The sequence below is a fragment of the Coffea eugenioides genome, chromosome 2 (assembly GCF_003713205.1).
Source record: "Coffea eugenioides isolate CCC68of chromosome 2, Ceug_1.0, whole genome shotgun sequence".
In the NCBI taxonomy this organism is placed as follows: Eukaryota; Viridiplantae; Streptophyta; class Magnoliopsida; order Gentianales; family Rubiaceae; genus Coffea; species Coffea eugenioides.
In genome coordinates, this window is record NC_040036.1 from 7841527 (window position 1) to 7910263 (window position 68737).

General features: G+C 37.1%; 11 protein-coding genes and 1 non-coding gene across 13 annotated transcripts in view; 6 read left to right on the forward strand and 6 right to left on the reverse strand.

Annotated features, from left to right (window-relative positions):
* LOC113763112 (receptor-like cytoplasmic kinase 176) overlaps nucleotides 1–810 on the reverse strand; it is a 4075-nt gene extending 3265 nt beyond the window's left edge. Inside the window, exons 1-2 of one of the 2 annotated variants that reach the window (XM_027306835.1) lie at nucleotides 613–810; nucleotides 329–513 (exon numbers count right to left, since the gene is read on the reverse strand). In XM_027306835.1, the coding sequence (XP_027162636.1) occupies nucleotides 329–380 (52 nt within the window). In that variant the 5' untranslated portion in view covers nucleotides 381–513; nucleotides 613–810. Of the gene's footprint in view, nucleotides 1–328 lie in introns of both variants that reach the window. The other variant, XM_027306834.1, reaches the window with a different exon arrangement.
* A 6804-nt stretch (nucleotides 811–7614) lies between these two features.
* On the reverse strand, nucleotides 7615–12664 carry LOC113761531 (triosephosphate isomerase, cytosolic). Its single transcript, XM_027304556.1, has 9 exons — nucleotides 12516–12664; nucleotides 11826–11901; nucleotides 11599–11722; nucleotides 11191–11275; nucleotides 10935–11067; nucleotides 10116–10210; nucleotides 9025–9103; nucleotides 8052–8134; nucleotides 7615–7875 (listed from the first exon to the last, which is right to left on the reverse strand). Exons 1-9 carry the CDS (start codon nucleotides 12552–12554, stop codon nucleotides 7825–7827), a joined length of 765 nt encoding a protein of 254 aa, XP_027160357.1. The 5' UTR covers nucleotides 12555–12664; the 3' UTR covers nucleotides 7615–7824.
* A 1438-nt stretch (nucleotides 12665–14102) lies between these two features.
* Nucleotides 14103–17276, forward strand: LOC113763012 (DNA replication complex GINS protein PSF2-like). Its single transcript, XM_027306689.1, has 8 exons — nucleotides 14103–14358; nucleotides 14465–14539; nucleotides 14650–14764; nucleotides 15102–15198; nucleotides 15305–15335; nucleotides 15417–15512; nucleotides 16442–16594; nucleotides 16790–17276. Exons 1-8 carry the CDS (start codon nucleotides 14311–14313, stop codon nucleotides 16808–16810), a joined length of 636 nt encoding a protein of 211 aa, XP_027162490.1. The 5' UTR covers nucleotides 14103–14310; the 3' UTR covers nucleotides 16811–17276.
* Nucleotides 17277–30196: 12920 nt separating this feature from the next.
* LOC113762974 lies at nucleotides 30197–33704 on the forward strand. Its single transcript, XM_027306640.1, has 3 exons — nucleotides 30197–30897; nucleotides 32104–32320; nucleotides 32619–33704. The coding sequence occupies exons 1-3, from the start codon at nucleotides 30628–30630 to the stop codon at nucleotides 33101–33103; spliced, it is 972 nt and encodes a 323-aa protein (XP_027162441.1). The 5' UTR covers nucleotides 30197–30627; the 3' UTR covers nucleotides 33104–33704.
* A 1239-nt stretch (nucleotides 33705–34943) lies between these two features.
* Nucleotides 34944–38121, forward strand: LOC113761657 (glucan endo-1,3-beta-glucosidase-like). The gene is made up of 3 exons (XM_027304733.1): nucleotides 34944–36199; nucleotides 37408–37690; nucleotides 37813–38121. Exons 1-3 carry the CDS (start codon nucleotides 35129–35131, stop codon nucleotides 37839–37841), a joined length of 1383 nt encoding a protein of 460 aa, XP_027160534.1. The 5' UTR covers nucleotides 34944–35128; the 3' UTR covers nucleotides 37842–38121.
* A 492-nt stretch (nucleotides 38122–38613) lies between these two features.
* On the reverse strand, nucleotides 38614–39678 carry LOC113760372 (putative MO25-like protein At5g47540). The gene has a single exon (XM_027302922.1). The coding sequence runs from the start codon at nucleotides 39676–39678 to the stop codon at nucleotides 38614–38616; it is 1065 nt and encodes a 354-aa protein (XP_027158723.1).
* A 5442-nt stretch (nucleotides 39679–45120) lies between these two features.
* On the forward strand, nucleotides 45121–46355 carry LOC113761400. Its single transcript, XM_027304368.1, has one exon. It carries the CDS (start codon nucleotides 45303–45305, stop codon nucleotides 45996–45998), a length of 696 nt encoding a protein of 231 aa, XP_027160169.1. The 5' UTR covers nucleotides 45121–45302; the 3' UTR covers nucleotides 45999–46355.
* A 4289-nt stretch (nucleotides 46356–50644) lies between these two features.
* TRNAK-CUU lies at nucleotides 50645–50717 on the reverse strand. Its single transcript has one exon. It is a non-coding gene; the product is annotated as a tRNA-Lys (tRNA).
* Nucleotides 50718–50836: 119 nt separating this feature from the next.
* LOC113761610 (dolichyl-phosphate beta-glucosyltransferase) lies at nucleotides 50837–55780 on the forward strand. The gene is made up of 10 exons (XM_027304679.1): nucleotides 50837–50996; nucleotides 51177–51225; nucleotides 51713–51819; nucleotides 52016–52061; nucleotides 53030–53164; nucleotides 53298–53387; nucleotides 53510–53641; nucleotides 53744–53827; nucleotides 53945–54009; nucleotides 55215–55780. The coding sequence occupies exons 1-10, from the start codon at nucleotides 50878–50880 to the stop codon at nucleotides 55399–55401; spliced, it is 1014 nt and encodes a 337-aa protein (XP_027160480.1). The 5' UTR covers nucleotides 50837–50877; the 3' UTR covers nucleotides 55402–55780.
* A 902-nt stretch (nucleotides 55781–56682) lies between these two features.
* LOC113755611 (ENTH domain-containing protein C794.11c-like) lies at nucleotides 56683–57798 on the forward strand. The gene is made up of 4 exons (XM_027299582.1): nucleotides 56683–56789; nucleotides 56902–57024; nucleotides 57137–57298; nucleotides 57381–57798. The coding sequence occupies exons 1-4, from the start codon at nucleotides 56683–56685 to the stop codon at nucleotides 57796–57798; spliced, it is 810 nt and encodes a 269-aa protein (XP_027155383.1).
* Nucleotides 57799–58098: 300 nt separating this feature from the next.
* Nucleotides 58099–61580, reverse strand: LOC113761324 (actin-like). Its single transcript, XM_027304270.1, has 5 exons — nucleotides 61404–61580; nucleotides 60182–60254; nucleotides 59626–60019; nucleotides 58469–59082; nucleotides 58099–58383 (listed from the first exon to the last, which is right to left on the reverse strand). The coding sequence occupies exons 2-5, from the start codon at nucleotides 60239–60241 to the stop codon at nucleotides 58318–58320; spliced, it is 1134 nt and encodes a 377-aa protein (XP_027160071.1). The 5' UTR covers nucleotides 60242–60254; nucleotides 61404–61580; the 3' UTR covers nucleotides 58099–58317.
* A 2645-nt stretch (nucleotides 61581–64225) lies between these two features.
* LOC113761823 (very-long-chain enoyl-CoA reductase) lies at nucleotides 64226–67942 on the reverse strand. The gene is made up of 4 exons (XM_027304970.1): nucleotides 67553–67942; nucleotides 67385–67424; nucleotides 65211–65965; nucleotides 64226–64634 (listed from the first exon to the last, which is right to left on the reverse strand). Exons 1-4 carry the CDS (start codon nucleotides 67619–67621, stop codon nucleotides 64566–64568), a joined length of 933 nt encoding a protein of 310 aa, XP_027160771.1. The 5' UTR covers nucleotides 67622–67942; the 3' UTR covers nucleotides 64226–64565.
* Nucleotides 67943–68737: the final 795 nt, after the last annotated feature.

Consider the following 68737-nt stretch of genomic DNA (forward strand, 5'->3'; position numbering starts at 1 on the left):
CATATGGTGGTTTCCATGTAAAGTTTTCCAGACAAAGAGAACATGACATTCTAGAACGTTTATCTCTTTTTCTTTGCAAAGGAACGGAACCAAAGGGGTCTATCCAAAAAGAGAACTATTGATCAAAGACAGTATAGCAATCCTACTTGGAGGACCTATGAAACTAGTATGCATAGATTATATTCCAACCTGTGCCAAAGCAAGCAGCATATGTTTGCTAAAGAAGGCCAAGCAACAAGGTGGAACAACTAATTAAAATTTCCCGAAAACATTTCCAAAAATTGAGCCTTGAAATAACAAATGAGAACAGTTGCATGTATTGAATTACCAGCATGCAGAGGACTCTCGGCCTTAATCCGAGCACTGAAGCAAGAGCCCATAAATTATTAACAACAACCTTTCCAAAACTCTGATCCTTCTTGCGAACCTTTTCTTCTTCTCCCAGAAAAATTTGCAGAAAGTTCTGCGCTGATGAATCTTCAAAAATCCCTTTATGGGTGTGACCGCAGAAAACTGAAAATGAAATTCATCAGACAAAAAGGTGTGAACATGCTCAAAAGATTTTTCCTACTATCAATGAAAGCAGATGAAGAATACTGTTGAATATTTTACATCTTTGTTCGGTTGGCTTCACGAGAAGCTATTTCCAGACCTTCCCGAAGGCCAAAATAGTTGACTTTTCGTATTACAAGTCCTTGGGTTATCGTCAGCTACTACTCTGCAACTTGTACACGTACACACATTAAAGAGAAGTGGACTCGACTACTCAACTCTGATGAAGCGCGGTGGAAGACAGGACCAGCAGCAAAGTTTCACCTTTGGTCCTCCCTCTATAAATGTTCTCAATTTAATTCCACTCAAGTTTCACTGGTAACGGTTTTTATTTTTCTTTTTAATAATAATAAGGAAGCCTTCTCATTGCACGGCTACAAAGTTACCACCGATGCAGACTAATAGCATGGGTGCCTAAGCATGTCAATTACAAATGTAAAAATTTAAACAACGAAAAAAAAATGCTAAAATTTCAATGAGATTTAACTTTGAATCAATTGATTACGAGCTAAGTAAATCATCAATTCATCTAAGGTAACAAATTCGTTCACATATTTCACCCGTAATATTTTGTACCCTATCCCATTTTATTTTAATTATTTTTAGTAGAAGAGGGATAAGAATTAAGAGAATTTAAATCCAAAACATTTAATTCTTGAAATCTCAACCCTAATCACAGTTCAATCATCCTCTTAAATTTGTTCTAGTCCCTTAGCTCTTAACTAAACGCTGGTTAAATACAATTAAGATTGTTTCCAATAACGAGTAATAGCACCAAAAGGGTTCAAAGGGGCGAAGTTGTTGGCCAATTTTGGACGGGGTGATCAAAGATTAAAGCTTAAACATATGAGACTAAGACGAAACTGCCTCAAAATTCAGGGGACTAAAACTGCAAAGCTTTCGAGAACACCAGCTTTTTGCGCCTTTCGGTGTCTATCTCTTAATTGCCGTTGATGGTCAGCCGGTTGGATTCTTTTAGTCTCTCGTACAATTAATAGGACAAATGTGCATTAATTCAAAGAGCACCAGCCGTTGGATCAGCATAACAGCCAGTGGTGGATGACACTGCGGTCGTGCTGTTCTGATTCATTTTTGCGTATTAAGGGTTGATTGGTAAAAGATTAGCTTAATTACAAGTACGTAATTTATTATGGGAGTGGATTTTATGCGGTATCCTTTCCTACCGCCGGCCTCGAAATTGGCTGCGCCAAGTTGATTAAACACTAATCTGATGGTAATGAAGGTGGCATGTCTTTTAATCCAAATATTTGAAAAGTCTTTAAAACTGCTGGAATAATCAACATTTATTATTAACGCATAAAGCGGGGGTGGCTTTTGTCCGTTTGCGCCTTGGGTTTTATTTAGTGGAAAGGGCAGCTGATGATGTGCAGATAACGTAAGAGCTTGCTAAGAATGCCGAATTGCTCATGCGAACGGATCAAGAGTCAAAGACAAACACCACCATGTTGCTCTGTGTTAGTGTGCCTACACTTCTAGTTACCGTGGCTTAGATTCTTTGGAGCCATCATGGCCTTTTAAAAAAAAAAACCATTATATTCATTAAATTAGCATTAAATTTGTGCAAATTAATTTAGTCAATTTATGCTTGAAATGACACTTATGAATCATGAATTAAGACGGCGAGATTCAAAATTCGTATCCTAAATCCAATGATGGCGTGGTAAAAAAATTCTAAAAAGGTAGAAAATTTTTATGACTATCGAATCAGACGAGCATAACAATGTTATTTTACAGTTATTTTTATTATTATCACCATTATCATCGTCATCTTCTTAATTAGTTCACTCTACCTCTTGGTACTTGTTTCCTTTCTCCTCTACTCTCGACGAGTTAATTGGACCAATGTTTCCTTAATTAGTTCACTCTACCTCTTGCACGTGTTTTCTTTTCTAGAGCACGCCACGGGATATTTGGGCAGCCTGTTCTAGAGCATGATGACACTGGGCATCGTAGGGGACCAATTTTGTACTCCAAAGGGAGAAAAAAATGTCCATTGCGGTGCTCCAATTTGGAATTCACACCATTGAAAGCAAAAAGTTTCCAGATTTGAGCCACTTGGAGTCCCTTTATGGACCATCATGTAATGTTTGGCATTCCTGCACTTGCAGTTTATTTCAGTCGACCAATCTTTTAGAGAAAATGACCCAAAAATTTTAGCTGCAATCCAATTAACTCAAAAAAAGCAGATGAAGAACAGATCTTTTAAATGATGGCACAAGTCAAAGCAATCAGCATCCATTGCGGTAATTATTTTAGTTTATTGGATATGCCCACATGGGTTGGGAAGAAAGGAAACAGAAAACACAAAGTACCAACCCATCCGAGAGGGGGAAAAAAAAAAAGGATATACAAAATAAATAAATGGACAGGAAGATCCAAATTCGAAGTACCTGACTTTTCTAATCCAAAATTGAACTTGACTGGAAGGACAGTTGAAAAATAAGAAGATTATATGGTTCATACATATCTTTAATTAGTAACTGGTCGTCACCGGATTCTTGTACAAATCAATAGAAAACAAAATGACACACCTCTACCTTCGGTTTTCCTTGACTCTCTCGATACTGAAATTCAACGGTTGACTTTGTCTTTGCACAGTTTCCACACCATATATTAAGGCCACTGACGCTGACCACCTCTCACTACTCAAAACAAAAGACAAAACGCATTCACATCCTGCTTGGTCTGATTTAGCTGCAGCAACTGCGTGCGAACTCCAGAGTAGCTCCTAACCTTGTAAATCTGTTGATCCTTCCATATCTCTAAACCTCGTAGAAAATTTTTACTTTTTTTTATACATATTTTTCAATCATTTTTTACCTTATATATATATATATACTAGGGGAAAAAGCCTGCGCCACGCGCGGGAGTTTAGTACCTGTAATTAAAGATAGTTAATAATTATTATTTGGTATTTTGTAGTATAAGAATTGAAGTATGACATTTTTATTACGTGATATTAAACAGAAAAATCATAAATTACATATTGAGTCAAAAAATATAATATGCAATGAAATATAATTATAAGATATGATCAACCATTTTACGTTTAATTTGATAAAATAAAAGATCTACTTATATCTGCTCATGCACTTTAGGGATATTAAAATTTGTTATTTAGTTTGAATTTGATCTTGATATGAGGGCAATCCACCACATTATCTTGTCATATAAGTGAGATTTGAACAGTTAGCATACTTGAAGAAATTATTGCCAGTGGAATTTCAGTTCTTGCAAGCCAAATTCTTGAATTTATATTGATTCCAATGACATATCATCATGAAACCTCCACATTGACGAATCAATCATTTATGATTTAGGACATATAGCAAAGCATCTCCTTCTCGATAGGGGTTACAATTACAAAACATCAATTTTTGACCTAGTTGCGAAAATATACAATAACTAACACACTAATCTAGACAAATAATTATCTCAAAAAACATCTTAATCCACTTAATTCAAGAATTAAAAGTAACGAAGTACATACTTTTAAGTAGATAGTTAAACATATTAGGAAATCAAATGAAGTGAAAAATGCCGAAATGGAATCATCAATAAAGTAGCAAAATATTTGAAAATTACAGTAACTAATAGTTAAAACAACAAAAGAAGTAGATGCAATCTATAAATGAAAAAATTTATGATGATAAAATTATTTTAAACCAAAAATAACAATTAATAAATGTGATCTCCTCCCTATCAAGTCTATCTAACATAGACAATTGAATTAAAACACTAAAAGAAGTATTGCACATACAACTTGCAAGATCACATATTTCTTACAACCAAAAAAGTAGATTAGCTAAAGAAAACATACCTATTGAGAAAGATGCTGCAAAATGGGAAAGAGGGGTAGCTAATATAGCAACATCCGAATTCAATAGACTATATGATTGTAATGGAACAAAGTTATAAGTAAATGAAATGAATTTGAATAGATGGGGATTACTATGACAACGGCCAAGAAACCAAACTTCTCTACTAATCAGCATTAATTGTGTCTTAACATCTATATATCATAAGTTTGCAAATAACTGATGAGAAAGGCTTTAAGAAATTAAGAGACTTGGATATCAATACAATTAAATGATTAGAAGGGTTTTTATGTAATTTTACTAAAACACAAGTTGATTTCAATTGTACCCAATGTTCAATCAAATATCAGTCACATGTTAAACTTACCCCTAGCTTTAAATATCTAAGAGGACATTTAAATAATTATTAAATAACCAAATTAGCTATAATGATTCATATTCAATACTCCAATTGCACTTTAAATATTCTCATATTCCCAAAATAGCCCCATCTTTGCGGTTGAAATTTTTGCCCTAAACTCATTCTTATATAGTATAAGGATATATATCAAATTACTGTAATATATTTTTTTAACAAAAATTCCTGAATATAACAATCCAGTCGACTCTTGAAAATCTTTTGTTCAGTTTTTTGAATCACTTTAAATATAATGTAAACCTCAAATAATTTGTTGTGAACATCATGTAATCATGATGCTTAACCTTCAGGAACAATTGTTACTTGCAACAAATCATGATGCTACCCTAATTCGAAATAAAGATGACCCGAAGAAGAAAGTCAACATCGGCATCTCTGGTGAGCTAAGCAGGTATGCATCATAAGCATAATGTTAACCTAAAATAAAGATGACAAGGTACGTCAGAATTGTTATTAAAATGGATATGCAGATTGAAAGTCGACCTTGAGAGAGCTGTCGACTTAGTTCAAGACTATGGAATAATTCCCGTTCCTACGCATCTTACGTGTTTGTCTCACCCAACTTAATATTTCTAAATGTACTTAAATCCGTTGTAGCTTGCATTTTCTTTTTCTTTTTTATTTTTTTGCTTTTTCCTGGGTTGGACTAACCACTTTTATGGAATTTTGCAAGCAGGCAACCAGAAAACAGATGAAACCTTTCCCCGAAAGCAGCGTCGTTTTTGCTACTAAGGACGTTATCGGGGGCCCTTTGCGGTGGGATGGCAATGGGGCGGGGTTTGACCGGGAGAGGGAAAGGTGTTTGAATACAATCTAACATCATCAAATAAATATAACTAAAGTGGTCAATTTTTCACTTTTGACACAAATATAAATATTAAATCATTATTGTATTTTTTTCTGAGGGAAAAAGTGTTATTGTGTTATGTGTAATTAGGAATTTAGTATAAATGTATTAGTTAATTTAATATAACTAATTAATAATTTATATTAGTAGACATATATAATTATTAGTATAATTGATAATATCAATTAAATTACATATACTAATATCCATTATATAATACATATAACTAATAATATCATTATTATAAATTTGTAACTAATTAAATTAAATATTATATATAATTATGTACATATATTTATTTATTTATTATTTTTTTAACGGATGGTGAGACAGGTATACCCTCGCCCCCCGCCCCATGTCTAAAGGGAGGGGGGGAAATTCCTCTCCGTCCCAACTCCCGTCCCATTAGCCCTCCGCGGAGTGGATCCCGCCCAATTGCCACTCCTATTTGCGGTTGCGGGTGTGGGCACGTAAGATTTGTTTATTCGTATGGTTCTTAAAAGGTTGAATGGCACTTTGCCCTCTGAACCAAAACAGTACACATTTTGCCTTCGTTCACACTGATGATCAAAGAGGCAGCCGTAATCAGCGGGCCAAAAATGAAAAAACTAACGAAATGTGACTAAATTGTCCACTTTTGCGTGTGCAAGTCCACAAATAAATATCCTAAAAAACCTATGCTCTTAGTCCTCCACATATTTTCTTCATGTTTTTTGATCCTTCATTTTTTGTTTCTAGCGCTAGCAGCCTCACTTGCATTCCGTCTATTTTTTTTTTTTTTTTTTGAATATCGCTCAGCAATCTCCTTTTTTTTTTGCACGCTTCAGGCTCCATCCGGGAAGATACTCAAATGCACATTTACTTTTGTAGCATCCAATAAGATGCACAATGGTGTCATTTCCCACACTCGTAGTTGCATCTTCATATTGATGAGTTGTTTGAGTTAAGGTTGTGTTTGGATTGCATTTTCCGTCATTTTTCATGGAAAAATTATTGTAGCGATTTGATATATGTGAGGAAAAAAGGTGATAGGGAAATGTGATCACGGAAAACGATAATATTTTCCGACGGAAACAAGCAATCCAAACAAGGCCCCCCGGAGGCATTTTGCTAGACGTTTATATTTTGAAATTTTTGTATTTCTTTTTGTGCGCTTCCATTATTTATCAACACTAACACCTTTATAGTTGTTTGGCTTTACAGCAACTCCAATTTTAGCCGTTAGTTAGCTGCTTAGGGGGGAAATCTGGAAGAAAATTACTCGCATGTTTCAAGACTCTTAATTCGTCTGACACACACGGGTGTGCTCCTGGCCCCCCGCCGCGGGGGTGTAGTAAAGTGTGTATTATTTTGGTTGGAGGGGGGTATAGTGGAATTAACACCATGGTTCAGGGAAGCAAGTGCCATTCATCCTTCTTGAAAATTGAAATAGTGGTGTCTGTCGAGTGAACAACTCGCCAGAATTTCTCCCAAAAGAAACAGAGCCACATGTTACGTTTCTAGGTTTCTGTTTCATGGATTCTACTGTTAGACTACATAGACAGGGGCATTAGAAAAATGAGTTTAAATTTGTTAGAAATTGTGGGGATTTTAAGATTCGTATGTTTGTTTTGTTTTTTGCTTATGAATGATTTGATGTTCTTATCCCTGTTTTCCTAGCCTTTGATTCGTATCCCTTTCCACTGCCTGCTTCGTTTCCCATGTACAATTTATTTTTCATGCGTCGAATGTGCAGCCAAAACACCAAGATGCAAATACCATTTTCTATTAGCAGTTAGCCGGTTAGCCAAACTATCAACCAAACTTATTTCTTAAAAAGCCAACACGGCCGCAAGCAACTAGAAGTAAATGCATGCTCCAATCCCACGTTCCTACTTCTTAAATCCCACGTACCTTCCTGCTTCTTAAATCCCACATTCTCTTGCTGAAAAGGAATTAAAAAAAAAGAAGCAAATATATGCGCACACTAACAATGTCAAGCTAATTTTATTCGTAAATAGTCGGGGTGGTTATGTTTGCTGAAATAGGATGAAGAGCTCAGCTTGGTTATCAAATTAAACGCTGTAAAAGTACATGTAGCAAAAGTGAAAAAGCATGATTTACTCCAGGTACGAAATCTCAAGTAGAATAAACAAAACTTTCACCACCACTGATGTCTGATACAGAGCTTAAGCACTCTTCTTCACCTCTGCAGACTTGATAATGTCAATGAACTCCGGCTAGCGACACAAAAAAGAGAATCAGAAGACAGAAAATACATCTTCTGCTTTATTTTTACATATTTATCATTTTATTATTCTACTTTCAAATCTTGCTTCTTTGAGTAATTGAGAACATCAAGGTCATAAACCGTCCAAGAGAAGAAGTGGAGCAAAAACTCTAATGAGATCATTACCTTGAGAGAAGCTCCACCTACAAGAAATCCATCAACATCAGCTTGTGCAGCTAATTCCTTGCAGTTGGCACCATTCACCGAACCTGCAGAGTCCAAAGCATAATTATAGACAATTTAGAACACAGTGCCTCACCATTTATTAATCTCACATAGTTGTAGTATGGCCATATGACACCAGCAAAGAGGGCTAAAATATGTGGGACCCAAGTTTAATGCCACCAAAACTAAAACCCCAAAAGAAAACGAACGACCAAAGTCTATATGTTTCCCGGCAACAATAGCAGAAAGTGCAGCAGACTTCCCCCTGATGGAAGGTATGCATACGCAAGGTTCTTATCACCATAAAGGTGTTATAAAACATCTGATTATGACATTGAAATGGAGCTTCCTTTCCTTGTACAACTACGCTCACCCTTCGGTTATAATCCCACCCTCCCAAACTTCCTCCCAAGACATACTTTTCACTTCTAGTATATTCAATAATCAACAAAATCCAGTAATCTATGTTCATTAAATTTCATAATGTAATTGAGATGTTAGGAAATAAATTCTACAACATCACTTCTCAAGGATACCTTCATACATCAATAGTAACTAATATGGCAGATAATGTATTTCTAAAATCAGAGCTGACAAGTGCATGGTTCAGAATTTTCTATTATAAACCCATTCTTCTTTTGTTAATATTTATTTAGAATTCAAACTTGAACCCAAGTCTGGTAGATGCTGAAAACTTGAGATGTCTTTTATTTCAGAGTAAGACTGCCAGTTGACAATACGCCAAACAGAACAATAAGTTTAACATTATTTTTTTCGTTGCCAGGTCAAAGCATCAGTACATGACACTTTAATCAATTGCTCATCTTACAGTTCCAAATCTGAACCTTGAAATTAACACAAGGATTGGGAAGAAATGTTAAAAACAAACACTGGGAAATTTTTTGAACATGGAGTTGGTAAATGACAGGATTACCTCCATAGATAATTCTAGTTGAGGCAGCCACTTCAGGGCTTATATTAGCGTGAAGCCATTTCCTCAGTTCAGCATGTACCTATTATTCACCATGATGACAAAAACACACATTGTAAAAAACTGAAAAAGTTAAGCCAACTTTCACATTCCTATAAGAACTGGACATACCAAAATAAGATAAATTTTAACATGCAAAATTAACCCCTTAGCAGATTTATTTCTTGGTAATCAGTGAATAATGCAAAGAAGGAAAAAAGTATAAAAAGACGCCAGTAATGGGTTTATTGAAGAAGCAGTTTGGTTCATAGACCTGGATTCTAGGCAACTATTTTGCCACGAAAATTAGTGTAGTACACGACTAACAATAGATCCACACAACCAACCCCCCCCCCCCCCCCAAAAAAAGGACCTTAACCAATTGTTCAAATATTATCCAAAAATTTGGATATCTGATCCCTAAATTCTAAATCCATGATCTCTTTAGTTTCCCACGATGAAATAAGCACACAGGAAACCCAAAGTTCTACTTTTGAAAAATGTTCTCCAAACCCATCTAAGCTGCCCAAAATAGATAGAGACAGCCTATCTGTAGTCACTTGTGTTATACAGTTTGTCTGTGGGAGGCAAACAAAGCTATCCCGATAAAAGCACAGGCCCTCCCAGGAAAATAAAAACCAACAAATTCATCGAATGAAATTCCAATTCTGACCAAGAATAAGAGCTAGGCTAAAGTAATGTTTTCCTCTCAAGTAAGCAATTTATAGTGCAGAAAGCAAGCAACTAGGTCATTTTAGTTCATCTTTCAAGACATTATCAACCTTGCATACTCACCAACATTTTCACATTAGCAAAAACTTCATCAAGAACATTATATTCGTTAAGCAAAATTTTTGGTGTTGTCTTCTACCACCAAGTGACCAAGTAATTCTAGACAATTCCAAGCGCCACAAGAAATCAATTACCAAAGTTCTGTATATACAGTTCTTACACCTTGAACATTCACATGTTATCAGCCATATTTTTGGTTGATAATCAGCAATACAGAACTTAGACAATGAGTAGAGTATGTATAAAATTAGCTAAGGACTTACTTCTTGGGCCTGAGCAGGAGTTGCAACCTTCCCAGTTCCAATAGCCCAAACAGGCTCGTAAGCTACAACCACATTAGTCCAATCTGATACGCGGTCTGCAATGTGGATGGAATTCCAAAGCAGTCAGCTAAAAAACTAATGACTGTTGAGGCCAATCTAAAACCTGATAATGACATACGCATAACATATACAAGTTAAAAGTGACCAATGAAAAAGCAACTGGACATACTACCAATTAGGTTCTGGACAAATATTATTCTGATACTTGAGTACATTAAGAAACAAAAGAGCTCTTTAGAAAACTAGTGCTTTTTATCTCTCGCCTCTCACCTTTGTATGATAGTGTTGTGGGGCATGTCCGAGTGTCTGCTATACTCTAGTAGAGTATGGAAAGTCATTTCCCAGTAAAACATAGAGATGAAACCAAAACAACCAGAAACGTACGATCAAGTAACTGCCATAGTCCTTAACTAGAAATTCATCAGAGATTTATTCATTGAACTCAGATCTCACATAAGTCAAAACACTCAGGTGACAGAAAACTGAGCCCATTAAGGAGGGAATTTTCAAATTAAGTTAAACATAACATCACAAGGACTAGTAATCATATGGTCAAGACATCCGGACTAGTTGTTGGCCAAGAGGTGCTTTAACTTCCCAAAGTATTTGGGGCCAAGCTTATCATGTTCCAGAGCAACAAGTTTCATTAAGACACAAACACTCTGCAGAAGCGAAGGTAAGTGTGGGACATGAAGCAGACTGCAATAGCAGCCGCACATTTCATACCCGTGTCTCCAAAGAGACTACTGATATCAGTACCTGCAATTGCCTTAGTTTGTGCAGCAACAACTTCCAGAGTTGAACCTGATTCTCTCTGCTCAAGAGTCTCTCCAACACAGGCAATTACCTTCAAACCTTGAGAAAGGGCATATGCAACTTTATCTCCAACAAACTTGAAAGAAAACAGACAGCGGTCAAGATAGGTTAATCAGCAAAAGCATAAAGAGTTTGCTTGAAATGAATAGTGAACAAAATTGAAGTCCATAAACTTGCTACAGAAGTAGAGAAAGGTTACCTCATTTGATTCACCCAATATCAATCTCCTCTCTGAGTGACCAAGAACGACCCATGGAATGTCCAAATTGACAAGCATCTCAGCACTAAATTACAATTATGTGAGAAAAAAAAGTTTTCATCATCTGTTATGACCTAAGGTTGAAACTGGATATAACTTTTTAACAATATGTTAGCGATATCACAGAATGGCAGATAATTTATATTTCAAGAAATAAAACCGAATTGGTATTCATGCAAAACTAGTTGTCACTAAACACATGCCAAAAGGAGCACTGGAAACTTATAGAGCCAATATTTCCACGTCGGAGTCTCCCATGGCAGAAAGTAACAAGTTTTAAAAAGACCAATAGATTATACCCTGCAGCCAACATCCTAAGACAATAGAAAGATTATCTGCCAGACGTACCTAATCTCACCAGTGTAGGCACCCCCTTTCTTAACCCAACAATTTTGGGCAGCAACATGGAAATCCGATCGTAATGAGCCCTTGGTCAATGGAAGAAACACAAATGGAGGGCTCACAACAACCTCTGCAGCAATAACAAGCTCTCAGGAACATCAGGAAACTTGAAGACAAAAAGTAAATGCAAACTAAAATGCTACCCAAACGAAGGTAGTACCATGATTACTCACCCACCACATCCTGAGACGGAACATCACCAGCATTAAGTGTTGAGATTATTTTCTTCACCTCCTCATTGGTCCCATTCTGCACGAATAATAGAATTTCCTCTCATTATCAACTTTTATAGCCACACTCGCTAATTAGTACCAACAAAAATCGTTAACTCTGATTTGGTAAACCATACAAAATTTCTTCTAACTGCTTAAATTTGAACTGAAGTCCATAGCATTGGCTCCGTGAATCAACAATGATTCTAGCCACACTAGCTATTTAGTGAAATAAAGTCACTCAACTCTAATTAATGAAACCACATCAATTTTCTGCCAGATCAAATGTACGAGAGCTTAAATCTGAGGTAAAATATTTTCTCCTTTTGCTTTATTTCAAGCAATTAATAATGTCCGAAACAACAACGAGCAACAAGCTTTGAAGTCCAGTCGCTGTTATAAAATCGATGCTCAAGTCACTAGATTACCAAAATTGTCCAGTTACTAATAAAGCAGAATTTTCCAATCACAGTTGTCAAAAATTCAGAATCAGGATCTGGACCGTATCCACTTCGCTAGATCAGCTGAAAATACCACCATGTAAATGTAGAACGATCTCCAAACAAAACAAAAAAAAAAATCGATTCGCAAAGCACACAAAAAGAAACAGTCGATATGTAGAAATAGCCAATTACGAACAAAAAGACTTACGCATTTCCAGTTGCCTCCGACGAAGAACTTTCTACCCATGATGGACGACGATTGCAAGGATTTCAACTGGATTGTGGTGTAAGGAAGAAAACTGCGGGCGCTCTAATGCTTTTTGGGGTTTTTCAGGGGTGATCGAGGATTATATTGTGGGGCTTTGATTTTTTATTTTAGGAAATTGTGAAAATGTGCGGATCTAAGTGGATTGTATATCACTGCCGTCTGAAATGACTAGCTTGACCTTTCACGGAATATCCACAGATGTTGTATTGCTGGTCCTTGTTAATTGTTCCTCGTTAAGCTTCGGAGCTTCGCAAGGGTAATCTGGTCAACTTGCTTGCTATCTAAATGCATGGTCTGAGAGGTCACACTAACTTCGTAACTGCTCCTCCCTCCCCGTGATTATCGACGTCAGCCTAAGTAAAAGTTTTGGGTTTCGTTTTCCATGGATTGGACCGCTCTAATACGCAGGAAGCTTAGGCCCTAGGGACCAACTTTATTTCAGGACAAATGTACTCCAACCTTAGTTTGGGTATACAGGTTATGGGCTTAGACCCAACTCAATCCATCCCAATTCCAATGTCAGGGAAGAGGCAGGTTCACTAGGGGATGTGGAAGGGTTTTTTTTTCTTCTTTTTGTTTTTCCCCCCTCCTCCTTTCTTTTTTGAGCAACATCTACATCTATCTTATTCTGGCTTATAGTAAACGAGAACCCAATTGCATTAAGAGGAGTCAGAAGAAAAAATCCCCATCAAAAACCAGAAGGGATCTTTTGGTTGCGACCAGAGGCCTCGATCAAATCAAGGGATGGTTGGAAAGGGAGAGGAGGAGAAAGAGGGAAGGAGAGGGAGGAGGAGGAGGAGAAAGGAGAGGGAATGGGTGGTGGGTGGGGATAGTGGCAATGGTGGTTGTAGATGGTAGTATTAATTTTTAAAAAGTATCATAAAAAATTTTTAATTTTAAAAGTTATATAAAAAACCCCTCAAAAAACATCACAAAAAATATATCTACAGTAAAATTTTTTCATATACGCTATTACAATAAAATATTTCAAAAACATTCATAAAAACAGCTAATCCAAACGAAACCATTTGTGCTGGTAAAAACACATCTAACTAGTATAATGGCAAACCCATCATAAATTACCCTCATTCAAAAAAAAAGAGAAAAAAAATCAATTCTTTTGTTATTGGCATATCTTGTTTATTGCTTATCAATTATCATCATTATTTTGTCATAAATCGTTGGCACTTAAGCACATGAAGCATCAATAATTCCCCATGAAGGAGTCTTGCCAACTCTTTTTTTTTTTTGTCAATACGATAACTTCCTATACTATAAAAAAGGGGAGGACCTCTTTAGGTCCTGGGATAATTCGGAGAGGATTGAACCACCATCGAATCAAACGGGTACACTACACACCCGCCTGAATTTTTTAAATAAAGCCACATTTAAATATGACAAATTGGTAGGAGGCAAGTGGTGGCCAGTGGCCACCAATCCAAAGGCTGATGGTTAGGAATCTCGCCTGCTCGCCTGTGCCCAATGAAGTCAATCGCTCAACATCACGCTTTTGCCCTTAAAGTGGATTGCAAAAACCGACTTCACTAAAGGAAAATTCCCTTTTAGTCCCTAAATCAGTTTCCCGCCATCTCCAAATTAGGGCTCACTTTCACTACGCTGATTTTATTATCGTCCTCAACCCTCACCTGCCATTCTCTTAGAAATCGTCAAATTTTCCTTCCCTACTCTATACTGGAAAACAATTCACCCCAAAATCTTCTTTTATCTTATTGAAATGGCCAGCCAAGCCGATGCTCATGCAGCCACATTCTCTGCTGCCGAGGTTCTAATAAGTTAAATTGTTAATTCATTTTTATAGGATTAATTAAGTAGGATTTTGCTTCCTTTTGTCTGTTTAAAAAAATATTGTATCTGTTTGAGTTTTGCAGTTGGAGTTTCTAGCGGAAGATGAGCTGATTGAGATTGTACCAAATATGAGGATGGATCCTCTCAACCTCATCTGCGTACTATTCTAGTCTTTCAACTTAGCTTTATATATGCCCAGAAGAAAATTTTTGCAATCTGCTTATGTGAAAAGTACCGTTTTCTTTTTCTTGCTTTTTGAACTTGCCAGGGAGATTTTGGCCCATTTAGACCACAAATAGCTACTCAGGTGCCTGTTTGGTTAGCTGTGGCTTTGAAGAGGAGAGGGAAATGCACAATTAGACCTCCTGACTGGATGTCTGTTGGTGAGTTTTGCTTTTTAAAGAATTTTCTCTAATCACTTTTCGTATTTTGATGCCCAGTTCGTGTTCTGCACAACTGGATATGAATTCAACTTGGGGCGGGCCCGTTTGGTGAAAAAATTGAAGTGCTTTACATTAAATTCGTTCTACGGTTAGCAAGAAATTTTGAAAATGAAAACTTGAAGGAAAATGCGAATGGTGCAACATAAATTGCTTGAAATTATTTGGGTTTGTGAGTAGATTTTCAGAGAGGATACTAAATGTTACTTGAAAGAGAAATGAGTAACAGAAGAGATCGTACCGGATTGTTAATTGTCTTCAATTCATCTTTGCCAACTAGAAAAGTTGACACAAGTTTTGGAAGCAGAGAGAGATGCTGAAAAGTTTCAGCCATTACCATTCCATTATGTAGAAATCTCAAGGCTTCTTTTTGATCAGTAAGTTGCTCTGTATGTTATTTTGTATTCGAAAGTTATGGTTTTTTCTCATGATGAGTGCTTGTTTTGTTGTTTTCCTGTGTTGATGGTGGCATTTGTTGTGTAGTGCACGTGATGACATTCCTGACATATACATGGTTAGTTAAATGGTCCCTTGATGTTCTCTAGTTACACTTAAGTAATATTTGCTTACAGAATGCCAATTTTAATGCTTTTAGGTAAGGTCATTGATTGAGGACATCAAAGATGTGCGGTTTCACAAAATTGGAACTGGCTTAGAGATAATATCAAGGGAGCGAACATATGCATTGAGGGTACACTTATTCTTATTTTTGTGAATTCATTGTTGAAATGATAGGTTTTACCTTTCAATTTATATCTTGAGGTTATGACATTTGAGCTTGGAGATGTCCTTTCTTGATTCTTCTCAAAAAGTGAAACGTTAAAGAAAGCTGAGAAGATGACAAGAGATTATGTGCCTGCATATCTTTTGTCTTATTTCCTGTCTATGTTAGACATGAGATTATCATTGTTGTCACGTTGAAAATGTAGGTGTAGAACCACTGTTTATTTTGCTCCAGTGTCTGACTACTGCAAAATTGGCTTAGGACCGTATGCCATCAGTAACTTACTAGTATTTGCTTCTAACATGAGTGCGACTGTTTGTGATTTGATTGCTGTTTGACTGGTGCTTCCTGCAATGATTTTCTTCTCAGTGCTTTTCTGAACATACTTGGCTTAATGGAAGAGTAACCCCTGGTCTCTTACTAAAGTTATCCTTTTACATCCTTAACCAAATGCACTTCTTTGTCTCAGAATTGGTTTATCCCTCCTCCAAGGATATAATGTCCTTTTCTGGTACCTGAACTGCTTTAGAATTAGAATGTCTATGTTCGTTCTATGTGTCAATCTTTCTATTTGATTTCTAGATCTAATAGAAAGCAAATGTAGACAATGGAGTTATGATATTTCCTGTTACAGTCTAAAGGTAGGGTGGTAGTGGGCTTATAATCGTTATGTTCTTCAATCTCAGAATTGATATTTTATTGGATTAAAAGGGAAGGTAAGGAGCAAAAATTCAAGTGGGCAAGTGTGTTGCTACTTGAATTTGATTCAGTTTTATGGAAATTATTTGTTAGCTTGTTAATGTTGATCCACAACCATTTCATGCATATAGATGCTCTGTAACAGCAAGAGAACTTCATTTGTAGTAAGTCCTGATTATCACCCTTCAATTTTTTAGCTGAAAAATCTGTCAGCAATGGAAGCAAATATAGTGCGGCCATTTGTGACAAGGGCTCTTCAGACATTTTATAAGCTCAGTAGTCCTGATATGATTCAGGATTCAGACAGCGTGTCAAACAGACAGCCTCAAACGGCCAACCGTGGGCCAAGGGTGAGCTTCCCATTCCCGTATATCTGTATCTTTTGGCCCTTAGAATATTTTCGTTAAGGCATGCAGCATGGCATGGAACTTGCCAACACATAGCTATAGCACTTGAAAGTACTTGACAAATTGTGAGTGAGCGAATAATATAGTTAATCTTCATGATGAGGTTGTGATGCTAACTTTTTGTGTTTTTTGACTCAGCGTCAATTGAAAGATAGATGATCGTACCCCCAGTGGTATTTTCAATTGGCTTAGCAACCACCTCAACATTTGTTGCTGAAGTAACTACATTCAGAATGCTAGCTGGAGGTACTGCTGTGGTTGAGTAAACTACCCAATGTTGCTGTTGTCGATCCCTTTTCATGTTGAAAAAGCATTGAGAAGTTCACTGAAAGGAATGTGGCATTTGTTTGGGTTTCTTATCTATAAAAACTGAACACATAGATAAACTCAGCGTTGAAGCTTCTGCTCTCTCTTTTTCAATTAACTAGCGGTCATCATTGCTTTTTATGGCTGTTAGTTTATTGCGACATGAGGAATGGCATGGATCAGATGTTTTGTTGGTCATATTGTAAGCAGCTGAAGGCCATTAGCCTGAATAAAAATAACTTAGTTTACGTGTTATGTTTTAAATGATAAGGAGATGGAGTGTACTTGTTTCTTATGATGCTGCAGCACACTCTATGAATGGGAATTTTTTTTCTTTTCTTTAGTAAGCCTGTGTTTCAAAGGCTAGTCTTCGCCGAGACTGTCTATGAAATGTGGAGATCGAAGAAGCTGGTATATTTCGATCATAGCCCTTAAATACTGTCGTAGTTATGAACTAATGTGAATGATGTACAACATGTGGTGGTGCAGTCATGGAGTAAGATTCCCAGGCGTAGAGCAAACTATGAGCACGCACTAGAGCAAACTGTAACGATAATATTTATATAATCTAATCTATCATATTCTACAGAAAGGGAGAGTCTAAAGGGTGAGAGCCTAAAGAAATTGTGTAAGGAATTAATAAATATATAAATCTGATTAGATCAAAAGGGTACTCTAACATCATTTTTAAATTTTTTTTTTATTATAGGTGAAGTTTAAACCTTCACCTATAATTCAAAGACGGACTTGTGCTTTTGAACGAGGGTGTGGAAGGTTGGGGAGTGGCCTGGGGTTGAATAAAACAGTACTGAATAGTTGTTTGATTTTGACATATCATTAGGTTGTCAGATAAATCAGGCAAGACTGTTTCAACCGGAGAATTCTTCTGCTAATAGAAGCAGTGGCTATCAGGCAGTTGAATGTTGCATTAAGCTCGTTGCTTACTTTGCCATTGTCGTCACTTCGCATAGACACGAATAACTTGACAATTCCCCCGGCTGAGATTTCTATGATCATACAACTCTGACCCAGATAAAGCCACGAAATGGCGCGTGCGCAGTTGTACGTACCATTTCTAGCCATATATTGACATCAGAATGAGAATACGACGCAACCAACAGTCAACAATCTTTGGGTTGGTGGCCACCACCACCTTACCACCTTGATGCCTTCTATCAATTGCCATTATATACGTCTTTGTCATTTAAATGGTTTAAATTTATACGGATATATATATGTAGTGCACTCATCTAGGAGAAAGACAAATTCTTTTGATGTCCTCAGCAAAGACAAACGCTAGTTCTTGAGGACAGTCATCAATATAGCCAAGTTACTGTCCAGTTTGGCTCCTATCCTTGCCAATTTATCAACGCATCTGCTGGCTTCGCGTTACACATGGGGTTATCCTTATCCTTTGTGTTGGACGTGTGCAAATTCTTGTGCTTCTCGAACATCTTGACCAATGAAGAATGTTGTGTACTCTTGGAAACTAATAATTTAAGGAGAAAAAAAAAATTGCTATGCACGAATACCAAATTTTGAAGAAGTTGTTAGCAGTTCCCTCCATCCCCAACCACCCCCCCCCCCCCAAAAAAAAAAAAAATCGATACACCATGGTCGATGCTTTAGCCAAGTTTCGGCATCTCTTGCTCTGATATACTTGAGCACAGATTATTATTATAATCCTACTTCTATTTCCATGAGATTTGATCAAATTGTGGTTTAATTAGTTGCTTGTATTTGATAATTGAGCTGTAAGCATGTGCATTTTTGTGGACCAAACTAAAGCCCCCTTGCATTGGTGGTTTATCAGGCAGCAGTTAGGTACACCAGTTCTGCTTGCCACGTGTCTATGTAGTTTTAAATGCCAGAAATGAACAGAAGAATACAGATTAAGTGGCTGGCTGAGACTGAACCGAAGAGCGCAAGGTAATCCTTAGCTTAAATGTTAGGTTTGCCGCTTTCGACAGAAAAAAAAAAAAAAAAAATCCTTAAAATAGCCAGGTTGATAGGTATTGTGACATGTCCACTGTTCCCTGCATGTGGCCCCCACACCTTAGATTATTAACATATGAATTGTGGCTGGACATGTGGAACTAGTAATTTGCCCTCGGGTCAGCTCAGCTTGTGATCCCACGTGGTGGCACCGGTTCGAGTTTGGCTTCATATACTGTCTGGGTGCTTTTGGGAGGCGGAGTATTCCAGGCGCAGGGGATTAGTCGGATCCCGTAAGAATTGACCCGGACACCCCTGTGTTGACAAAAATAAAAAATAAAATTTGGAACTAGTAATTTGACGATGAAGGATTGAACATGTAAAACTTTGCGTTAAAAGAAGTGACGTCTTCCACCGGGCATTCGACTTTTTGTAAAGAGGAAAATAAGCATCTAAAAAGTGGGTAGGCGAAGCATATGGATCTGCGTGGCTATTTGCAGAGGGTTTAGTTTAATGTTTGCTCATTTTTCTTGTAAATATGCACGGTTCTGAACCTTTATTCATGAAGCATGGACTCTGAAAAACTCGACTCTTTCAGAAGATAACGAAACATGTCACACTAGTTATTTCAAAAACTCTGCCCGCGCCAGCTTCATGCTCCATCCTCTAGCACGTATGAATGACTTGGAGGATGATTGCTTCAATTCTTATCGTTTTGGATATTGATATGGCTGTCACTTGTCAAAATCAAAAGGTCCGCATTCTTGTTTTTTCTTTGGTGTTATTGAAGTTTTTCCGTCCCTTCTGGTAGATAAACGAATTGGCAGGATGAGGAAGCTGGACCCTATTTAAAACGTGGTTGGCGGGTGGTGGTTTTCCTTCCATAATTTGCCAAGATTGACTTTGATCAAAGCATTTATGATAAGAAAGAAAAAAGACTGAGGTACGTAGGAAGGATGTGGAGAGGGATTTTTTTTTCTTCTGATTTCTGGCTTATTAGAAAGACCAGAGATGGAATTTGTGGGATAACGTTTGGAATTTGGGATATTTATCATCCGTATAGAAAAACCTTACCCTATATATTGCCTACGTTATACACTAGTGTTTTCCTTTTCTTTTTCTTTTGGGACTTGCCTAACTTGAATTGAAAATCCTAAAACCAGGATTATTAATTACACCGTTAAACTATAAACTAGTAGGGTAAGGTTTTTCTATTTATATGCGAGCTCCATTTCCATGAATCCTCTTCTAGTCTTCTTCCTCTTCTCCTTTTTTTTTTTTTTAATTAGGGCTTAGATCTCAATGTTCAGAATATCCGCAACATAACATGTGGATTTTTTTTAACTTCTCTAGAATAATATGTGAAGGCAGTTATAAACATATATTTGTTCCTAACCGTCAGCATTGATTATTTTTTCTTCATTTTTGATGCAATCTCTTTGACAGTATTCTAACGTCCAAAATCTTATAAGCTGTAACCAATGACCATAGATTGGCAAAGCAAAGACCATCCGCCTTTTCTGAATGAACAATCATTTTAGGGATAATTTCAGAAACCTCCCCTGAGGTTTCTGACACTTTCACTGACATCCCCTGAGGTTCTCAAAATTTCACTTACCTCCCTTGATAAAAAATTGGGCCCCTTTTCTGACGTCATCAGGGCCAAAATTACAGATATATCCCAAGTAGTTGGGGTTAATTACTACCGTTTATGTTTAAGTTACATAATGAATTTTCTTATTCTTTACGTACCTATTCTTGTCATGCAAGATTACACGCCTGACTTCAAATTACGTACTTTGCAAGAAAATGTCTGTGGAGTCATTTGTTACAAGACAAGAAGTTCAATCAAATAAGAACAATTTATGTACACAGGTGGGATTGGGAATTCAAGCTTGTCCTTTTTGGTATTTAGGATAATGTTTTTATATGAACTCAAGGAAGATGGATAGCCTATTTTGCAAGGTTATTAGGTAATTTACCTTTGTGGAATTCTTGATATCAAGCCATTTGATTGCTAATGTGGACAGGTGGCTTAAGCGCGTAATAAGTGCCATGGATTCGAAGTTCGGCTGAAATATCACATATCGAACGAAGTCTTTATTAGAAACCTAATTAGAAACCTATTAGAGTTCAGTGAGCTCTCGTACTAAGCTCCACCGCCAACCCTCCATTTCGAAAAAAAAAGACAAAAGCAAAACAAAAGCAAACACACGAAGCGCAGAATAACGTTGAAACCCGCAAGCGGGATTATGTGTTTTTTCTATTTCAAGGTTAGCTCGCATGCGGGTTAATGTTATATTTGAGCGCGAGAAGAAAAAATTGGTAATTAGGCTCTTTGGGCATTATAAGTAAATATTTAAATTAATGGCAGTTTTATTACACCAATATTATTGTATTATCATTATTATGATTATTGTATTATTTCTTATGCAAATATAACATTTAATTATTTAAATTTGATTTTATTTTTACAATTTATAAAATTTTTATCACTTATATAATATTTTTAAAACCCTAATACATCTAAATTTGATTTTATTTTTCAAATTTATAAGATTTTTATTTAAAAAAATGGGATACGGATAAGATATCCGGTTGGTTCGATTTGCATAGGTGCATATGAGAATATCCGAATACTCCTGAAACCCGCAAGCGGGATTCTGTGTTTTTTCTATTTCAAGGTTAGCTCGCATGCGGGTTAATGTTATATTTGAGCGCGAGAAGAAAAAATTGGTAATTAGGCTCTTTGGGCATTATAAGTAAATATTTAAATTAATGGCAGTTTTATTACACCAATATTATTGTATTATCATTATTATGATTATTGTATTATTTCTTATGCAAATATAACATTTAATTATCCAAGCAGTTTGATTTTATTTTTACAATTTATAAAATTTTTATCACTTATATAATATTTTTAAAACCCTAATACATCTAAATTTGAATCTAATTTTCTACAAGTCATACTTATAAATGCGAAATCTAACAAAAAAGTTAAATACAATTTTTGCAGGTCAAATTTAACAAATGCGAGCTATTTGCAAAATTTTAAATATTTGCAACATTTTTTAAAACAAAAATTAGAAGCTTTCTGCAAATAATTCCCTACCTCTCAAAAAATACCAAAATAAAAAAGATAAGAGCTCGCATTTGCTTCCTAGAAATAATTCCCTAGCTCTTAAAAAAGGAAAAAAAAAATTGAGAAGAGCTCGCATTCGTGGAATGCGAGCTCAATAACCAGAGCTCGCATTCCACGAATGCGAGCTCTTGTAAGCTCGCATTTGTGAAATTCACAAATGCGAAGACCCCCCTGACGGAAATTAAACCCAAAATCACCCCTTTTGTAGAATTTTTTTAAAATTCATCACAAAGTTGGAAATTTCTCAATAGAAATACAATGCGAGCTCTTGTAAGCTCGCATTTGTGAAATTCACAAATGCGAAGACCCCCCTGACGGAAATTAAACCCAAAATCACCCCTTTTGTAGAATTTTTTTAAAATTCATCACAAAGTTGGAAATTTCTCAATAGAAATACAACTTGTCTGGATTCCTTTCACTCTCTGATATCATTACGGTTGCTTTGCGATTACAGCGGCAAAACCTGTTTTTAATGGAGAAAGATGTAGGTGAATTCCATGATTCTCCCCTATGGCTTGAAGAGGCCATGGTTGCAGCTAAAACTTTTTACTCAGAGCTCTAATTGTAGCACAGCAAATGCACTTGTTATCACTCCAAATTAGTAGCAAAGAATGTTAATAGCTTGAAACCTCAGAGGTAGTTAAGTTGCTTTGCTTTATATGCTATTGCTACTGAAACAGCAAACCTTCTGGCCGTTGCAATTTGCAGCTAGCCGTTGCAAAATCTGCCAAATAACTGTTGCATGGCACATCTGGTGCATGCAATTTTTTGTATTGCACTTACCCCCCCTCAACTTTACTAATTAGTCCAAATCATTTATTCTTCTTTGAATCTTCTACTAATACAACTTCTGCAAAGGGTAGCTATGGAATAAAAATACCTTCTCACACATGAAAATAATATTTTAATCTGATTTGGACTGGATTGTTACCACAAAATCAAAAGCAAGGGAGGTAAGTGAAATTTTGAGAACCTCAGGGGATGTCAGTGAAAGTGTCAGAAACCTCAGGGGAGGTTTCTGAAATTATCCCATCATTTTATTGAATAATTTTCTGCATAAATTGATCCATTCTGGTTGTCTAATGGGAATAAATGATCTTCCGCGCTTCCGCCCAACGTGGTGGCCCACCTAAAATCCTATAACTTCTAAATTATTGAGGCGGTGAAACCGAAACCTCAAGCAATACGCGCCAATCCATCAATCAATCAGAGTTAACAAATCGTGAACTGTCTGGTTTGTTTTCGGTTATACGACATTTTGATGGTGGGATCTATTTCATGAAACTTGAGCAAGGTCTGTGGGTCTATACTTAGCTGAACATTAGATTGTGGATTGCGTATTCTATAGAATACTCTAGAGCTCCGTTTTGGATCCGTCATTTTTTTAAAAAATTTCAATTTCATATACATTATTACAGTAATACATAAATAAAAATAATTTTAAAAATTTCAAAACCAATCTCGAAAACACAAAAAATAACCTCAAAATTAATTTCATCTACAGTAAAAGTTTTTCACCTATATTATTATAGTAAAATATTTCAAAAATATCTCAAAAAACAGCTAATCCAAACGGTATACTACTTTTTAATTAAAAAATTTACTGTTAATCTCTTTTTTTTTTTGGAATGTAATGAACGCAATATGTAAATACTATTTTAAAAAAATAACAAGTACGGTTGGGAGATGTGTCCTTCAAATATTTTATAATTTGTTTCCAAAGACAAAAACGTATAGGAGTAGTAGGTAATTAACTCAGAGAATGGTAGTTGAGTTTAAGAATTGAGCCTTCTTGAGGTCAAATTTAAGATCAACTTCTGAATGGACCCGTTGGTTGGACTATCAATGATAAGTCTTATTTGTCATGAGCGACGACTTGGATTTTTTTGAATTTGATGTTGACGACTTAAATTGCCTAACGTATTAAACTTTTAAAAAATCTAACTAAAGTTAAATCAAGAGTCAAAATCAACTGATTTAACAAAACATTTCATGCGAATTTCACACAATCAATTGAACGTGAAAATATCGCCCCCGCGTGAATGGTTCAGCGGTAGCGCCTCTCACCAGTGACCTTTGAGATCCCAAGTTCGAGTCTCCGCTCCGCTGGATTCCTCCGCACACTTAACGTGTTCGGGCCGGGTTGGGGCGCCGGGTCCGGACCGCAGGGGATTAGTCGAGCCCCGTAAGGATTGACCCGGACAGTCGGACACCCCTGTGTCGAAAAAAAAAAAATAAAAATTGAACGTGAAAATATCACTTGCATAATATATCATACGCGTCGATTGATTCTCATATAAAAAAAAATACACATTTAGTAATACTTGAAATACAGCAAACGAAACTCAATTCTGAACATGGACAATTTACTAAATTAGCAGAATTCTTTCAAGGTGCGTTTGGTTGTATAGAATTGGAATTGAAACTCTATAGAATTAAAATTCTAGGAATTGGAATTCCAAAATATTGGAATTCTTTTGTTTGGAAAATGCATAGAATTGATACAGAATTCATTTAGAATTTCAAATTCTTTGTTTGGATGAAAGAAGAATTCATTAAAAATTAGAATTGCTTCCATCTAACATTTGCTTACATAAAAATTTTCTTTTTTTCTTTTTCCTATGTAATAATTTTTTTGATATTTAACTAACTGTCACTAAAGCTTCAAGGAAAAAACCAATTAGTGCCTTTAATAATTTATTTTTTCTTGCATTTAACTAATTGTTACTAAAGCTTTAAAGAAAAAGAAAACCAATTAGTTCCTTTTTTGCAATATATATATTATTCTTGTTTCCTTTATTCTTAATTAAATTATATTAAATAAAAAACTAATTATATATTCTAACTTAAAAAGTAGTTAATATTCATCAAGTTAAAACCTTGATATTTTTCTTACAGTTAAAACCTTGTACATCACTTTTGCCTCTTTAATGCACAAGCAACCATTCGGTGCTACAATGCTACAAAAGTAATGCTCACTATATCCATTCATTAACATTACATTTTATGCTAAAGCCATTAATAGGACAAGGCACCTCTGCTACTTGATAATCGTTACTATATGAGCAATTATCATTTGTTGCTCTTTACTTTCGTCCCTTCCTCCCTTTAGAGGTTTGAAGGTTCAAAGTGGGGATGCTCTGTTCATTCCTGAAGAAATCTTGAGGATCCACGGTAGCCTTCACTTTCACCAATCTGGCAGGTTGAAGATGATCCCCGCCCTATGAGGAAATGGTGTTTCATTCTCAGGAATTTCACTCATTCTTCCACCATAAGGATTGAAAACAAGTCTTGTTTTTCCAAGTTGAACCATTTTCTTGAATAGCGATACTAATCATCTTTAGGAATGGGTTCTGTACATAATCTGATTTTCTCTTCAAGAAGATCAATTGATCAAAAGCCCTTCCTAATAATACTTCCTTTGCTGTCCCAATCTTGTAGCTATACCACCAGAGCATCGTGTCAATCCAACTTGTTTCCAAACAATCACTTCTCTTCAATCCCAGTTAAGGAAATCCAGTGTTCATAACAGAAATCAACCTGTTTGCATCTCCAAGAAAATGTCCCAAAAATGTCAATCTAATGATTTTGGACTCTTTACTTTTCCAGTATTTGGCTGCACAAGAACTCTAATGAACAGATCGTTGTCAATTTTGTCAGCAACATTTTGCCATTTGTAAAGAACATCTGTTGCATTCTCTGCCTCAGTCTTCTGCACATTAACAGTGTGAATTTCAGGCACTCTGACTAACCTGATTCTATATGCAAAAACAACACAAAAACTAGCACTACCACCATCTCTAATAGCCCCAAACAGATCTTCTCCCATTTCTTTTTTATCCAAAACCTGGCTGTTAACATCGATAATCTGAGCATCAAGAACATTATCCACCATCAGGCAATATCTTTGCAACAGTGAACCGTAGCCACCACCACTTATATGTCCACCAACTCCAACGATTGGGCAAAGTCCAGCCGGAAATCCAAGTATATTGCTCTTTACATTCAGGCAAAAACCACAACCAACAATGACAATATAAATAGAAAATATTGCAACACAAATTTGTGGTACTTTATAAGAATGCATTCTCACTAAAAGTCTAACAAATGTATTCTCACTAAAAGAAATAGAAAAATGTATTCTCAAATATCTGGTCCCATGATAAATTCTAGCATTAATCAATGCTAAAAATTGAAGTTTTCTATACTAGCTTAAGTCGTAAATTCTTTTTTAGTTTCTAAGTTTTAACATCTTGTCTACTTTATTTCTGTACCCTTTCTAGTTTCTACTATGCCTGGAGTCCTTTTAGCCACATTGAAAATCCACATCTATAGATCATAAACATCGTTTTTTCAGAAAGTGAAGAAAGATATAATGGCAATTTGTCTTCTCTTTCTTTTTTTTCGTATTTCCTTTTATGAAGAAACGTGATGATTCTTACAATTTCTTTTCCTTCTCTGTTACTTTTTATGTATGATTTTGACATCTACGACATGGTCATCAGCAATCATATGGGCTGTATCTATAGCAAAATAACCCTAGTTTTGCAAATCTAGAGAAGAAGCGAATCACATAGAAAGAGAGAGGATACAGCGGAACGAAAGCTTACCACGATATAGCAGAATAGATATAGCGATTTCACCCACACGATGTTGGGGAGGAGAGAAGAGGGAGGAAAGGCCTGGAGGGGTTACGGGTGAAGTGTTGGGAAGAGGAGGCGGCACCGGCGGTGGTGGTGGCAGAAAACGCTAGAGCGATTGCACACGAGAAGAGAGAAAGAAGCCAGCTTTGTATTTTTTTTTTAATCCAGCTTTATAGTTGACCCGTTTTGGAAGCTTTACCCATTTAAAGTCCGCGTGTTGACCCGAATGGAAGTTTGTCCGTGGAATTGGAATTGGAATTCTTTGGTCCAGCCAAAGAATTGGAACCATGGAATTGGATCGATTTGGAATTGCAATTCGATTCTAATTCTACAGGAAAGATAGTACCCAAACACAAGAATTGAAATTGGGGCTCCAATTCCAATTCTACGCTCCAATTCTATGGGGAACCAAACGTACCCTCTCAAGGTAATTGCGTTTAGAATTCGTCAACAAAGCAAACCACCATGTACAATTTTTTAATGACCCTGAAAAGACACAGAATTCAAAGTATCATCTGGTCTAGTCTAACGCTTTTTTCATCTGGTCTAGTCTAACGCCTTTTTAAGATTCAATTCTCTTTCCATCTTGTAGCGATACATCTTTTTAAAAGCTAGCCAAATTTGCTTTGAATCGTTCTTGTAGATATTCTAATATACCGAGGCATTTTCTCATCAGAGTATTAAAGCCACTCCGATCCGTTGCTTAAATGTGGTTTATCTCTTTTTCACTATTCAATGATTGAGCTACATCCGGAGCTTTAAGTGCTGCTGTCTTTGGCTAACCCTTGTTAATTAAGGGAGAGACCTATGATGTTGATTTTTTGGAAAAGTAAAATTTGTTCCAAAAAGTACCTAGATATATGAGATATTAAATGTGAATATGTATGCTTTTCATATTAAAAAGTGGTCGAAAATTAGGGTAATCATGCAGACCATCAAATATGCTGTTGGATGGTTGGATGTATACTTATCGATCGCCTCCTTATGGAGCAAGTAATAATCCTTTTACCCAAAAAACCAATAATAGTAATAATAATAACAACAACAATAATAATAATAGGATTAATCTTTTTTATAACACTGATAGTGTTTATACTGTAAGCGTTGGATGAATGACAAATGTACAAAATTTAAATTTAAAATCCAACTTTTGCACGTATATCATGGATTCAACGGTGATAGTATATACACTATCAGTGTATATAAAATTTACTTAATAATAACAATGATAATGATAATTATAAGAGAAAGAAAAAGAAGTGAAAGTGTATTCCCAAAAATAAAGGGGGGCCTGGGCACTGGGAATGGCTTGCGCACCAAATAGTTATCCACTTCAACTTGAAATCTTGCATGTTTTAATTCACGTATAAGATCTGTTCTTGATTTGATCAAGTAATGCGACGTAAAATATTGAACAACTGGCTAATAGTCAAGCAGCATGCATAACTTGCGAACCCCAATTAAAACTCAACCCTTTCTAATGGGGAAAATAAGGGGAACGTGATGCAAGGCTTTTGGACTCGCTTGCAACCGAGACTGAGAGAAGGTAAATTCACGCGATTCATTGTGAATGCACACAATTGGCATATGCTGTATTTTCATTATTAGCATTAAAATTACAATTTTCCTCAAAAAAAAAAAAAAAGCATTAAAACGTACATAAGTACTTGATTTAAGATGGAGAGATATAGATTTAACTCTCTTATTTCGCACCTTTTTGACGAACAATTGCTACTGAATCTGGATTTAATAGAGAAAATTTGCACTAATTAAGGCAACATGCTTGTTTTCTCACTTGGTGATTCAAATAATTAATCACCAACCCTAAGTCCCTAACCAGTCCTTCCCATATGGGATTATCAATTAAGGGTTGTTAAAAAAAATGAAAATCTCATGTGATATTGGTTGGCAACTTGCATGGGTGTATGGCGGTGGAAGTTGGAAGACGATCGGAGAAGCCGAGTTCGAAGTCAACTATTTAACGTTCATCACCGCGCTTCGTCGCCAGGGAATTGCCGTGCGAATCACGTCATCCCGCTCCAGTCAACCCTGAACTTTAAACCTTCTGTCACTGTAAGAATTTCCTCGAAACCCATCACCGGGCGGCCGGTCGCCGGATTTTGTCCCATTTGTCCATGCATTTTAATGCCCTTCCTACCCCTTTCCTCACCCTGGCTCTCTCTCTTCTTGACAAATTGATTTCTTCTACGTTGCTGTCTTGCCATCGCCTTAGCACGCCCACCACAAATCACAAATGTTGGTTCATGACGCTCCGACGAAAATAACGAAGAAAACAAAACAACATGTTACTCCCGCTCGAATGAATAGAATCATTTTCTAGCATGCGGACAAGATAAATCCAATCTCAGGAGTAAGCTTAAAAAAGAAAAAGAAAAAGAAGGTGTAAAATGAGCTTGACAATGAAATTGCTTTTCCTGTGGGGGTGGGTGAAGTAGACATGCATATATCTAAGTGAAAATACCAATAGATCACGGCACCCATATCCCTCGTGAGTCACATTTCTTTGATTATTTGCAATTGAAACAACGAACTAGCCAAGCCATTCTATTGTAAGTGTTGAGCTAGTGGAAATAAACATAAAATCTATTTGAAGGATTCTTTAGGGAGAAGTATCGTATGAGGGTAAAAAAAAAAAAAAGAAAGAAGATAAATTGTAGTATCATGTATACATGACAAAAAAAAGTTTTCTATTCAAAAAATTGACGACAAAATTTTTTTTTCTAATATCTGATACTTTCTGAATGTTATCCATTTTTCTCTCGATTTTTTAAAATTAATTTTCCTATTCACTTAACTTATGCTTTCTAGACATTGTCCCTTTTTCTTCACACTTTATAGATAAATTTTGGAACACAAAATTCGATCAAAATAGTCATTGCATCACAAATAATTTGCTTTTTAGGTAAACTTGGGATGTCCTTTGATTTTACTAAATAGGTGGCAAAATTTTTCTATTAAAACGAATGAGTTTACTATTCTAATATGCATACATAAATCATAAATACATAAATGAAGCTAATAATGCATCCTTCTATTTGCTTTTTTTTTTTCTTGATATTTAACAAGGTTAGGAGAAAATATCTTTTTGACTCTTTTGGAACAACGTAACAAACACAAAAAAATAAATAGTTTGTCATCTGTCAACGAGCCAAATTTTCTACCCGAGCAAAGCTAGCTGTGAGTAATATTTAACGTCTACCGTGATTTAATGCAGGCAAAACAGCGAAAGATTGACAGCGGATTATAAGCAGATGGCAAAGAAGCTGTAAATTGAATAAAACCCCGTAATATTTTCAAAAAAAAAAAAAAAAAAAAAGGGAATAAACCCCGTAGTTCCGTCCACATGCGTCTCCATATTCATTCACCTTATCCGTTGAAGTCGCAGGATTTTGCTTGGGTATCACGAAAAGCCTCCGAGGCAAAGCCCAGAAATGTCATTTCACGTTCCCTCCTCTTTTAATTTTATATGAAGTAGCTGTCCCTCGCCGCGCTTCTTCTTCTTCATCCTCCTGGGGTTGCAGGCTTGCACTCCATTCTCCTCGAATATTCTTTTCTTCACCTCACCCATCTGGATCATATTCTTAAAGTTCCAAATATATCCCCACCTTCAAACCTATATATAACTCTCCAATCGAAAATTCAATTCGATTGAATCCTCTATAATCCTTCAAAAAAAAAAATTAACAAAAGAAAATCCTCTATACTTTGTTTTTTCTTTTTCTTTTTTTGGTTTGCCTTTTAATGCACGAATTCCTTTCTCAGTTTCACTGCCTTCTCCTATTAGTCATAGAATTTTGATAGTCCGAATAAGGTTCGGATCAATTCAGGAAACTTGAATTGAATTTACAGAATTTTGTTAAGTTCAATTCGCATTATTTTTCGTTTCCTGATTTTTTGGCGGTTGAAAGAAAAATGGTGAAATTGTTATGACGGTGCGGACGATGATGGACTGTAAAGTTTGTACGGCATCAGGAGATTTTTTGTGGCGGGTGAGACCGGGGATTGCAGGAGGCGGAGGTGGCGCAAGTATGGGACAGATGGACGGAGGGTTTAGTCCGTCGGATGGCGAACATGACCTGGCGATGATGGTGAGTGAATTCTTGGAGTATGGGAGTAGCGGGGGAGCTGACTCCAGGTGTAGCAGCGATAGCGAGTCTGGATTGTGCGATATCGCTGACCTCGCGGACAAAATTTCTGTAAGTCTTATCATCTAAGGACTAGTTTTGATCGTTTTTTTTCCTTTTGTTTTAAAAGTTAACTGTTTATTTTCTGGAATGTTTTTTTTTTTTGCAAGTTCTTTGTTTTTATGAGTTTTCATTTGGTGATTGATTGAGGAAGAATAATCTTGAAAGAATTGTGCTCTTGTTTTCCTGCTCATTTGAAGGATTCATTCATGCCTTGTTGCCTAGATTATAAGCTTCGAAATTTGGTTATAGGATTTCTTTTTTGATTTTCCAGAATTTCACAAAACAAAACAAATAGAAGGAGCTTTCCTTTTTTTTTTTTTTTAATGATTTTTCCCTTAATTTTCCATTGAATGAATTGTACCCTGAAAGTCTTCCCATTTGGATTGCATTTTTCGTCATTTTTCATGGAAAAATTACTGTAGCGATTTGATGTATGTGAGGGAAAAAGGTAATAGGGAAATGTGATCACGGAAAACGACGCAATTTTCTGGCAGTAAATGGCAATTTTCTGGAAATGTTGCTTCTTTAAGATTTTGTCTTGCCTAGGTTGTGATACAGTAGTAATTCTTGTTATATTCTTTCCAGAGATGACCGTTATATTCTTTCCAGAGATGACCTGGGTAAGGAAGGGATTGGCTGGTTCCAAGACTTGGGCATATTCTTTAACTAGTCAGGAGTCTGTCTTTTGCTTTCTCTGTAGATACGTGGACTTCTTATTTCACAGATGTTTTGTACATTACGAGATCCTTTTGAGTATATCTCCAACAATGTTTTGGCATGGCGTTATAGCGAAACCTTGTGGCTAGTTGAATCATCTATGCAGTAACTTGTCTACCTCACTAAACATTTCAGCGTCATGAAGTGAATGCCTACTTGCCCTTTAGGCCTGTTTTGGAGTTATGTTTACCACTTTCAAGTGCAAATTAACAACTCCAAATTACTACATACTTGTAAAATTACAGTTGATAGAAGACTTAGAAACTCCTGCTTTCCTCTTTCTCCTTAAATTCGCATGAAGTCGTAGGAATTACACATTTCCTTTTGTGTCTCAAGCTAACTTATTTCCTCTCTTCTTATTCCCCCACCCCACTCTTTTTTTTGAAAAATGAAAAAATAGCTCCTAATCTGAATAAATCTGTAGTAATCATACAATAGAAGACTGGTCGTCATGAGTCATTGCTTACATCTTCCTTTTTTGTTTTTCATATCACATAGTATCACAAGCTGGCAATGGATCAATTTGAGATAGACACGCTTTCGGTGGTTAATTCACTTCTGTTATCTACAAGCGAGAAGGACCTTCTGCACGTCAAGTCTGGTTTATGTAATGCCAGCTGCATCAGATTTTCCTTGGTGAAGCTTCTGAGGCTTTCTGGTTATGATGCTGGTGTTTGTGCAGCCAAGTGGCCTGGCAGTTCCAAGGTTCCTGGAGGTATAATCTTGTTCTAATTTCCAACATGCATTTATATAGTTGACATCCAAGATTTGAAATTTCAAAATGTGTCGGAGGGTTTTCTAAGGCATCTGTAACATACAACATACATCTTGCCCTCTGCACTGATTCTTGCTAAGCTGGTTGCATTGTCCATTTCTCTTACTGCCTTCTAATTGACAGTGAATGAAACTCTCCTGTGGTTTGCTGCCAATGCCTACGAACCTTTTCATGAAGAATTTATTTGGTAATAATGCTGGTTCGATAACATGTGTTTTTTTTCCATTCTGGTATTCAGGGGATCATGAGTACATCGACGTGGTTAACTACACGAATGGTGGAAGCTCAAGCTCTGAACGTCTGATAATTGATATTGATTTCCGTAGTCACTTTGAGATTGCTAGAGCTGTGGAGTCCTATGATAGAATGTTGAATTCACTTCCTGTAGTTTTTGTGGGCTCTTTGACAAAGCTGAAACAGTTCCTTCAGGTTATGGTTGAAGCTGCTAGATCTTCTCTGAAGCAGAATTCAATGCCTTTCCCCCCTTGGAGATCTCTTCCTTATTTGCAAGCTAAGTGGCAGTCTCCCTATGAAAGAAATTTTAGTCCTGAGGAACCCAATGCTTATGGATGGTCTTCTTTGGAGCATAAACAGTGTGGTGGACATTTGAGGAGACTGCAGTCTGAGCTTGAAATTGAGCGACTGTTGAAGCCTGTGAAGAGCAATAGTTGGAAGCCAAAGCCTGACAATAGGTGGAGGCGCTCCTCGTATATGACTCTTTGACAAATAAATTCTGGAGGGAGCTAGGAAGTGTAAGTTCTTGCCTGTTTGCAGACCTGACTTGGTATGTGAAAGAGGTGCTATGGCTTTCCTCGTCTTGAGAACCAATTTTGAGGAGATTCTCTGGGTAGAGTTAGAAGAAGCATTCTGCAATAAGAGCAGAGGATATGATATAGTGGTATTTAGATGAATTTACACAGAGTATTAGAATGGGAACATTTTATCCTACTCCCATCTAATAATGGCGCCCTATACATTTTATCTCATTCTTTGTGCTCCAGAAGAAAGCAAGAGCGTCAGGTTCTGGATGTGGTGCAGGTTCTCTCCATCATCAACTGCATTTGCATCCTGCCGCTGAAATGCTCGCTGGTGGTGCAAGTTTTCTGTTTTGTTTGTTGTCTTTTTAGGGTCTTCTTGCCTCCTTGGAAGGCAAATTTTGCTCTCTTCTCTTCTGCGGGTTTCCACTTCAATTGTTAATTTGAGCTGCTTGTATTGGTCATGTTAAGCTTTCTCCGGTGGTCAAATGATTTCTTTGACCGTATCCATGCTACTTGCTTTCTGTTGCTGCAAATTGCAATCAATCAGTTCCTTTCATTTTATTTTATTTTATTTTACTACATTAAGGGACTGGAATATGTGTTACAGATTGTAGTGATGGGAAATGACTTCGGATATGGCAATTCTTGGCAATTCCCTCACTTGGGGGAACCCTTTATGGGGCATTTCCTAATATGTATGGTTACCAGGCATCCAAGGGCAAGTTTCGAGCATTTGATTAAAAGCGTTTTACAATTTACAAAAAATAGCTACACTAATGTCTAAGGCGAGCCCAACTAGGTTTTTACAAAGAGGATAAACCAGGACTGACATTTGACCTTCGACTATGTGCATCATATGTTACAGAGAAGGGAAATTGAAAGGAAAAATTGACATTTCACCACCAACTATATGGATAATGACCAGTTAATGGGCAACCAATTCTGCAGATATATTAAGACCTTGTACATCTCTTATCTCTTACACAGTTGGATGCTTTATGGATCAATGCCTATCGAGAAACAAGAAACAAATGTTTTTTGTTTCTGAAAAAATAGGAAGGAATTTACTAAATCCAGATGCAATAGAGGACTTCAGGTAAGATGTAGTTTTTGCCTTAAATGGAGAGTTAATTTTGACGAATTAAGATGTGGAACGTTTTTTTTTAAAAAACAATTTTCTAGCCTGTTGGACATATATGTGCGCCTGAAATTGTCACACCAGGCACGCAATGCTCTGTGAAGCCTTTCGGCGTCGGACAGCACATAGGGTGGGCCAAAGGCTGCTAGTCCAACACTCAAAAATGGAGGCCGAAGTGGACAAGTATGCCTCTGAAAAGTCTCACGACCAAACACGAGGAAAGTCTAGATGTATCGTATGTCATTTAACAGCCCATGACTTCTATACCATAATGCTCATTTAGAATTTTAGATTACGATATGGTTTCTCCAACCAATTCAATATTGCCAAGTTTGATCAAGATTTTTTATTTCTATCCAAAATCGAGCAATTCACTCTTCCTACGCAGCATTATAAGATTCCCATCGTTTCCTTCGCGTCGCCTTCTTGCTGTCCACCTGGACGGCATTTTCTTTTTTAACTTTTAGATAAGTCAAGAGAACAATAATAATATCCTAACCTATTGAGTATTGCGGAAAACGCGTAGAATATTTGATGATTGATGAGCTATTATGCCTCGTCACATATTTCCGAATCACTTACTTTTCCTTTCAAACCGATGGCTTTTTGATTCCCGTGTTCTCACTTCGTCACCCAAGCTTAAAGGTCAGCCTCACGAACGTTCCAAGTTCCAACAGACAAAACAACTGGTCTTGTCTGAAACAGATCAAAAGTGCTGGTATAAAACGCCGGAGCCAAATCCAATATGCACTATCCCTCCTGATTAAAGTAACATATAGGAACTAGGGAGGTAGAAGTTAGACCTGGAACCCATCTCTCCTTCCTGTATATCTATCTCTGTTCCCTATTTACATGTATAATAACAAAAATATGGAGATGTCCAAGAGGACACCATCTTCGGCCATGGCTATCTTTCTTGTATTTGCTCTTTTTATCCAACATTTCTCAGCAGTGCAATCGATAGGTGTTAACTATGGTACCGTTGCAGACAACCTTCCGCCACCGGCTCAAGTTGTTCAATTCATCAAAGACAAAACCTTCATAGACCGCGTGAAGATATTCGATGTCAACCCCGATATCATCCGGGCCTTCGCCAACACCGGAATCTTGCTCACCGTCACGGTCCCCAACGGAGAGATCCCCAACCTCACCAACATCAGATACGCTCGCAGATGGGTGAATGAGCACATCAAGCCATTCTACCCGCAAACCAAAATCAACTACATTGCCGTAGGAAATGAGGTCCTCCACTGGGGACCCCAGAATCTAATCGACAACCTCGTTGCTGCCATGAGGACCCTTCACCAGGCTCTCGTCAAGAATGGCATCACAGATATAAAGGTGACGTCACCACATTCTCTAGGCATTCTCGAATCTGCTAAGCCGCCCAGCCTGGCTAAATTCAGGCCTGGTTGGGATGTAGGTGTTTTGGCACCCATGTTGCAATTTTTACGCGAAACCAAGTCTCCTTTTATGGTCAATCCGTACCCGTATTTCGGTTTCGACCCCAAGGAGATTGACTTCGATCTCTTCAGACCAAACAGAGGATATTACGACAGGTTTTCCAAGAGGAGTTACGCGAACCAGTTTGATTTGCTGTTGGATGCGGTTTTTATGTCTATGAAGAGACTGGGATATGCGGATGTGGACATTGTGGCAGCCGAGACGGGTTGGCCATCCCAAGGGGAAACATTTGAGCCACAATGCACTCCTGCTAATGCTGCTGCGTATAACGGAGGATTGGTGAAGAAGTACAACTCTGGGACTGGGACTCCATTGATGCCGCACAGGAAGATTGAGACGTACATCTTTGCCTTGTTCAATGAGAATCAGAAACCGGGTTCATTGGCTGAGAGAAGCTGGGGATTGTTCAGGCCTGATTTTACTCCTGTTTATGACGTTGGAATTATGCGGGGGGGACAGGTATGAAATTCGGACTCTTATAACTATTATTGCCTTAATTATGAAGTACTTATGCCGTCTCTTGAATTTGAAGTCTTTTCATAGATGCCCTTTTTACTAGTACTCCGTCCACGCCTTACCATAATGCAATTAGAAGATGAATTGAAAATCACCCCAATATCTGCATTTAATTTATACGTGTTAATTTATATTCTCCCAGTTAAGAGCTAAGACAACAATGGTTGCATGAGCATGCATTAATTCTGCTGTAATCAATCCTTCAAATACGAGTCCTTTCACTGAAGATTGCCTATTGATAATGAATTATGGTAAAGTTCCTCCCTTTACTTTAAACACAGCATTTGTCTGTTTTGTTATTGGAATCTTCAAAAATTAGGCCGACATTTGAACATGGAACACGAAGCATCGTTTGTCTGTTTTGCTTTTAGGCTTTAGCCTTTAGGAGGAGTAGGGACACCGCATTTGAACTTTTATCCTATTTCAACCTCATATGTTTGACAAAATTACGGGATAGCGAAATGTGAAAAATAGAGGAGTGTGGGGCTCTGGCGAAGGCTACATCTGTTCCGTGTTGGACTGCTCCGATTTCCGCGTTGAACCTTGGGACGATAAATGATTCTTCTGACGAAGATTCATTGGGTGAAATTTCAAATCCATAAATGACTAAATAAATAAATAAATAACTGCATCATCCAATTAATTAAAATTTGCATGTTGTAGTGGTACTAATGCAAAGCAGAAGACAACTTAGGCTGGAAAATTTGCTAACGGTAAAAAAAATGTTTGAATTAGCAGAAGAAATTTGATTCTTCTACTTTGTGGAATGTTAGAGTCGGAATGGTTCTAATCCTCGATGCCCTCTCTAAAATGAGTCAGACAGGAATCTTGTGCTGTTGCCTTTAACCCTTTCCACCTTTACACTTTTGCATTTTTTTTATTTATTTATTTTTTTTGGCCCTGGGTCTTGCCGTCTTGGAGGGACCAGTCGGCTAAATCTTGTCCCATTTTCTTTTGACCTTCAGAAACAGCAATCAGAAATCACCCGAGTACTCTACAGTCTCCCCATTCAAAGAAAATACTAGTATAGTAGTGCATCATCTTTTTTTCATTCTGCTGTAGTTATTTGCTTAGTTGAAAAGAAGAAGTAGGAGTATTACGGTGACCATAAAATTAAGCTCAGCGGTGTGATGATGAATTTAATTTTGCAGTCGTCACAGCCAGTTCCGGTGCCAGCGGCACCGGCATTGCAGGGCAAGAAATGGTGCGTGCCAAAGGCAGGGGCCACAGACGCCGCACTGCAAAGCAACATAGATTACGTTTGCAGCCAGGGCTTAGATTGCAGCCCGATTCAAGCCGAGGGCGCCTGCTTCAATCCCAACAATGTGAGGTCTCATGCAGGTTTTGTGATGAACTCATGGTACCAATCCAAGGGCAAAGCTGACTATAACTGTGATTTCTCTCAAACCGGTTTCCTCACCTCTACCAACCCTAGTAAGTCCCTCTATTTTTATTGCTGCTACACAATTTTCCATCTCAATACTTCCCTCTGATCAGCAGTTTACCATTCGTGGATGGTACTTAGAATGCTTCGTCTCTGGTTTTTGAATTTTCAGGTTATGGCACATGCCAATACACCAGCTAGGATATCAGTAGTAATTTGCAACAGGAAGGAGCTGCTGCATGGATTTAAACCAAAATGGCATCTAATTTATTGGGTTCTCCATTATTTATTCATCTGATCATCTCTTAGTCAATCACTTAATTAACCTCAATATTTATGTCCGTTCTGTTAAGTATTGTATTGGACGATTCTCTGCGATATAGAGTTGTGTGCCGGCTACGTGCATGCCGAAAATTGTACCATATCATAACTTAACTTGTATTTTATATGTGTCAGAATCCGGGAGCGGTTTTTTTCTTTTGTTTGCTTTTCAAACGTTGTTAACTTATAGATTTTGGTCTTCAATTTTGTGTAACGAATAACTAAGTGGGCGTTAAGAACTAAAGGTGGCCCCGACAGAAGAAAAGGTGCTTAGGATTCTCTCTTTTTCTTGAAGCAAATTCTTCATTTTGAAATTGGCATCCAATGCTTTGATTATCTGTATGCATGAGTGCATGCATGCATGTAGATGTAATACATGGAACAATTAATGGAGTCTAAAGTTCATCCTACCTCATATATATTAGCAGAGAATCAAGCTCTCAAAGAATATATACCCAAAACAACCAAAAAAAGCAAAAAAGGAAGAAGAAAACTTGGGATCTATAATTACTCACTGAACCTCTACCATTGCAAAGTACCTCAAAAAAAGAGAGGATTGGGGGGGGGGGGGGGGGAGGTGGGGGGGATGTGAAAGCTAAACCTGCAAAATTTCAATGGGGAAGAAAATAACAACAAACAACACCAATACTATTCACGCCTTAACCTTGACGTCCAGTGCAAAAATATCTTTAACGACTTGGGCTTTGTCAGCCTGCAATTGTGGATCCCCATTATTGTCAATCTTCAATTCTGCAAAGAGGAGCTGTAGAAGCTTATTTCTGTTTGCCACGAGAATCCCAACAATCTCTGGGGTCTTATTTTCATTAGCAGCAAACAACTTGAAAACTCGAAGCGCATCAACTTGAATGATCTTGCTGGAGTCCCTGAGAAGATTCATAAAAATCCTCAAATTGTCCCTCGAACTAACATATTGCAACATGACATCTGAATTTGAGCGATGCATCAGCATCTCTCCCAGCAACTTCACGGCTTCCCTTCTGGTAAGGTAATTCGGAGATTGAAGCAACTTAGAGTTATATTCCACAAAAAACCAATCATAATTTTTGGACAGGAACTCGGCCACAGTTGATTTATGCCTCGTTAACAATTGCTTAAAAGTTTCGGTAGCGTCAGCAGCAACTTCATAACGTGCAACTTGCACGTAATCGAAAAATTTCTTCATCATTAGCTTCGATTCCAAGACATGCCTTGCAAGATCTTGATGGCGTATGCAATCCCTTAGCATAGAACCATAGTGTAAAGCCGTGATCTCCATGCCATTATTCTCATAACCACCGACCAAAACATCGATTAACTCGAGATTTTGTTCCAAATAATCACAAGCAATAAACCTCGAACGGACCTTTTGCCTAAGCAAATTTGAAACCAGTAGCGTAGCATCCTTGCGGGTCTCGAGTTTCAACTTTGGAAGACAAATAATTAGAAGGCATAAGGTATCTTCCCTGAAGAACTCCTCGGTCAATTGCGCACAAGCTGATGCTACGGGTTGAGTATCACTATCTCCATAAAGAATTAACTTCAAATCTTCCAATAGCTTGCCGATGGTATTTATCATATTTACTTGGCGTTTGCTTTGGCTTTGGCTTTGGAAAGTGTTTGGCGCAGAATGGACATGGCTGAGGAGATCACGAGTCTGTCGAACTAGGTCAGCAGGGGTAGCCTTAGGTTTCGACTTAAAGAACAAAACACCCTTCATAATCTTTTTCAGGCTTTTTCTCGTCCTAATCCTAATGTAAAAGATAACTCATACGTACGTACCCTGAATATGAGAATCTCCTTGGCAGTTGGCACTACCGCAAGGGCGGAGGACGCTCAACGCGGCGGCGTTGCTGCTTTCTCCAACTGACCAATTGCAATGTCCTACTCCTGCTTATTTACCCTTCTAACTACTCGTATTTGTAGTTTGCAACTGTGAAAATTTTAGAATACAATTCCAATTCAATTTCTGTTGTCGTAAAGAACTAAAGCAAGTTAAAGAAAAACATTCTTGGAAACGGAGACGTAACTGGTAATTAGTATTGCCAAGTTAAATACTATATACATAGGGGAGGATTGTTATGGTTTTTCCGATTAGGTTTCTGATCTTGATAATTAAGGATAAGAAGGAAGTGAGGAGGGGTGAGAGGGTTAAAAAAAAAAGAAAAAAAAAAGTTAAATACATACAGGATTTGGATTGAATTCTAAATTAAATCCAACTGCCAAAGTCAAATTTACACTACGAATCAACAGGTAGATGAAGATAAGTATAAAACATCATTATACGTTACGTTCTCTAAAAGGAAAAACACAAGATCTTATAGTATTTTGGATTGAACCAATGTTGCAGTTAAGCAGGAAGAACGAGGGCCTATTACTTCTGCAGCAGGAAGGGAAGCATCAAAGCTATATAAACCCGCTAACTAAACTGCATTAATTTTACAAGCCCCATATATGAAGGAAGAGTTTGGAAACAGGAATTGGACAACTACTCAAAATCTTGTATCTTGTGCTCGGCTCTCATTCCTTCCCTTGGAGCCGGGAGGCCATATCTTTGACATTCCAACTTCCTCTCCTTAACGACCAACCCGAAGGACAAAAACACCACACACGCACGACCAAAAACCTACTATATATAATTTGCAGCTAATTTGAAAGTTCATAGCATATCTTAAACGCATTGCTGCAGATAGATAGGTAAATGATTCATTTGCTTCTATTTTCTAGTCTAGAGAGGAGAAAAGTTTTGAATTCAATTTTTACTCTGACCTAGCTAGCAGGTAGGAAACTTTTGGTAATTAAAGACAATTGCTTGTATTCATTGCTAGCCAATAAAAAGTGCTGAAAGTTACTATGGATGGCTAACTCCTGCATTTTCTTGTTCTTGTTACAATTTGACGATTAGCCAGTTTCGAAAGGAGTTCTGACTAAGGTTGAACTCAAGGTGATATCAGTTACAACTATGAGAGTTGAATAAATTAGTTAATAAAAAATTAAGCAAATCTCCGTCTTGACTAACACTAACTATTGTTTTCTGCTTTAAATTGGGGTGGGTCGAAGCTGAAACTGGCTGTCAGACACGTATCAATCTTCGATCTGAATATAAAAGAGCTGCAATTAGCCAATTACCAAGTCTGCAGTCCATTATAACGCAATCCCTCCATCTTAGGGTAGTTTCTTGATTTTCTCCTTCTCATCATAATACGAACAACCACCTAATTGAAAATGGTCTCACAATTAAACATTATATATACTTGTACTTTTCTAATGAGTAAGCTTTCTCATTTTTTATACTTAATTTATCATATGAACGTAAGCATTCACATTTTTTTTATTGCAACGGTAACATTCTTATAACCTAATCTATCATAATTTAGAGAGAGAGGAAGCCGATGGGAATAGAAATTCCATCAAAGGAAGCCATTGAAGGCAGTCATTTATAGTGACAATTTGGTGAGAGACAAAGATTGGATTTTTGACCTCCCAACACCATCAAAATTTAAATACTTGGCAGTGACCACCAAGCCGAAGGACTGGTTCCAGAATTACATGATAATACCTTTTTTCCCCAGGAATTGATTTGAGGGTAACTACTTTTATTGCATCGGCTATTGGTAAGCGGTGCGTCGGAAGAAGAATCTCATGCAGTCCGTTGGGCTGTCGCTCTAGGACAATCTGGAGATGCTTAAACAGAGCAATTTGAAGCACATCTAGGCCACCTTCTTGATCAAGTTTCTTGGATTATCGTACACAACGATTCAGAATTAAAAGACTTTTGGCCCATGGGAAGTTGTCACTTATCATTCCTGTGACAACAACATAAGTTTGCTTGGTGTCATTAATACGGCCCACCACAAACATTGGCTTTAATAAATCGAAGGTTACGAAAGAGAGGCGAAATCCATTGCCCATAAAAGACATGCCAGAGTTTATAATAAGTAATAACGTGTCCTGTGGCCCCTCTACTGTCTACGATCAAGATGTTACTACTTTTTGGTTGGTCTTCCCAATTGATGGAATATCTTTTCTCGCGAAATCATTTATGCATCTGGTGCCTTACGAATTAAACAACTTTGTTTGAAGTCTCAAGATCTGTGGGTTGGCAATGGCGTTATGCCACCATACATCCCTTTCAAATCTTATTCATATATGGCGTAGAGTATCAGTACTCAATGAAGCACTAAAGTAGTTCTTCTTCCACTTGTGTGTGCATCAATGTTTCGTTATACAAACACACACACACACACATATATATATATGGACACACATTTGTACATAGAATAAGATATCTCATGGACCAATTTAAGACATCATCTGCTAAAAAATTAAATATTTTAAAACATAAATAAATTTTTAAAATTATAAATTTAAACAAATAAATTCATTTCAATCGTACCTACTAGGAAAAAAATCTTAAATCCTACGCAAATCACAACCATATTCTATAATTAAACAAAATGCATTGAAACTCTTGAAATTAAACAAAATCTAATAGAACTACAAAAGAAAATGGCGATCTTTGAGTTTGAGGGTGAGAAATAGAAGGAGTTTGATTACTCTTTTAGAAATTAGGGTTTCGAACAAAAGATTCGATAGATAAGTTTTATGTTTAAAACTTTAGGTTCATTTAAAAAAAAGATGGGAAAATGAAAAACTGTGGTCCACGGATCAATTCGAGTTAAACAGTTCGATCGATTTTTAGCAATTTTGATCGATTTTTTATAATAAGTCAACACTAGTAGTGAATTGAATCGAAAACTTGACCGATTCTCGGTCCGATCGGTCAATTCGGTCCAATTTTCAAAACATTGGTATGTATATGCAAGACGCGGAAGTTATTCTCCTTTGTTTTAACCTTTTCCAAATCATTAAAAATTAGTCCTGAAAATATATAGAACATTAAGAGGGTATTTAATCATTAATTACTAGGGAAAATGTTGAAGAAAATACCGAAAAAAAAACTAGTTTCTAGCTTCTACAAAGCCAAGACGGATTAAATTGGAGAGCAAGTAGTATGGTGGTCCGTGTACCTTAGAAAACAAAAAACACGCGCAGACACCCCATATGGTATATGGTGGTCCTAATGTTTTCGACATTCGACTAGACGGCAATTACCTTAATAAGATATCCATAATGGTGGTCCTAATCCTCAGTAACTGCGCATATACCAAATTAAGAGTGCTAATAATCATTTGTGACCCCGAAATCTTTAACCGCACATGCTGCTTCTGGTGTCATTCAAATGCTCCACCAGTGCCTTCAGTCTAACAATTTTTTGGTTTGCGAGTTCAGTGAGAAAAGAAAAAAGAAAATTAAAATGCTGAAGTTAGGAAAGAAGAGTAGCACTTTCAGGGCTTTAAATGCTCACCCACAATCTCTCTCATTTCTCTCTGCTTTTTGAGAGAGAGTTTTCTTAGATTTTCATCTCTATATTTTTCTCAATTTTTATTCACTTAAATCTCTCAAATGAGGGAAATGTGCTAATTTCTCTAATTTTGTCTTGTCTTCTCTTCATCTCCTTCCTTCCAAACAAAGTGCTTTGTAACTAACCAAATAAAAAATACGATAAAAAGCAAAAAGGGATACCAAACCCTCGCACGTATTTATATTAAGAGCTAGGGAGCTAATTTTAGCACTTCCATACTTGTAATTGCCACTTCTGTTGATTCTAGTATTCGTGTAAAATAATTAATTTTTTTTATATTTACATTCCACCCAACTTACCATAGCATTGCACATATTTATATTTGTTATATTCCCTCTATTTAGATTTTTTTCGTATTAACTACATTATTGAAAACAAAAAAAAAATCATTTGAACAACAACATAAGAGGAAAAAGTAATTGTGTGCGGATGTGTTTTTTGTAATTGCAAGATCGGGGATATTCTTCTTTTATTACATCTGATAAAAGTCTTTTTTCTTTTTAATTTTTTGAAGAGCCGTATTTAACCAACATAGGAATACCAAAATATCAAATTTCATTAAGATGGATTATTATTTTGAATAGAAGTCAAGGAGAAGTATAGCTAACTTCATTGGTATTTTAATCATGGAAAACAGAAGAGAAGGAGCGGGAGTTAGGAATAGTGCTCAGGGTTCCCAATGGGCACCATGAGTAGGTGGAGTTTTTGGAAAATTTGGGTTGAAGGGTTAATTTGTTGGGTTCTTTTTTCTGACTAGTTTGCTGGGTTTAATAGTTTGGTGTATTGTCTTTTGTCCACATTTTTGTTGGTTTTTAATACCCTCATATGTGCATTGGAGATAGTTAAGTATGATTGATTTTATAGTCTTTTTTGCTTATTGAATTCTAATAGCATATATTGAACATTTAAATTTACAACCATTATTTCCCATACAAAAAAGCATGCGGTGTTAAACGGTAGTGTTAGTGATAGCGTGCGATGTTGTGTGTGCATTTTAAGCGTTGGATTGAAACTAAGCGTTCATTTGCATTTGCAAAGAGGGTTCACCATTGATTAGTTTAATTTTCATCACATCGAACTTATTCAGTAGACAATTAATTTTAAAATTATGTCAAATAGAATTAAGCTCTTAATAATTTAGTAATCTCATATATCAGTTTGTTTGATGTACCTTTTGATTGCACGTAGTTTTTGGCTAGTAATTTTATTTTAGAAATTGTACATGCAATTAGATTGGGTACATGTCTCTCTATAAAGTTTTGCTGTTCTCTTTCTTTAGGAATTGTATATATATATATATATTAGAGGTATTCTATATCGTAGTATTAGTAAAAGATAGTGGCTTACTGATTACTGAATACTTCATTACATTTCATAAATTACATCCAAATCATTAACCATCAACACATTCCAGAAATGTGAGCCCCTCAAACTACAACATCAATCGAGGGGCTCGTCCTTCTTGTAAATCCCAATCAAACGAGTTACATCTCTTGCTAACATATTATTCACATCACAGATTCGCAATTGCGTTTTTGACTTTAGTCATCGATTTTATTTTATTTTATTTTTTGGAATCCACAAATTCAGTATACCAGAAACCAACAATAAAGAACCAAAATAAAAAAAGAGAGAGAAACCAACAATAAATTATAAAGGATACAGAAGAGTCACCAAACTAGTAATAATTGTTGGACGATAAAGTTTGTAAAAGCGGACTTTCCTTTTAGATAGTAGAAGATACTACCATATGCCATCTCAATAAAAAAGAGGGATAAAGGAAAAGGTATAGGATTAGCTACAGAGTATAACATATCATCAAAAGTTGAAGATTGGTTGCTAGTTATCATTTCGCAAAGACCAAAAGCAGTCCAATCCACCATCAACGCCGCTTCAACCACTCCTCCTCCTCCTCATCCATGGAAGAAAAAGAGAAAAAGAAGAACAAGAAACCAAAACACCAGCACCCGAATGATCAAACCTCCAAATCCACCACCTCGTCAGACCTTGCATTCAAGCCTAGCTCTGAAGTTAAAGGGCTTCGGTTTGGTGGCCAGTTTATTGTTAAATCCTTCACAATCCGTCGCGCTAGGCCTCTTGAATTCTTGCGCCTCCTCTCACTTCCACCGACACTCAACCTCAACCACCACCAAAACCAAGAAAAGACAAACGGGAAGCAGCCTTTTCCTTCAACTACCGCATTCTTGCCGACAAATTTCACGATCTTGGCTCACCATGCATGGCACACTCTGACGCTTGGCCTGGGGACAAAGAAGTCTAAAGTGGTTGTTTTTGTATTCGAGTCTGAGAATATGAAGGCTGCCGTGGACAGAGTTTGGCCGCCAGAAATCCCACTCGGGGAAGTAAACAGGAAGCTTATAAGGGGTCAGACCGGATGCGAAATGGCTAGATTTAAATTCAGGAAAGGTGCCATTACATTTTATGTTTATGCAGTGAGGAGAATTGGGAACATGGGTTTTTCTTTTGCGGATGATCTGAGGACAATACTGCAATCTGTGGTTGCACTCAATGATTTCTTGGATCATACCGCTATGCTTGCCTTGCCTAATCAGAGAAGCATCAATTATTCACCTCCTGTTGCCATGGTTCACTAGGCATGTTTCTTTCCATGATCTTTTCTTTATCTGTACCTCTGAAGACTACCTTCCTTTGTTGTCTTTCTTCTTCTTCTTCTTCTTTTCATGCTTTTATTGGAAAAATAGTAGTTTTATATCTTCGGGGTGGGCGGGAATTGATTAATTTTTTGGGGGATTTTAGTTTTCTGTATCTTTCTTGACTGTAAACTAGCAGAATAAATTGCAGGTTTTAGAGGTGAACTAAAGACTTTGTAGTTACTTTTTCCTTTTCTCGTGGGCTAGAAGAATTTTTGTACTTGTGAACCTGCCATATCTATAAACAATGTTCATAAGTCCACGTTCCTGCTAAGAGATGCGTGATTAGACCTGCATAAATTGCGAGTGGATCAGTTTCTTCAGATTTCAACAAATTCACTTCTTTTGAATTTTTCCCTTTGAGCAAGCTCATGAGATCAATGCCAATCTTTTGCAAAAGAAAATAAAAAATAAAAAAAAAAGAACTGCCAATTAAGTTGGTGACCAAAGCTGATGAATGATGTGCAGACTATACTATAGGACGCTTGTTGTTGTGTAGTCTCAAGTACTTGGAATTTAATCGACCAGGGGCCTTACTTGCTCTGAAACTAATGTCAAGTATTGATTAGGTGCAGAATGCAACAAAAGCTACCAAAAAATCGTGGGGCCAATAATCTAATTAACAAGTAGTAAATGCAAGAAACTACAAATTTTTGTGTTGAAACGGTTCAATTTTCTAATCATAAGCATCAATTTTCAGTGTACTTCATATCTTGTGCATATGCTTCTGTTTTAGCAGCGGCAATCATCGGACCAACAGCAGAAATTGATAGCAGAAATGTTTGCGGCATCAAGTTGGTACTTAGCGTTCATAGTTTAATTAAGAGATAGTTCTCATAAACTTGATATACTATATCTTATCGTGTTTGCATCCATTGGGAGCTTGGATTCATGCAAACAGAAAAAAAAAATAATCTAGTCATTTCATTCAATCCTGCGTCAGTCTGAATATTGCCAGACAATGAACACTGTTTTTTTCGTGACTCGATCAGAGATCTACCCGTGAAATGAAAGCCAAAGGCTGAAGTCACAACCCGGTAAAATTAATCACTAGACAACAAGTTTTCAGTGTTTATTATAGTACTAGTATTTACTTCTTTACTACTTCAACTGGAATAACTGCATTAGGTTAGTAAACGCTTCTCGAAAAGTTAAAAAGTTCTCCTTTTAAGAAGGTGAGAATCTGCTGTCAACAGTTTCAAGTGGGCGTCGAGTTAGTGGATGGAGGTAGCTTAATAGTCCACTAATTATGTAATTTAACCGCAACATTGCCCTCTTAATCCTGCTACTTACGTTGCCAATTAGGCGTGCTATCCTTTGCTCGACCAAACTAGTTGTTGTTATGTTTGAAAACAATTACTGCAACTGAAATATTTCCTTCATTTTTTTCAAAAAAAAAAAAAACTTTTTAAAATAAAAATGTTCTAAAAAACCTCAACAAAGTTATTGTAAAAAGTGACAGATCAACATGGCCAGTAGTCTTCTAGCCAAAAGGGATTGAACTTGTTAACCTTAAGGTGATTTTGACGGCAGCATAAAATAAGGCAACACGGGATGAATGTATATTTACGTTACATGAATGATAGCCTCAAGTGTGAAAGGTCAGGATGTGATGATGGGAGAAAATTAAAGAATATGCAGTGTGTACTGTGTACTGCAGAGGGCCGACCATGGGGGCATGCAGGATGCTCACCCATGAATATTTGCCACTGGCCTTCTTAGAAGGCTTTTATTTATGGTCTCTGTTTAAAGGTTGGAGAGAAAAGAAGAAGCTTCTTTCTTTTGCATGTTCCCCCTCTTTACTTTAATCATTCGGTTTGTGAAGGCCCATCTCATCTCTCCATCAGCTTTCTTGATCACATGAATTGAGGTGGTCTTTTTTCTCCTTTGCCATAGGGATAATTTCAGAAACCTCCCCTAAGGTTCCTGATAATTTCACTGAGCTCCCATGAGGTTTGAAAAATTACACATACCTCTCTTGTCATTTAAAATGATAATTTTACCCTTAAATATTTTATTGAAATTCCCTTATTTAGTATACTTATACTTAGAATGAGTTTTAAAATTATTTTTTCATTCTTTTTCCTCTTTATTCCTTTTTTAAAATTTTTCACCAATAAAACTGTAGAACTACCACTATTGCTTCTAGTTTCTATTGTAACCAAATGTCAAACAAATGATTTTTTTGACGAGTTAATTTTATATGTGATCTAATGTTTTTGCTGATCTTTGTTTTCTATTTTTTGGTACTAAAATTAACAATAAATTAAAAAAGGCCCCAAAATCACTACCAAATTATTAATAATCCCATTACCTGAAAATTTCATAAACTTTAAATGAATTGTTTCAACATTTTCTTTTCTATCTTGTAAATCTAAATACATAATAAAGTACCATTAAAAGTATCCTATCATAGTGATAGAATTATTATTATTATTATAGTTGTTTATCAAATAGTAGGTATGGACTTGAAAATTTAGCATCTTTTCCTTATAATTATACTAGATAATCTTATAATTGTATAGGAAAATAAATTAAAACTCATTACACAAGGGTATTCTTGGATATTCATTTAAAAAATTGACCAAATCAATATTATTTTAAAATTTTGTTACTAAAACTATCAAATCAATGGAGGTAAGTGTCAGTGAAATTATTAGAAAATTCAGGAGGGGTTTCTGAAATTATCACTTTGCCATATTGCCATGACATTCAGTTAACATGACTGAAAATGGTGAAAGTTGAGCTGTGTTCAACGATGCTTCTTTGGGTTCATTTAAGTGCTGGGACCTAGGATCTCGGCCTTGCAACTTGCTACCCCTGCTTCCTTATTTCTTCTGAAATTTTCATTCCATCACCCTGCCCAAGTCCTATATGGGATGCAAATGAGCTGAGTCGAGTCGATATTTGATCTAATTGAGTCGAATCTCTAGTTAATTTTATGAAACATGAACTCGACGAGCTCGAAATGTCAACCTCAAAATGTCAAGCTCGAACTCGACGAGCTCAAAATGTCAAGCTCGAGCTCGAGTTTGACTCATATTCGAGTCGAGCTCGAGTTTTAAAAAAATAATTATTTTATATATTTAAAAAATAAAAAATAATTATTTTATTTTTAAAAATAAATAAAAATAATAATTGTTCTTAACAAATAATAAAATATTATGAATATATATATGTAATTTTACTATTAAAATAAAAAATAAAAAATATATATAATCAAGCTCGTGAGCCAATGAGTTTAATGTTTTTGAACTCCAACTCGATATTGACCGAGCTTGAGTCGAGCTAGCAAGCGGCTCAATTCATGTACAACCCTAATCCTATACAACAAATCTAAGTTAAACGAACACTACCGATTTTAATCCTTTATTGACAGACGGTGCATGCAAATCCAATTATCAGTTAATCACAACAAAATTTTTACATGAGTCCACTTTACAATCTTGTACATTGTTAAAGAAAAAAAAAAAAAAAACTTATTGGACTGCATATACAAACACTCGAGTGCACATAAATATTTGAACCCACCACCATATTCATGTCTTTCTAAAAATTTCACCTTTCATTAAACAGGACCTTCACGTGTCTACGGTGCAAAGAACCGATTAAGCATTCAGCATGTCCCTCTACGTGAAACCAATTATTACACAATTCGTTCTGCGTGATCGAATAAATATGTAGGTGGCCTAATTAAGATTAACAGTGGTCAGTTGCTTCGAATCTTTTAATGTTTCGGTTTGATGATTTGTGCAATTAATTTCTGGACTTAATGACCTAAAACAGAATTGAAGTAACGAGTTACGTTTACTTTAATATTATACAAAATCTTTTTCCTTTATTTTTCCCTGAAGCAACTGGGATTGGGAGAAATATCTCTGATTGGCTTTGTGGAGTTGTTTTCAAGAATATTTCAAAGAATCCGTTTGGATTAGCTATTTTTGGAGATGTTTTTGAAAATTTTTACCGTAACAGAGTTTTTAGAATATATTTCGAGATATTTAAGAGCAGTAGAGTTTTTAGAACATATTTTGGAATATTTTTTAAACATTAAAAAAAATTTAGACTACTTTTTAGAGTATTTTTGGATTAGCTATTTTCGGGGGTGTTTTTGAAAAATTTGTGGCAGTGTATATGAAAAATTTTTACTATAAATTTTTTTTGAAATATTTAATATATTGTATGGATGAGATGTTTTTTGAATTATTGTGTATTTGAAAATTTTGTTTTTGAAAAAAGACCAATTCAAACGGGGTTTAGTATTTGAAAAACTAATTTTTGAAAAATTGATAGATTCCAACAGAGCAATTAAAAAAAAATGAAGAAAATTAAAGAGTTGCTGTAGCAAGCCCAGATGGCATTGTTGGGCCGACATGAGAAGAGGACACAAGTGAAGCTATTCACTTTTGGACCAAGCAATGGAATCCTTTGCACTTTTGGCGTAAGCAACAGATTGGACTCATCCTGCAAGGTCCAATATCCATCAGACTGTGGGACTGTGGACATAATGAGTTAATAACTAAGATTACATCATCGTTTCAAATTTTCCGGGAAAACACAAAATGGATGAAGAAAACAAAGAATACACACGCCCACCGTGGGGCTCGAACCCACGACCACAAGGTTAAGAGCCTTGCGCTCTACCGACTGAGCTAGACGGGCTTGTTGGCGAGGTTTTACCTCCATTCTAAATTAGTTCAATGTAAATAAAATTCGAAGGCATTTGGATTTGGGACTAACTACTAAGCCGCAGTCTTCTGCACGGTTTTCCATCACATTGGTCGATGCGTCGAAACTGCCCAAACAGAGGAAGGAAAATAAGATGGGAGGAGCTGTGATCTGGACGGCGTTCGAGGTGCTTTTCATCGTAGCAATAATGTTAGCATTTGGAGTAGTTTCTGCTATGGTCTTGGAAACTTTCCGGAGAAGATTCAATCACAAGTATAGTATTTGCTCTTTTATCTTTTGGTTTTTTCTTCTATACTTCGTCTACCTTTTCCTACCAAGACCTGCGGTGAATTCGACTTTAATGTTTCTTATTCTAATTCTCCGATGTTTCTACAGTTAATTTTTTTTCTGTGGTTGCATTAATTTGTGAGCATGTTATATTGCTGTTTGCAGCCACGTTGAAGCTCCTCCTGTTTTCGAGGATCCTAATTCGTTGAACCAGGTAATTTCGAGCACACAAAGATCTCTTGTTCTCTAGGGGAAAGTTACATTTTTGCAATTTTATACGGAAATATAAGGCTTTTGCATTAGTTCTTAACTAGGGAGTTGGATGCTTCTAGCATGCTACAACTGACTATCAATATATGGAAACTATTTATCATGACGACTTTATAAAGTAGGGAGAACTCATCTGCAACTTATAGTTCAATTGTTGTCTCTGTCTCTTCTACTCTTTCCCTTTCCGTTAATTTCCTGTTGAACTCTAGGAACATGTTTCAATTCCTCAGGATGCAATTCTGCCGCTAATTGGGGAGATTGATTTGGAGCCAAAGGAATACTGGTTTAGGGGTCAACATTACAATTATTATTATTATTTTGGGGGTTTGGGGGATAAGTGATCAACATTACGAGCTGATAGTGGTGTAGTTGTAACTTAATGAGTCATATCTATGTTCAGTAAATTGACTATTATATGTCTTCCCTTCCAGGTTCCTTGTCCTCATATTTTTGATTCCGCTGAGAAGTACATATCTTTGATTGTTCCCGCTTACAATGAAGAAAATAGGCTTGCTGGAACTCTTGATGAAACCTTAAAGTGAGCTGAGGCTTAGCAAATTTTATTTTACTTGCTCTCTCTCTCTCTCTCTCTCTCTCTTCCATTTCTAATTCCAGTATTCATTTTGAGATAATTTTTTCTAGTATTTTTGTATCTTCAATGGATGGTATTTTTGATTAGTTATTGGGAATATGAATTGATCTGATATGCATCATAACTTTGATCCTTTTGCTAGTTATCTTCAACAGCGTGCGGCAAAGGACAAGTCTTTCACATATGAGGTAAAATTATAGAACTTGTCTGTTTTCTGCATTTAAATGTATGAAGTTGATTGATTTTATCAGCTTCTGCATCTCAAAAAGACTTGTAAGTAAAACTGTATAAACAATAGGTTTCATCTATAAAAGGTAACTTAAATCTTGTAAAGACAAGGGCAGATAGTGGAACTGCTGCTGTTGCAGAGTGGAGTATAGTGAAAGAAGTTTTTTTGAGCACCCAGTTGTGATGTGGTTATGTTTTTTGCTACTTTCTGAAAGGTTGCTTGTTGTAGTGGTGAATAAGCTATCATCATTTTATGTTTTTCTTGATGAAAGAAATGTACAAATAGAACCTTACCGCTCTGCTAATTTGGATTAGTGATTCAAAAACAGCTATTACAGTTGTAATTGCAGCAAATTTTGCCAACAGTTATGCTTTTTACAAAGATAATTTTTAAGAAAACCTGTGTTAGTTATTGAGTATGACTGAGGAGTTATCCTCGATTGCCAAATCTGAAGGGAAATTGAAGCTGTCAGTCTGCTTTACCAAATCGTTCCACTTTCAAGTTTCTTTTGAATATGATTTTTACAGTTCCTACCAAACAAAGTGAACTCAAGAGCAGCAGTGTTCAATTGTGGATTGGCTTTCCTGTGGTGGATGTTGTTGTTAAATGGATTTCAATTAGCAGAGATTTGCATGTTCCTTTTGCTGACTAAGGGCCTGTAGTTGAGGTGAAAGTGAATCTTGGCGGAACCTTTATAGCTTGTGGCATGCAATACGCTGACTTGCTCCTGTCAGATTTATATATTTTTGGATTGTACAATGCCTCGTTCCAAAGTTCTTATTTATGAGTTAGTTTGAGGACAATGCAGTAAAAAGAAGGGAATATGATACTCTTGTCCTTTAAAGTGCTACATTGGCTTGATATTTCATGCTTTCTATATCATCCGAGTGACTCTACTCCTGTCTGGATGAATTTATGTTGGATTAGGTGATAATTGTTGATGATGGAAGTGCTGATGGAACAACAAGGGTAGCTTTTGATTATGTCAAAAGATACTTGGTAGAGAACGTTAGAGTAATTCTTCTGGGAAGGAACCATGGGAAGGGAGAAGCTATACGAAAAGTGAGTCCAATCGAGCTATCTATCCATCCTTAACTATTTATGGTGATGTTACTTCTTTTCTCTCTGTTTGTAATTTGACCTCTAGTAGCAACTGATTAAAGCTTTTTGCTTCTGTGAAAGCATTGTAAAACAGGGAATGCTGCACTCTCGTGGTGAAATCCTTCTAATGCTTGATGCTGATGGTGCAACAAAAGTAACTGACCTTGAAAAGCTTGAAAATCAGGTAGGTAGTTGGGTATGACTTCAAACAACTTGTGCTCAGTTAAATTTCTCATGTATTTATATTATTGTCTTTTGTTTCTCTATAGCTGAGTTTTTATGATATATCTAATAATAAGCCATCAGATCATTGCAGTTGCTAGGAAGGGACATGAATTTGGACAATCTATAGCTAGTGATTCAACATTAAGAATAGCAGATGTCCTAGTTGCTGCAATTGGTTCTCGTGCTCATCTCGAGGAACAGGCTCTGGCCACAGTTGAGTCTTGTTAATTTTTTTTTATGCAATGTTAATATTGTTCCATCAAATATGATTGTACAATTTCTAGGCAAGTAAAAGCTGTTTTAATTGTGCTTCAGAGGAAGTGGTACCGCAATTTTTTGATGAAGGGTTTCCACGTTGTGGTTATGTTGGCTGTTGGCTCTGGTATCCGGGATACACAGGTTAGATTATGGTCCATAAATTGATTTAAGTTTTCTCCATCTTTGTCTCTTGATTCCCTTCTCAAAATTGCAGGATTATGCTCTTCATTTAGTTTTAACTACTTGCTCTTTTGCCAGTGTGGTTTTAAGATGTTTACTAGGGCTGCTGCCCGGAAGCTTTTCACAAACATCCGTTTGAAAAGGTACTAGTAGTTTTTTTCCATCTTTGACTTTAATCTGCTAACTAGGAACCTGGCTTTCTCCTTCAATTATGGTAGTAGTGCACTACCACAAGTTTATTTATTTTTTATTTTTTTGTGCTTTGGATAACTGGCATTTCCTCTTAAAATTTTGAATAATGATTTATTGTTCCCTCTCATATTTGCTTGGTCTTCATGTCGTACTGAATATGACTGGTTAATTTTTCTACAATCTGTTAGGCTTCAGTTGATAAAGACAGGAACACTACCATTTTGTGATACTGGATTGATCTTTTATGTGATGTGTACAACTTGGGTGTGGGTTAATTTGAAGGTTGAATGAAAGGGAGACAAGTGTGTCTCCTTTGCATAACATACTGGAGCTGTTCAGATTGTGCTATTTGAACTTTATTCATGTATACAGTATCTTGGCACACAACAAATTAGTGAAGCGTGTAGAATTCTTAAGCATCATTTGTTCAACATATGGATCCAAATTTGTGAGAAGATACAGGAAATAGGTGAGAGTCAGAATGAGAGTGAGTTAGAGACATGCTTTTCAAATATTGCTGAACTTAGTAATATAGCCTGGAACAAGACACAATTGCAAGGCTATTGAGGCAAAGAGGACTAAAACCTCATGCTTCTAGTTTCCATTGCCATCATCATCATCATATATTGATAGTCAATGTTCCCATCTTAAATTAGTAACAATGGACTCTGGGATTTAAGGACATGATTGCTAGGCCAGCCCATTTCAGTTGCTTATGGAGTGATGCTGCATCTTTTTTGATTGAATTCAGGTTCTGTTTTCTGGATGAGTGCACAATTGTCCTGAAACATGCCCTACGCTTAGATGTCTCATAATGTAAAAGGTGATATGGTTCTTGTTTGCCTAATATAGTAATCTTTCAAGGATTGGTATTCTGAAGAAATAGGAAATTGGAAGGTGTTTATGTCTTGGTTGACGAGATTATGAATTTGTCTAAATGTAAGATGCTAAGGACAAAAGAATTGCCTATAAGATCTGAAATGAAATTGCTTCAATGGAGGTTAAGATTAAACTCATATAGATGCATTTTGTTTGTATATCTGTACTTCTTGTCTTACCATTATACTGTTGTAACTTTGATTTTTTTTCCCCTTGCCTTCTCTTTTGCAAGTCTGACTTTTCCCATGCGGTAGCTAAATTACAATTTCTATTACAGGTGGTGTTTTGATGTGGAATTGGTCTACTTGTGCAATACATTTCATATCCCAATGGTCGAGATATCTGTAAATTGGTCCGAAATTCCGGGATCAAAGATTAACATGGCAAGTATTCCCAACATGTTATGGGAGATGGGACTGATGTCTTTGGGGTATAGATCTGGTATTTGGAAGATCTATGGCTGAGTTTGCAGCCTGGGATAGATGCATCAGGGAGTTGTAGTATGAGTATCTCATATCTTAAACTCAGAAGAGAAAGGCTTACTCGGACATACGTAAGTAGGTAGCTGGAGGTCTTGCTTTTCTTACGTCATAGGTTTTTGCAAAGTGATCTGATCAAATTTGATATAAAACTAACTGATTAGCACTCAGATTTGTCTTTTTCTTTTCTTTTCTTTTCTTTTTAAATTGATTTTACTCTGGGATAACTCGCGAGGGATAACAACGGAGTTTTGTATGGACTGGGGCAATGTTGGGGCCAAGCAAGAGTGCTCCCCTGTTGTTTCTGAAAATCCATTGTATGCCATACTAATAGTGGTATTCGCTTGAAGTCCATTATACGTCATACTTGTTACGTGCTCTCGTTCTTTTAAAAGAAATATTGCCCTTGATTCCATTGGACATGACATTTTTGGCTAGGCCGCAAGCGATTGTAGATGCAGTTTTCACCAAAAACAGAAAAAGGGAAAAAGGCTGGTGGAGTGAGCTTAAAGGGCAATTGGCAACTATATCAATGGGTTTTTACTTCGCAAGACCGCCCATGGAACGATTGAAGGAGGGGAAAGAATTTGAGGTAAATAAGGTACTAGTGATGCTAGCCGGTAGCCGGCAGCGCTACGTTTCCTTCGTAAGCCTATTGTCCTGGAAGGTTAAAAGATAGTGGCAAGCGAAACTGGAGTACGTGGTATATGTTGCTTTCTTCAAAATGCGGAAAATTTAGGTAAACGAATCCGGATGGTTCGATTTTTCACGGTTATGTTCTACGTGCAAATTAGACTATTCACGCGCGAAAACAGGGATGACGATTTGGGAGGGTAACTTTATTGACTTGGAGCATCCATAGTAATAACCTCTAGATCCTGATTAGAAAAAAAAGGTCAAAAAAAAGAGTTGCATTTACCATAAAGCGTTAGCCGGGAAGCAGACATTAACGTAAAGACAAGCCAAGCCATCGAAACTGACATATTCACTTCCAGGTTGATATGGCCGTATTTTTTCTGACAGTTATCGTCAAAAGTTTAGCATTTTAAATTCTTTTCTATTGGCATAAATTTACTTGTAAAGCAACTTTATGTACCTCCGATTACATGTGCAAATCCACTTTATAGATTAGTTGATGTTAGTTAATCGTTTTTGTAATGGAGTAGTTGCATTTCATTCCATGTTACGTAAAAGACTTGAATGAGATCAATCTTTAAAGGCTCATTTCCATTACATAAATGATTCGTTAATCTTGAAAAGACCGACATGGATGGTCATTTCTTGCATGAATTCAAAAGGCAAGCGTCGTTCTTCTTCAAGGACAAAATCAAGGTTGCCCGATTGGCTCTTCTTGATGTTACACCAGCTCAACTGTATGGTTTTATTTGTATGCCATCTGTAGATAATATATCTTTTTTTTTTCTGCCGTTTTAGTCTGTTCGATTAATTTGGCTTGTCAATTTCTTTTTTTTTTTGGGCTGAAAGATCGACAGAAGAAGCCACAAATGGAGATTCCTCAGCACCGGACGCACGTACGATGAGACTTATATCACGTGCTGCCTTTGAAGTTGATGATTATTGGAGAATCGTTGATGTTCTGCATAGAAGGTTTCTCCGTTGGTTGGCTAAATGATTTTGTCTGGCTTTGCATAAGCTTCACAAGTAATCATGCAGAAGTTCTTTATATAAAGGAGTTCTACGCGTCTTTGATTTGATGCAGGTTGCAGAACTATGATAGACACAATTGGCGAGCGGCCTACCAGGCGATGATATTGCTGGAACACCTCCTCACGCATGGACCAGCAAGAGTTGCAGAGGAGTTTCAAGGTGATCGAGATATCATCAGAGAGATGGCAAATTTGTCTTACATAGATGAGAAGGGGTTCGTTTAATTAATCCCGTGGCTTGTTGTATAAAGCAAATAAGATATGATTATTGGAGCTATAAAATCATCTCCTATGCAGGTTCGATTGGGGATTAAGTGTGCAGAAAAAGGCTGAAAGAGTGCTGAAGCTGATCAAGGACGGGTCATTTCTCAAGGAAGAAAGAGCAAGAGAGCAAAAATTAACAGTGGGGATTAAAGGGTTTGGGAGTTTCTGTGAACGATCAATCTTAACAGATGAGAGTTCGAAATGTGCATATTCCGATAAATATTTGAGATGTCATTCTCACTTTTGTGAACGTCAAAGCACTGAAGATGCTCTGTTGGCTGCGGACGACGAAAGGGTTCCAAAAGCACAGGAGATTCGTAATAAGCACAGAGATTCAACAACCGAAAACCCACCACAAAATTCCAACGGCAACAGAACCTTTGAAGAGGATGATCATCCCTTCTACAGCAAAGAAGATCAAGCTCTAGTCTCCCTGCTTTCCTCAGGGTGAAATCTTTGATCGGTACTTCTTAAAAGGAAGTCATGTAAACACTATGATTTTGTAGTTGACATGTCATATCTTTTGGTATTATATAGCAGAATCAGAGTTGTACGATAAGATACTGTCTTATGCTTTAAAAAAGTGAAAATCAGGTTTTATCTAGAGTTAAATCAGTTCAATGTTCACGGTAGGGAAAAGTTTCGAGTGAAATCCCAATCCCAAAAACAAACAAAAACCAAGAGGCAGGGCTTCACCAGATCTATAACCAGTGTCGATGCCAAAAAAAAAGCTCGCACATTCTCACAGAGAGAGAGAGAGAGAGAGAGAGAGAGATCAGATAGAAACAGTTGAAACTTCTGCATTGAACACAATAAAACAGTCGGAACATCCAGCAATCAACTCCTCGCCATCTCAAGGCTATCAACCCAGAATGAGAATCACAAGTTAAGAGAACAAAGCTAAAATATAATCTTGCAAGCTGCATATCTGACCCGCTACTAAAATATCATTCAACACTTTCCCGCAAAATTAGAAGCATTTTCTATGCACGATTGAGGGACCAGATTCATCATATTCTGACTTTGCAATCCACATCTGCAAACAAAGCAAGCAAAATATTAACCAAAGAATTCCTAATTAAAGCAAACAATCATCTTGTTTTGTATGTAAGGAAACAAACCTGTTGGAAGGTGCTGAGTGATGCCAAGATGGATCCTCCAATCCAGACACTGTACTTTCTCTCAGGTGGTGCCACCACTTTGATCTTCATGCTGCTGGGAGCTAATGCTGTAATTTCTTTGCTCATCCTATCAGCAATGCCAGCAAACATTGTAGAACCACCACTGAGTACAATGTTTCCGTAAAGGTCCTTCCTTATATCAACATCGCACTTCATGATGGAGTTGTAAGTGGTTTCGTGGATTCCTGCAGCTTCCATTCCAATCATTGAAGGCTGGAAGAGGACCTCAGGGCATCGGAAGCGCTCATTACCAATGGTAATCACCTGCCCATCAGGCAATTCATAGCTCTTCTCTACAGAAGAACTAGTTTTTGAAGTCTCTATCTCCTGCTCATAATCAAGTGCAATGTATGCCAGTTTTTCTTTAACATCTCTCACAATTTCCCGCTCTGCTGTGGTGGTGAAAGAGTAACCACGCTCAGTGAGGATCTTCATTAGGTGATCAGTGAGATCACGACCAGCCAAGTCAAGACGGAGGATGGCATGTGGCAAGGCATAACCCTCATAGATGGGAACGGTATGGCTGACACCATCACCAGAGTCCAACACGATACCTGCAACAAGATCACGACAGCAAAGCATTGGTTTAACATAGAAAGAAACCACATCTGATATTCATGACCTTTTCTGAGAATTTCCTATTGACTCTAAAGCATCCAAAAGCTGGTCCCAAATAGATTTATGAGAATTCACATGATTACACCGCAAAAAATTCTCTACCAAAAACATTCAAAATTATGGCATTTTCTGAGAGAGACTTTTCACAGCATATCTGGAAGGACATTAAGGAGGTATTCCACAAGCAGCACTTTCTTTTGCTATCCAGATAACATATTTGGCCTGGACTTTTTATGTTGTATATACATTAGCGATCTATAGCAGCTAATTAGTGTATCCTATAACATATGCAGTCATGAAAATTTTCAGATTTATTTCCAGATTCCTTTTTTTTTTCTTTTCACATTCTTCACTCCATTTTTTTTTTTGGGTTGGGGGGGGGGGGGTTGTGGTGGTGGTGGTGGAGGGGTTGAGGGATTGGTTGAAGACATTTAGAAACCAAAAGGCGTAAATCAAATGCTGAAAAACAAAATGCTTACCTGTTGTCCGACCACTAGCATATAGGGACAGAACAGCTTGGATGGCAACATACATAGCAGGAGTGTTGAATGTCTCAAACATTATTTGAGTCATTTTTTCACGGTTAGCCTTAGGATTTAGTGGTGCTTCAGTTAAGAGGACAGGGTGCTCTTCAGGTGCCACACGAAGCTCATTGTAGAAAGTGTGATGCCATATCTTCTCCATGTCATCCCAATTGCTAACAATACCATGCTCAATTGGGTACTTAAGAGTCAAAATACCTCTCTTTGATTGAGCTTCATCACCCACATAGGCATCTTTCTGGCCCATCCCAACCATCACACCAGTGTGACGGGGGCGACCAACAATACTTGGGAATACAGCGCGTGGAGCATCATCTCCAGCAAATCCAGCCTTGAAAAATCAAAAGAGACAGTAAAAAAAATCATAAAAAAAAAATTGACACTGAAGATGAGGGATAGAGCACAAAAGAGGCTCAAATCACCAAGGAACATGATCGTAAAAGTTGGAACTCTAGTTCTGCAATAAGAAATACCAAAATAAATCCTGTAGTACCTTAACCATTCCTGTCCCATTGTCGCACACAAGTGGCTGGATATCCTCTCCTTCGGCCATCTTATACTACCTCCTGTACAAAATCACAGCTTTCTTAAGACAGTACACTCCTACCAGATATTCTTTTGTTTCCGTATTTATCTTTTCCCATTCTATAAATAAATACAAAACTATTTGAAAGAAGCAGTTTAGTAGAATAACGAAATGGTTTTATTCGACCCTCCCTCCTTTCCATTTTGCTTCCAGTACGGTATGGGCTGGGAACTCAGGAACCTCATAAGGAGGACTGGAAATAACAGAATATAGAATATTATACACTGGATACAATGAACTTTATCTTTTTTGCTACTTTTTTGGGAGGAAGTAGATGATCCAACGTGTCACGCACAGAAAAAATGAATAAAAATTCCTGAATTATGACATAAAAATAAAATGTGGAAACAAATATTAGAGAGTGAAACACATAAAACAGCTCAAGTTTAAAAAAAAAAAAGAAATTTTTTTAAGAAAATAGCTATCGCATCTCATCAAATACATGCAACATACAAATATACATAAAAAGAGAGGAAAAAGAGAAGAAAGAAAAGGAGTGAGCTTCAAAAGAACTGAGAAGCACATCCATGTACAATTCTGCACATAATCATCATGTAAACACAAAATACATTCGAATCAATTTTACTTTCGACATTAAAGAAAATGGCAATGAATCGAATGCCACAAGTTAGATCGGATCAAAAAGCATAAATAACACAACCAAAGGCTCACAATTATCAAAAAATTGTTCATTAATCACCCAGTCTTTCTCGAAAAGACTCAATAAAAATGCTATTAAGGCACAGAATCCACATATCCTAAAACAAAAATGCAAGCAAAAGATCCATTAAAACCACAAATAGACTACCATTTTAGCGACATGCATTTCGCATTTCACCCAAAAACTCGACGTTCCACAAATATATGCCAATCAATACTAGCATAAAAAATCTCTTAAACACCACATCACGGCGAGAAAAGGAAAAAAGAAAACATAAAAATTAATTCAGAAACTCGCTTATGCATAAGAAATGTGATCTCAGCTGGATTAATCAGAGATCAAGAGCTACACCGTACAAAAAAAGCCAAATGCAAAATGAATTAAACAACAAATGCACCGATTCAAAAGTCTAAAAAATCAAGATATAAAATGAGGAGCAATTGTGCAAAATGAAAGGAAATGGTATACCTTTTCGAGTGCGTAAAACAGATGATTGAGGGCAAACGAAAAGGAGATAATAATAGAACAGAAAATGGTGGGTGGAGGAAATGGCCTCCTCCTCCTCCTCCTCCTTAGCACTGTGGATTTGGGGGAAAAAAATGTACAGCTAAATGACTTGCGCTCCCGTGTTCTCACTTGGGAACTGAGAAATTTGAGGGATTATATTGAGGAAGGGCGACGAATCTGGACCGTTGGATGGCGCCCAAAACTCCAACAGTCTGGATGTGCGGACAGGGATGACACGTAGCGATCGTGGGGGCTATAATTTCTTCCTCTTCTTCGTGGTGTCCACTGCCGCCTCCTTTTCCGCTTTTTCTTTCATTTTTTCTCTCTTTTTCCGGTTCCCCTCAGACCCCTCCCACTTGCTACATATTAGTACCAGTAAATCAATTTATTATTATTATTGTAATAGTACTACTACTATTTTTTGCTACTAATATCTCTTTCTATTCTAATTGTATATCCTATTTTTAATTCGGAGCTTGGAGATTATCTCCCAAAAACATTTTTTATTTTGATTTGGACGTTGGTTTTAAGTTGACGGTGGGGAAATGATTGGGATTTAAAATGGACTAGAGACAGAAATTAGTTGAACGTGGCCATGTTAACGTACTACAAAATTTCTCAATTTCAAAGAGGGAAATGAGGGAGGTGAATTTTGAGAGGCAATTATTACGGTTTTGTTTGTGGATATTAGTCAATTTCTCCGGCAACTATTTTGTGGCTATTTACTTGCTACATCTATGGACCTCACATGTCCTATTTGGAAGTCGATTTAATTAAATGCCCTTTACCTCCTATCTAATGGGAGGCTCTCTCGACCCATCAAAATTTGTTGCATCCCCAAAACCAAAGCATAAATAATAGTAGTAACAACTAACAAGCACCTCAGAAACTACTCTGCGAATTCTTTTTCATCTTTAGTGGAGTAGCTTTTCTGTGAAATAAGCAACTCTTTTTTGGACAAATGCTGCATTACAATTTACACTTGCATTATTATCATTGGCAATCTCCTAACATTTTTTTTTTTTTTTGTGTCTAGAGGTTTCTCAGTTTACATTAGTGGGGATAACAAATGGTCTTTTTGACAATTTGTGAATAGTAGCATGTTTCTATATGTCATATATGCTCCTCCTACCGAATTACATTGTATGACCGTTTCTTGGTTATACTCAATGTGGGGAATGAATATGATTGAAACTATTGATTTTCCGGTCTCGAATGGATAAGTTGATGAGATAAAATTCAAATCCAACAAATAAAAATTTGATAAAATAAAATTCAAATTCAACTGTTTATGAATAAAACCCAAATACAACACTATATTTTCATCTCAAAATGGTGGAACGAACAAGAAAGAAAGATCAAATTGTCTTTGCGCGCTGGCATTGGGGAATGCGCTTTCCAAGTATATAACAACCTAAAAGATAAGATGACACGTGTGATGTCTTGAAAAATCTAAGGCCCTTTCTGTGACATTAATATGGAGATGCTAAATCCTCTACTTTGGTAGCAAATGTGCATCATGTAATAACAACCTGAGGTGGATCAGAGACGAGCCTTTTCCTCATTCCATCTCAACACAGTTGTCGGCACTTTTTTTTTTCTATTTAATTAAGGGCCTGTTTGGAAGTGTAGATTTTTTAGCAAGTTTGTATAAAACTAGTTTTTTAACAACTTTTGTTATAGGAATTCCAAAAAACTTCTCAAAGTTTTTTACCTACACACTTCAAAAATCTAATACACAAAAAATTTCCCTTCAACTTTTCTTCTTTTTCCTCCCTCACCCAACCCACCACGCCAGCCACCACCTCCACCACCTCTCCCGGCGCCGGAATAAGTTTCCGGCGCCGGTCACCTCAAAAGTTTTTTTTTCTGTCCCTCTCCCCCCCTCTCCTCCCCTCCCCTCTTCCCCTCTCCCTCTCTCCCCCTCTCCCTCCCCCGCCACCCTTCCCCTCCCGCTAGTTGCGATCTGGTTGCGCGACCAGATCGCAAAGGGAGAGGGGAGGGGACCAGATCCCCCTCCCCTTTTGCAGTCTGGTCGCAGATCACAGCTAAGGGAGGGGGAGGGTGGCGGGGGAGGGAGAGGGGAAGAGGGGGAGAGAAAAAGCTAAAAAAAAAAAAAAAAAATCCATGGTCGGCCTTCCTCTGCGTCGGAGTGCGAGGGAGGGAGGAGAGGGAGAGGGGGAAAGGGTGGCGTGGAGGAGAGGGAGGGGTGGCGGGGGAAAGGAGAGGAAAGGATGGTGGCAGAGGGGGTGGCGGGGGAGGGAGAGGAGAAAAGCAAAAAAAAAAAAGTTTGTATGTGTTTGCAGAGTTCGGGAGAGGGAACAGGGGAGGGGGAAGGGGAAGGGAGAAGAAGCGGGAAGGGAGGAAGAAAAAGAAAAAAGAAAAGAAAAAAGAAAAAGAAAGGAAAAAAAAGGAAAAGAAAAAAAGTTTTTTCATCCTACAAAGGTCCCGTTTGGCCTCCAAAGTGGCTTCCTTGAACATTTTTCAGTGATTATTTCTACTACAGCCTCCACATATTTGTAAAGTGCACGTCCATGTGATTGCCAAATCAGGGATCAAGAATCAGCGTAGAGCCAAGATTTTCATGCAAGGAACTAGCGCAACTTTTACACCTGTACAATGTCCCATGGCTTAATCATATCTGCTGTTGTTGGATCATGGATGATGAACTTGCCTTTTGATCTTTGGACACTTGACAATAGCAACAATCAACAATTGGAGCCGCACAAGTATCCAGTACACACGCATACGGTATATTGCTATGGAACCAGCATATCAGGGCGTTTAAAACGATAAGCAGGAGAAATATGAAATACGATCAAAATTCTAGAAAAGATAAACATGAAAGTACATATAATGATTGAAAAGTGGTGCTAATGACATTGACAGCAAAAGTAGCACCGACCATTCAGAGGTTAACTGCAACCAAAGATGGTTCTAAGGAAAGAAATGAAAGGAACAGTACCACATTTCAATTGAAGCTTGACACAAAAATGAGCAAAGGTGAAAATATGATCCATCTTTTGGATCAATTTAATCTGAACTGACTGCGCACAACCATTAGCACATCCGACCAAACTCATTATCTCATTGCTTGAGCATCACTTCTGGCCTGCCAATCACTTACAGGAATGGGGGCAATATCACCCATCTTCGAGGATACTTGGGTCTCCCGTCCTTTCCATCAAATAGCTGCAAAGTAAAGTGAAAATGAACATCAAAACAAAGTGAAGAACAGACTAACACGAGTGATCTCAATTCATTACAATTACACTGGTAGTGAATGTTCTGTCAATTTCTCTTTTTTTCTTTTTTTTTTAAAAAAAAGGCTCTACAACTAGATAGAGAGTTTGGAGCGATAATGAAATTGAGGAATAGCTTCACACTGCAATGATGCACAGATTTATTAAAGCAACTACAGTGACTACACAAGCCACCAGATGAATAACTTAGCAAAATGGTCAGATTCAGATCATTGGGGAAGTTCATACTAGCAGACACTGAAAAGGAGAGATTCTGCTATGGCATCTTGTGCATGTATTTCAAAACAAAATTTACCCACAGTAACAGCAAAAGGTTCACGAACAAGACAAATAGTTTAGTGATCTAAGAAGCCGGTGATAGAATTGTACATTTACATGCATAGGATTTTAATTTTTTTAATCTTCTATCAATTAAATACACGTCTCAATATGAAGAACGTTTAGAAGTCTATCACCTCTGGATATACACAAGTTTGGATCAAAGTAAGAACGAAAAGAAGGCTACCTTCCTCAATCGTCTGTGCTTTGCAAGTGCCCAGTTAGTCATAATGGCAGCTGCAACAACCATGAAAACATAGCCAGCTACAGTTTGCGTTGCAATGTTGAATCCCAGCCACTGGTAAATTTCTGTGGTGTAATTGGCACATGTAACGATATTGAAGAGGAAGCCACGTGGGATTTGATATCCTCCACTACCATCAGCAGGACGAAGCTTTCTCAACAAAATATGGCAATAGAAGTTTGCCAATTGACAAGCCAACCCGATACCAAAGCCAATCTTCACTTGGAGATCATTAACAGGCGTGTAAAGTGGGTGATTGACATAATAAGCAATATAGGAGCCAAAGCTCCAGTAATAAGCACAATTACGGAAGACATTTGAAAGTGGGGAAGTGGCATGGCTGAAACGGTGCACGAAGAATGTTTCCATGATACGCTTGAAGTAGTGGAAACACCAGTAGTATAATGCATATGTCTGAACAGGGTGGATGACACGCTTGCCTTTATAGCCGAAAAATTGATACACATTGAAGAAGTAGAAAAGAGGATAAAGAATAAGAGGCCCCAAGTATTCCCAGAAGAAAAGTGTGCTGTAGGCAACCTGTGGACCTAGGTCCTTGAACGCTACAGTCAACTCATTTGTGCTCTCACCAATGTACTCTTTGAGACTCTTCTTGTAGTGAAGAATGGTAGGCTTCTCCTCGGATCCAGGTGGGAGAAGGAGGGTGAGTCTTTGTCGAGAAGGATAGTATCTCTTGGCTGTTAACAAAAATGAGCTTAATACAACACCTCATATGGATTAAGGAACAATTACCAGAAACAGAGAGACAAAACAAGCTACAGACACGTAGTTCAGGAAAAAAAAAAAAGAAAAAAGAAAAAAACCAAAGCAAGGAGCAATTCAAAGAACCAATGCTGCAAACAGTCAATGAGTTTCAGATGATGCAATATGGGGATGTTCTGGCACTGAAGAGCATTGTCACCAAATGATCAGGAATCATGATAAAAATTTGAATCTTGAAGCTCTAAAAGTAAGCCTTAATAATCAGAAGTGCATAAACTTTTTTTTACCCTTTAATTTGTGTAAGTTGACACTGGAATATCTCTAAATGCGCTACACAATTCTACAGAATGGAAAAGCAATTGAGAAACTTGATGGCACTAGCCTCAAAATTAAAAAATGCCCACATTGTCACAGAATCTGTGTGCTGCTCAAACATCCAATGCAACTAAAGTTCATGAACGATCTGAAGATAAAATCTTCCATATTTAACAATATAAACATCAAAATTAAACTCATGAATAGCGTAGCAACTATTCACAACATTATCGTACATGCACAACTGTATGCATTTGCTTTGATCTTTCGCAATTGTTTAGGCTCCTGACAGTGAGGATTTGATACTATGAGAAAGAAATGAAACATTTCATGGTTACTAGTAAAGAACAACGCTTGGAAAACTAAGTTCACTAAGGAAAGCCCTGTACATTTGACAGGGTTCTGACAGTCTTCACAGGGGAAAGTTTGGCCACTTCACCTCACTGCCGTTGTTCAATGAGTCCATAATGCTCATGAGATGAACCCGATAGGCGATAGCGGAGAAACTTAAGATTCAGATCACTATAGCCTATCAATAAACCTCAGATTTTAGCTTCACGAAAGGGCCATCTGCCCTCGATCTTTACAAAAGAGGCAAGCGAAAGTGTAAGAAATCTCAGAACTTTCGCTCCTTCCCACAGTCAATTATAAGAAAGGTTCAAACTGGATATTTCTATCCATTCAATTGAAAAAAAATAAAATCGAACGAAAACACGGCTAATTGACCCAGAAGAACCTAGTAGGATTGAACAATAATAGCATACTGCTTGTAATAGTAAAAATAAACCGTGCCAATGTCGAGAAATGGATATGTTTGGATTTTGTACTATTTTCAAAAATTTATTTGCTTGCATGATCAACCTATTTTCCAAACATTTTTTTTATCTCTAGTACATCACATAAAAAAAATGCTATAATATCTACTATCCAGGTATAAAAAAGAGGGAAACTTGCAAGAACAAGCAGACTTGCACAGGCACTCGTAATAACAAACACGAATTCAGCTCAGATTATAAACCTCGAAAATAACGAAACCCAAGAAAGCAAAGCAACGTGAGAAGCATTTTCTACTGACTTACTTCGCTTATGGATTGCCTCCTGAAGATCAGCAACAGTAGCCTACAAGGACAGAGCCCAAAAGCCATCATATTTTCTCTCAATTCTAGTGTTGCAAATAAAAAAGACGACCCCTTTTAGCTAAATTGAGAAAATAACAAGAGAAGAAGAGGACGAATAGAATAGCATACGGAATCATCGAGGTCAAGGCCACCCTTTACTAGTTCTCTGCCGCTACGTGTAACAACCGTCACCTTCATCCTTCAAAGAGTAAGCCTCCGACAGACACAGCGAGAGAGGGTACAAAAGTTCTGAGAGGTGGAACGAAGATCTGAGGATCGCTGGTGTTTCCGGACTGGGGATGGGTTATAAATATAATAATTAATTATAAGGGTACTGAAATGTTTATGACGATGAAAAATGCTGATGGGGGTGGGGGCGGAGCACGTGAGTTGGCAAATGAGTGGGCGTTGCCTTGAGTCTAATTTCGATCCAATGGCAGTTATTAATGGCGTGTGGTTGGGAAGTAGATAAACAGCCCATTCGCACCGATGAACCACCTTCCCGCTACCGGTCCTATTCTGGTAGTACTACGCCACTACAGTTCACGAATATCTGAAAACAGAAAAATCCTCAATCAATTCATGGGCTCTTTCCCTGATTTGACTACCCTGTTACAACTTTTAGAGCAATCAATTCTGTTACTTCGGATTATTGGACCAGATACAAGAATTATTACACACAACAGCCAACTGGGACTACAATTGTTCCAGTGAGGATTGTGCGAGGGAACTACTAGGTTCATTAACTAATTCAATAGAATTGGACTTGGCAATACTCAGCACCGCAAGTGAACAAATTATATGTATGCAAGTGGGATTAAGGCCCTATATTTTGAAGAAATGTACTCTCAAGAAATGACTTGACGAACCGCTGGAACAATCCAATTTGCTGATTCTTGTCATTTCTCCAACCCCTAACCTTTTAAGGAGAGATTTGAAAGGAAGTATGTGGAAGAAAAAAGCAGTTTTAGAATCGGTATTTTCTTCTAAAATGACTTATCATTGGCAGTGGCTATTATGTTCTTGCATTTCTCCTAAGTTAGATATTCTGAGATTTATTTTTTGCTTCACACAAAATTTTGCGCTCGGTGGAAAAGAACAGGGTGGGATTGCCAATTACTCCGGTTTGTCATGGGAATGGCATATCAATTAGTATGCAACATCAACCATGCATATTTAATACAAACAGTTGATTACACGTGCAATTTGCTTGTAAGTATCAATTATATCTAATTTGACAATAAAATACGGCTGAATTTACTTCAATTTTTCCTTTGCATAACTGCTAATATTAGTAAACAGTAGTCGCAAAGA

Bases quoted from the DNA above. Each gene is read 5' to 3' on its own strand.
- LOC113761531 (XM_027304556.1), bottom strand. From the start codon at position 12,554: ATGGGTAGAAAGTTCTTCGTCGGAGGCAACTGGAAATGC. The intron at 11,276-11,598 runs GTACGTCTGGCA...ATTGTAATTTAG, and splicing joins GCCTACACTGGTGAGATTAG to TGCTGAGATGCTTGTCAATT. The intron at 11,068-11,190 runs GTAACCTTTCTC...TTTTCTTTCAAG, and splicing joins TATTGGGTGAATCAAATGAG to TTTGTTGGAGATAAAGTTGC.
- LOC113763012 (XM_027306689.1), top strand. From the start codon at position 14,311: ATGGCCAGCCAAGCCGATGCTCATGCAGCCACATTCTCTGCTGCCGAG. The intron at 15,199-15,304 runs GTAAGTTGCTCT...TTTGTTGTGTAG, and splicing joins TCAAGGCTTCTTTTTGATCA to TGCACGTGATGACATTCCTG. The intron at 15,336-15,416 runs GTTAGTTAAATG...TAATGCTTTTAG, and splicing joins ACATTCCTGACATATACATG to GTAAGGTCATTGATTGAGGA.
- LOC113762974 (XM_027306640.1), top strand. From the start codon at position 30,628: ATGACGGTGCGGACGATGATGGACTGTAAAGTTTGTACGGCATCAGGA. The intron at 30,898-32,103 runs GTAAGTCTTATC...CATATCACATAG, and splicing joins ACCTCGCGGACAAAATTTCT to TATCACAAGCTGGCAATGGA. The intron at 32,321-32,618 runs GTATAATCTTGT...TCTGGTATTCAG, and splicing joins CAGTTCCAAGGTTCCTGGAG to GGGATCATGAGTACATCGAC.
- LOC113761657 (XM_027304733.1), top strand. From the start codon at position 35,129: ATGTATAATAACAAAAATATGGAGATGTCCAAGAGGACACCATCTTCG. The intron at 36,200-37,407 runs GTATGAAATTCG...TTAATTTTGCAG, and splicing joins GAATTATGCGGGGGGGACAG to TCGTCACAGCCAGTTCCGGT. The intron at 37,691-37,812 runs GTAAGTCCCTCT...TTGAATTTTCAG, and splicing joins CCTCACCTCTACCAACCCTA to GTTATGGCACATGCCAATAC.
- LOC113760372 (XM_027302922.1), bottom strand. From the start codon at position 39,678: ATGAAGGGTGTTTTGTTCTTTAAGTCGAAACCTAAGGCTACCCCTGCT.
- LOC113761400 (XM_027304368.1), top strand. From the start codon at position 45,303: ATGGAAGAAAAAGAGAAAAAGAAGAACAAGAAACCAAAACACCAGCAC.
- LOC113761610 (XM_027304679.1), top strand. From the start codon at position 50,878: ATGGGAGGAGCTGTGATCTGGACGGCGTTCGAGGTGCTTTTCATCGTA. The intron at 51,820-52,015 runs GTGAGCTGAGGC...TCCTTTTGCTAG, and splicing joins ACTCTTGATGAAACCTTAAA to TTATCTTCAACAGCGTGCGG. The intron at 52,062-53,029 runs GTAAAATTATAG...ATGTTGGATTAG, and splicing joins ACAAGTCTTTCACATATGAG to GTGATAATTGTTGATGATGG.
- LOC113755611 (XM_027299582.1), top strand. From the start codon at position 56,683: ATGGATGGTCATTTCTTGCATGAATTCAAAAGGCAAGCGTCGTTCTTC. The intron at 56,790-56,901 runs GTATGGTTTTAT...TTGGGCTGAAAG, and splicing joins GATGTTACACCAGCTCAACT to ATCGACAGAAGAAGCCACAA. The intron at 57,299-57,380 runs GTTCGTTTAATT...TCTCCTATGCAG, and splicing joins TCTTACATAGATGAGAAGGG to GTTCGATTGGGGATTAAGTG.
- LOC113761324 (XM_027304270.1), bottom strand. From the start codon at position 60,241: ATGGCCGAAGGAGAGGATATCCAGCCACTTGTGTGCGACAATGGGACA. The intron at 59,083-59,625 runs GTAAGCATTTTG...ATCTTGTTGCAG, and splicing joins TGCTAGTGGTCGGACAACAG to GTATCGTGTTGGACTCTGGT. The intron at 58,384-58,468 runs GTTTGTTTCCTT...CTTTGTTTGCAG, and splicing joins CACTCAGCACCTTCCAACAG to ATGTGGATTGCAAAGTCAGA.
- LOC113761823 (XM_027304970.1), bottom strand. From the start codon at position 67,621: ATGAAGGTGACGGTTGTTACACGTAGCGGCAGAGAACTAGTAAAGGGT. The intron at 67,425-67,552 runs GTATGCTATTCT...CTGTCCTTGTAG, and splicing joins GCCTTGACCTCGATGATTCC to GCTACTGTTGCTGATCTTCA. The intron at 65,966-67,384 runs GTAAGTCAGTAG...TTTTGTTAACAG, and splicing joins GGAGGCAATCCATAAGCGAA to CCAAGAGATACTATCCTTCT.